The sequence below is a fragment of the Jaculus jaculus genome, chromosome 6, assembly GCF_020740685.1.
Source record: "Jaculus jaculus isolate mJacJac1 chromosome 6, mJacJac1.mat.Y.cur, whole genome shotgun sequence".
NCBI lineage: Eukaryota > Metazoa > Chordata > Mammalia > Rodentia > Dipodidae > Jaculus > Jaculus jaculus.
In genome coordinates, this window is record NC_059107.1 from 5,196,075 (window position 1) to 5,257,022 (window position 60,948).

The 60,948-nt window shown below is 51.7% G+C and overlaps 2 protein-coding genes across 2 annotated transcripts; one reads left to right on the top strand and one right to left on the bottom strand.

The window, feature by feature from the left end:
* The first annotated feature begins 6,322 nt into the window (after positions 1–6,322).
* Tcf7 (transcription factor 7) lies at positions 6,323–35,812 on the top strand. The gene is given in 12 exon segments (XM_045153348.1): positions 6,323–6,562; positions 6,655–6,721; positions 7,196–7,320; positions 26,465–26,576; positions 27,425–27,515; positions 30,154–30,273; positions 30,928–31,090; positions 31,198–31,305; positions 31,689–31,737; positions 32,900–32,972; positions 34,256–34,424; positions 34,426–35,812. Coding segments are annotated over 12 exon segments (1,515 nt in total). The 3' UTR covers positions 34,624–35,812.
* Positions 35,813–40,345: 4,533 nt separating this feature from the next.
* Positions 40,346–60,654, bottom strand: Skp1 (S-phase kinase associated protein 1). The gene is made up of 6 exons (XM_045152461.1): positions 60,533–60,654; positions 57,044–57,140; positions 48,586–48,659; positions 43,120–43,263; positions 41,679–41,819; positions 40,346–40,629 (listed from the first exon to the last, which is right to left on the bottom strand). Exons 2-6 carry the CDS (start codon positions 57,138–57,140, stop codon positions 40,594–40,596), a joined length of 492 nt encoding a protein of 163 aa, XP_045008396.1. The 5' UTR covers positions 60,533–60,654; the 3' UTR covers positions 40,346–40,593.
* Positions 60,655–60,948: the final 294 nt, after the last annotated feature.

Consider the following 60,948-nt stretch of genomic DNA (forward strand, 5'->3'; position numbering starts at 1 on the left):
CCCATGCAGACACTCTTCCACCTAGGAGGACAGCGAGGTTCACAGGCCAGTGATTTGCCTGGGGTCCCCCAGGGCGGAATCGCAGACCTCCCACCACAGCGGCCTTGCTCAGTCAGACCTTCAAGCCTTGAGATGCCCTGTGAGGATGCACTGCTCACCAGGCTCACGTGCATGAAAATGAAGTTTCCAGCTAGGGAAGATGTCTCCGTAGGTGGTGTTGCGTGACAAGCAAAAGGACCTGAGTTTTATCCTGTGCACAAATGGGTCCTGTGTGGTGGCCGAGGCCCAGCACAGGGGAAGGGAAGACAGACATCGCTCATGCTCACTGGCCAGCTGGTCTTGCCTATCTGGTGAGCTCCAAGCCAGAGAGAGAGACTCTGCCTTTAAAAACGTAGATGGTGGGGTGCTGGAGAGATGGCTTAGTGGTTTTCTCTCTCCCTCTCTCTTAAATAAATAAATAAATAAATAAAAATAAAGTTAAAAAAAAAGCAGATGGTGGGGGGGTGCTTAAAAGATGGTTAAGAGGGAGAGAGACCAAGAGAAAGAGAAAGAGAGAAAATGGGAGCACCAGGGCTCCAGCCAATGCAAATGAACTCCAGATGCATGCGCCCTCTTGTGCATCTGGCTTACATGGGTCCTGGGGAATCGAACCTGGGTCCTTTCCAAGGTCCTCTGACTTTGCAGGCAAAACACTTTTAACCACTAAGCCATCTCTCCAGCATGCCACCATCTAACCCTAGGACCACATAGACCACATGTACATTGTGGTGCATGCATCTGGAATGCATTGGCAGTGACTAGAGGTCCTGGCATATCCATTCTCTCTCTCTCTCTGTCTCTCCTTGCAAACAAATAAATAAAATATTTAGAAAAAAAGGAAATGGTATAGCCAGGCATGGTGGTGCACACCTTTTATCCCAGCACTCAGGAGGCAGAGGTAGGAGGATCACTGTGAGTTCGAGGCAACCCTGAGACTACATAGTGAGTTTCAGGTCAGCCTGGGCAAGAGCAAGACCCTACCTCGAAAAACCAAAACATAAAGATAAAAATGTAAAAAGTAGATAGTGTTCCCAAGGAACACTATCTGAGCTTGTCCCCTGGCCTCCACATGTATGCATGCATGTACACCTGCATCTGCACACACATGTGAATCTGCACACGCATATGTCCCCTCCTTACAATGAGCCTCCTATACTCACCAACACACATGCATGCATGAAGAAGGAAAAACGAGCAGTGACCTTGGGATGACTCAGAAGGCATCACGGTGCTGGAAAGAAGTGGCAGAAGTGCTCAGCACTGAAATATCTGTATCACACCTTCCAAGGCTCAGGGTCCGTCGCAGAAGAGGTGACGGAAAAAATGTAAGAGCCAAAGGAAGGGCAGGATTCCTTCCAGTGTGCTCCTCCAGACACAGAATGGCCTGGATATCCATGACCTCACAGTGCCTGACAATGCCTACACAAGACCATCACAATAGCAGGAAAAGATCATGACATCAAAATAAAAGATTGAGAAGGGGAGGGGATATGATGGAGAGTGGAGTTTCAAAGGGGCAAGTGGGAGGAGGGACGGCATGACCATGGAATATTGTTTACAATCATGTAAGTTGTCGATAAAAAATAAATAAATAAAGAGGAAAAATGAAGCCTCCTTAAATTAACCACCTCTGCCTGGCTAGATGAGTCCAGAAAACTTGGGCCTCCCTGCAGCTGGTCCTGATCATTAGACTCCCCAAGAGCTTGGGGGGGTAGCCACAGCAGGTCCTGGGACCTATGAGCCTATGGGTGTGGCCAACACAGGAAGCCTGGGTGAGCACCAGGAGATGACACAGGCTCCGCAGAACACTCATCATCGTGGGAGATTCCCTAGCCCTCTTCATGGGTCCTCCATGCACGAAGAGCCCGTCAAGAAATCAGGATCCTGGGCTGGAGAGATGGCTTAGCGGTTAAGCGCTTGCCTGTGAAGCCTAAGGACCCCAGTTCGAGGCTCAGTTCGTTTGTAGAGGCTGGAAGCCCTGGCGTGCCCATTCTCTCCCTCTCCCTCTATCTGTCTTTCTCTCTGTGTCTGTCGCTCTCAAATAAATAAATAAATAAATAAATTTTTAAAAATTAAAAAAAAAAAAAAAAGAAATCAGGATCCTGGGCTGGAGGTGCAGATCAGTTTATAGAGTACTTGCCTCGCATACATGAAGTTCGGTCTCCAGCACCACAGGAAACAAGCACGGTGGTTCATACCTGTAATCCCAGGCAGGCGGGCTGGGGAAGGGCAAGGACAAGGACCTGCATTCGATTCCTGGTACCCACGTAAAAAGCTGGGTGCAGCCATGCATGCCTATAACCCCAGCATAGAGGCAGCGGAGACAGGATGATCAGTGGGCCTCACTGGCCAGCTAGTGTACAGGGAAGAAGGGTAAGAAAAATAAAAGCTACAATTTCACCGAGAGACTCTGTTTCAAAGAAATAAGGCAGAAGAGTGACAGGACGGGTAATGGTGCCCAAGGGTCTCTGCTGGCCACGGGGCATACACATCTGTATACATATGCACATATAACACACACACACACACACACACACACACACACACACGCCACCCTAGGCTCCATAGGAAGTTTGAGGCCAGCCTGGTATACATGAGAAAGAAGAAAAGAGGGAGGGAGTGAAATAAATCAGGATTCTTTAGTATGACCTTCCTCAGCATGTGTCTGCCAAGGGCCACACAGAAGAGGAGTCCCAGGGAACCTCAGTGGTCATGCTAGGCTAGAGGGGGGCAGCTAGGTGTGTCTCTGGAGCTGGACATCTGACACCCTCCTTTTGAAGCTGAGAGACCTCAGGTGACTCACAACCTCTCTGAGCTTTAGTTCCCTCATCAATAAAATGGGGACAAGAGTCTGTGTGACAGGGCTTGCTGTGATGATGAAATGTGAAGCCGTCAAGGATGCCTGACATACTGTGATGGCTCAGAATGCGAGGGCATCAGCTGGATAATGGGTGATAATGGAATCGGCGCTGTCCAGGCAAGGAGTACCCTTTTTTTCCCTCTTTCCTTGTTTTTTTTTTTTTAATGGAGCCTCATTATGTAACCCAGGTTGGCCTTAAAGTTGAGATGCTCCTACCTGAGCTTCCTGTGTGTTGGGATTACTGACACCACCTGTCGCACTTGCACCTGCTTTTTGGATAACAAGCCCAAGTTCCTCTCCCTCCCTCCCTCCCTCCCTCCCTAAGACAGAATGGGGGAAGTGAATGGGCATACCAGGGCCTTTTGGCACTGCAAACAAACTCCAGACACACATGCCACCTGTGTGCTTATCTTCACTTGAATACTGGGGAATTGAACCCAGGTCGGCAGGCTTTCCAAACAAGCACCTTAACTGCTGAGCCATCTCCATCCCTCCTGTTTTGTTTTGTTTTTTTCCTTAAAATGCTTTATTTATTTGAGAGAGAGAGTGGACACACCAGGACCTCAAGCCACCACAAACAAACTCCAGATGCAGGTGCCACCATCTGCATTTGGCTTACGTGGGTCCTTAGGCTTTGCAGGTAAGTGCCTTGACCACGAAGTCATCTCTCCAGCCCCCTCTATTCTTTTGTAGCTACCCAAGTCCTCCAGGACTCCCCAGGGCAGAGGAAATCCACCTCCAGGAAGCCATCCGGATCACTTCCGGCCATGTGCTCCCATCGTGCCTGAGCTCCTGCCTGGCCTCTGCCTGGGACACAGTCGCTGCCCCTCTGCGCGCTGTCTGACTGCTTTCAGTGTGGCTGTGGAGCCCAGGAGTCAGCCTGCTGCCCCTGTCCTCCCTCCTCCCCTCTCTCCTCTCATCCCCGGGCAGAGCGAGGCAGCAGAGCCATGACCTCATAGGGCAGTCCCCATAGGGGACATCAATCCCTTTATAAAATGTCCAAAGAGACTTGAGGGTCGGGGAGCAAATGGACCAATTTTTAAAAAAAAGCCTGACCAGGTGTGGTGGCACACTCCTTTAATCCCAACACTCAGGCGACAGAGGTAGGAGGATCGCAGAGAGTTCGAGGCCACCCTGAGACTACAGAGTGAATTCCAGGTCAGCCTGAGCTAGAGTGAGACCCTACCTTGAAAAACCAAAATAAATAAATAATTCTGAAAAAAAAATAATTCTGTATTTTCTTTTGCCAAATAAGGGCATTTTATGTTGTTGTTTTGTTGGGTTACAGTTTTTGAGGCAGGGTCTCGCTCTAGCCCAGGTTCGATTCTGGTACCCACATAAACCAGATGAACAAGGTGAAACATGTGTCCGGAGTTCATTTGCAGTAGCTGGAGGTCCTGGCCTGTTCATTCTTTCTCTTATCTGTCACTTTCTCTCCTTTTTCAAATAAATTTTTTTAGGGTTTTTTTTTTTTTTTTTTTCGAGGTAGGGTCTCACTGTAGCTCAGGCTGACCTGGAATTCACTATGGAGTCTCAGGGTGGCCTCAAACTCAAGGCGATCCTCCTACCTCTGCCTCCCGAGTGCTGGGATTACAGGCGTGCGCCACCAAACCTGGCAAATAACTAATTTTTATATAATTTCTTTTTCAAGAAATCACACCTGCCTTGCTCTAGATGGGGAAAACTCCAAACTGCAATGGCTCATGTGTCTCCTTCAGTTATCCACAAACACCAGAGGACCACCAGGACCTTGGCTCAGAAGGATCTGAATTATTTCCCAAAAGTAGCGCGTCACATCCCAGAGCTGTGGTGGGGGAGGCCCGTCCACGTGCCTTTCCTTCCCCGTGGCCTTTAGCCGCAGCTTGTGTCCTCGTCGTCAATCTAGACAAGACAGGAGCAGCAAGCTGGTACCTGAGACCCAGACAGGAGGGTCTGGCCCTCATCCCTACTGCCAAACTGAGCACTAGTTAGTGTCCAGGTCCCATGGCCCTGGGAACCGAGGAAAAAAAGGCATCCTGGCCCGGAGGTGGGGGGGGGGGCAAGGAGCCCCGCTGGGCGGGCACAGATAGGATCTGAACTCGGAGAGGCATGGCCCTGGCGCTTTGATCCTCAGCCAGCCAGGCTGCGCCTGGACCGGGAGGGGCGGCGCGGCTGTCTTCCGGCCGGCTTTGCATCGCTGCCAAGGGTCCTGTGGGGCCCTGCGCTAAAGAGGCGGCCAGCACCCTCCTCCCCCAAGCACCCTGTCCTAATTGCTCTCGGATGAGCTGGAAGGTTCTATACTGAATGCAACACTGCAACGTTTTCGTGTGCGTGTGTGTGATCCTTGCAATTTATTGCATCGCTATCCAAAGAGCCAGTGTCTTGCAGACGCAGAGGCTGGGCCGAGGCCAAACCTATCCTGGAGGTCAGCATGATACGGGCCCCTGGTGCCAAAGAGATGCCACGGAAGACGCGGCCTGAGTCAGAGCCAGGGTTAATGGGCTCCAGAATGCCACCGCTCAGACTGAGCTGCGCGGACCAGGGACCTTGGGTTGGGACACAGACTTCCGTGACCCACGTGGCTGCCCAAAGTCTGGGATTCCAGGCAGTGGGTTCGAGGGCGGGTAACGTCGCTGGCAAAGTCGGGGTGGGGAGGGGCGTAGACGGCCGGGGCCTTTCCTCGTGGCCCCGGGCTTGCGCTCGGAGCTGCCACGCGGCCGGGGGACTCGTCACCGACGGGTGATGCGAGCTGAGCTACCCACGCGTGCCGCGGGCGCTTAATGGATGTCCCACGTGGGGCGTGGCTGGGAGGACCCCGGTTGGCACAGGGATGGAGAGAGAACAGGACCGAGAGAAGGGGCTTTGAGGAACCCTGGCCCTGCCGGTTCCTGGGAGCCCCAGTCCGCTCTCCAGAAGCCCCAAGCCCCAGGAAGCTTCCAGGCGAAGCACAGGGCGCCCCGGTCCTGGCTCGGGTCCAAGTCCCCTGCAGGTCCCTCGGGCCTCGGGGACCCTGTTCTCCGCAGCTGGCGGGGAAACGCGGGTCGGCCGGGAAGCACCCGGTAACCAAGACAGCGGGGTTTCCTTCGCCTCTCGGAGGCTTTCCGAGGCCCGGCGAGGCTGGGGGTTCGCTCGAGGAGAGCGAGCCCTTTAAGACCGTGCCCAGTGGGCGCGTCCGGGTCTCTCCCGGGAGAAGGGGCGTGGCCCGCCGCTCGGCCCCGCCCGCCCCGGGGTGCCCGCCCCGCCCCCCGGCCCGGGGCCGGCGGCGCCTTTGATGTCCCGACCCGCCAGCTCGGGAGAGGCTGTGCCCGGCGCCCGCGCCCTCGCCCGCCCGCCGCCGCCGCCGCCGCCCGCCGCCCGCGCTCCGGGCTCGGAGGTGCCCACCCCGGGGCTCGCCGGCTCCGCGCCCCGCGCTCCCGGCGCCCCCTCCGGCGGGCGGAGCGCACCATGCCGCAGCAGGACTCCGGCGACGGCGGCGGCGGCGACGACCTGGGCGCGCCCGACGAGCTGCTGGCCTTCCAGGACGAGGGCGAGGAGCAGGACGACAAGAGCCGCGACAGCGCCGCGGGCCCCGAGCGGGACCTGGCCGAGCTCAAGTCGTCGCTCGTGAACGAGTCGGAGGGCGCGGCCGGCGGCGCGGGGGGCGCGGGGCCCGGCGCCCGGCTCCACGGCCCCGGCGAGGGCGAGGTGAGCGCGGCCCCGCGGGGCGCGGGGGGCGTCCCCATCCCTGGGAGCCTCGTCCCCGGGGACCCTCACGGCCCCTCTGCCTCTCCCTGCAGGCTATGGGCCGCGAGCACACTTCGCAGAGACTTTTTCCGGACAAACTTCCCGAGTCCCTGGAAGACGGTGAGTGGTGCCCGGTCCCCGGTGGGAAAGAGAGCCCAGCGGCCGCCCCTGGCGACCGCAGCTCGAAGCTCCAGCAGGCGGCAGAACCAGGGGTGGGGGGCGTGGGGGGCGGGCTTCCCGGGCGCCTCCGAGCTCGAGTCACTTCCGGTGCCCTGACCTTTATAGGAGTAAACAGACCCCCGCCATCCCTGCCTCCCCTTCTGCGCAGGTGACCGATTAATCCCCTGCCCGGCGGAGCAAGCTTTGGCTAAGGTTCCCTGGCAGGAGGGGCCACCTAGGAGCCCTGGATGCTGGGTTCTTGAGCCCCCCCCCCAAACTTGGCACTTGCAGACCCAACAACCTGTTCCCTATCAAGTCACAGACGTGAAGGGGACCCCTCAGCAGTTCTTTATTTTTTCCTCCCGAGCAGACCAGCCTCCAGCCCTAGCAGGCAGCTGCATGGGCTGGTGTCTGACCCAGCTGTGGTTTTTCCAGGCCTGAAGGCCCCGGCGTGTACCAGCGGCATGTACAAAGAGACGGTCTACTCTGCCTTCAATCTGCTCATGCAGTACCCGCCTGCTTCGGGAGCGGGGCAGCACCCCCAGCCGCAGCCGCCACTGGTAAGTGACCCCAGCTGCCAGGGGCTGGCCACCGCCTTGACGGTGCACCGAGGCTTGGGTGAGAAATGTCTTCTCAGCCTTTAATCCCAACGCCCGCATGGGGAAGCAAAGGCAGGAGGATCGCCATGAGTTTGAGGCCAGCCTGGGCTAGAGCGAGACCCTACCTGGAAAAAAACAAAGAGAGTCTTCTGCCTGGAAGGATGTAGTACAGCAAAAAGCTACGGTTCTTGTTTTCCTCTGCGCACCAGTGGGGTCTGCTGAAGGAGGGAGGGGCTCCTGGGCTCACCCCCTGCCCTCTGGCTGTTGGCCTCTGGCTCCCCAGCCTGCTTACAAAGCAGGTGCAGGCCCTGTCCTGGTGTTAGGTGATGCTAATGTGGGGTCTTCTGGAAACTTCTGAACTAAGACCATGCTCCTCAGGCGCGTGATGTGATGTGGTTAGTGTTGATGACTCTGCCGTTAGCTTTTTCGCCAGAAGCAAGGGAGTCCAGACTTGGAGAGCTGAGCCGCTTGGATTTCCTAGCTGTCCTGGTCATACGGTTACCACTTGATGGTGTCCTTCCTGACATACGTCCCACCCTTGCTGAACCTGCGTCGCATGAGTTCAGAGCAGGAGAGCTCTCACACACTTCAGGGGGGTTTGAGAGATGTGCAGCGAGCCAGGGATGTTGTAAGGGGCCGACCCAGTGATTAGTAAGACACACTTTGAGACGAGCCGGTGACCACCGTGAGCAAGACCTTTTTGCCTGTTGGTGCAGGTAAAGTGTGAGGAGACCTTTTGGCATGCTTTGTCACAACATAGAGCCGCACTTCAGAAAAATAACTGTGAAGATTCCAGACTGTCCTGAGTGGGGGTGAGGGTGCAGGAAAAGCATGCCGGTTTTGTGGGGTGGTATTGGGTGCAGGGCGCACACCCAGAGGAGGTGAGGTTGGTGGTGAGGCTGTTTCAGGGTAGGAGTGAGGAAGGTAGTTCTGAGAACTGTTTCCTGCAGCCCGTTCCCCAGAAGCGTGCGTGGGGTGCAGGAACTCCGTGGATAGGCCTGGCCTTGTAGCCCTGTGAACCTGCTTTCCCACCTGTGTCTGTCTACCTGGCTTTCTGCTCTGGGGCGGCCTGGTGTGTGAGGCTTGTCCCTTCCTGGGAGTCTGGGAGAGGGCATGGCTTACATTGCCACCTGATCCCACAGACCTGCACGCTCAACAGAAATGTGTTCTTGATCCCCTGTAAGGTGTAAATCCCTGGATTTGGGGCCATTTGACATAAGCAACCACTTTGAAACCACCAGCAGACATGGCATGGACCAGAGATAGGCTCGCTTTGGTACCCTTCCCGGTGGGGGAAGGCTCCCAGGGCTGCTCAGCAGTGCACAGGGAAGACGCGGTTTGAAGGCCTCTTACAGCCTGGCCAGAGGCAGGAGAAGCCCAAAGCTGGGAGGGTCTCATTCAGCCCAAGGATGGAGGGGATGGAAGTCAGGTGAAAAAGGAGGAGGATGGAGCCGGGCGTGGTGGCGCATGCCTTTAATCCCTGCACTCAGGAGAATTGCTGTGAGTTCAAGGCCACCCTGAGACTCCATAGTGAATTCCAGGCCTGGGCTAGAGTGAGACCCTAACTTGGGGGAAGAAAAAGAAAAACAGTAGGGGAGTGGGAGATTCCTCAGTCAGGACCAACACTCCTCACCTGGCCCAGGCCATGTACATGTCAGACGTTCACGCGTGGCAAAGGCATGGCTGTGTGTGCCACCTGGCCTTGCCTCCTTCCTCCTCCAGCCCTTGTTCCCACTCCTGGCTTCTGGGAACGCAGAGGTGGAGGACGGGATCCTGCTCTGACCTCAGCTCTTCGGTGGGGCTGGCGACAAGGACAGAAACAGGGACCTGTGTTGGAGGGGTGCTGGGCAAGTGTGGCTGTGGGGAGCAAACCTGGGAGCGACAACACGCAGCAAGTAACAGCAGCTCACGTCACACGAGGAGTTGAGTTTTGCAAAGCAGGGTCGGCTGGCCTCATGTTTGAGCGCATTTGTCACCGACTCAAGGCTCGTGTGAGTGGCGGGGAAAGCTTCTTGTAGCAGGTCAGGAGTCCTTTGCAAGACCCTCGAGGGAAAACAGCCCAGGGAGGATCCTTAGGGAAGGTGGTGACTGGATGTGCAGGATTGTAAGTCTGGTTCCATGCGAAAAAGCCAAGGGCATTGCGGCTCTGTGGTCCCTTGTGTTGGCTCCAGTCGGAGGAGTCTGTGGCCTGCAAGGAAGCAGCGTCTCTGCCATTCACATGAGGTGCCCGGAACAGACAGATCCTTAGAGACAGAAGCAGCGTGGGGGTTGCCAGGGCCGAGGGAAGAAGCGGATGGAAAGTGACTGCTGGTGGTCATGGGCTTCTCCTGCGGGTGATGACTGTGCTCTGGAATTAGGCGGTGGCGGTGGCGGCACCAAAGCCACTGAACCATGTGCTTGAAAGTGGTGTATTATGGTATGTGAATTACATCTCAACGTTTTTTCTTTTCTTTTTCATTTTATTTATTTATTTATTTATTTATTTATTTATTTATTGAGAGCGACAGACACAGGGAGAAAGACAGATAGAGGGAGAGAGAGAATGGGCGCGCCAGGGCTTCCAGCCTCTGCAAACGAACTCCAGACGCATGCGCCCCCTTGTGCATCTGGCTCACGTGGGACCTGGGGAACCGAGCCTTGAACCGGGGTCCTTAGGCTTCACAGGCAAGCGCTTAACCGCTAAGCCATCTCTCCAGCCCTTTCTTTTCTTTTTAATATTTATTTATTTGAGAGAAAAAGAGAGAAAATAAATGGGCCACACCAGGGCCTCAGCCACTGCAAATGAACTCCGGACGTCTGTGCCATCGTGTGTATCTGGCTACGTGGGTTCCAGGGAGTTGAACATGGGTCCTTAGACTTCTCTGGCAAGCGCCTTAACCACTAAGCCTTCTCCCCAGCTCTCGACTGTTTCTTTCTTAAAAATAAAAGGCTGAGGCTTTTAGTCATGGTAGGGGTCACATGTTCCTGTCCTCGCTCCCCACAGCCATCCTGGCACCTGGGCATGGCCCCGGCCAGGCAGCTGCTCCAGCGTGGGTGGTAAAGGGAGCCGCAGAGCAGACTCGTGCTTGGGCCCCCTCTGTGTCCAGGAGAGGGTCTGTGAACGAGCCCAGGTGCAGGAGTTAGGGACGGGTCTGGGCTTCTAGGAGCAGAGGAAGGAAGTTGCAGCCTCGTGGCCCTGTGTTAGGGAGCTATTCTAGGAGAGGGCACGGGAGTACCCAGTCCTTCACTCCCAGAGAAGGGGCTTGCTGGGAGCATCAGTGGGGACCAGGCACCAGTCTAGGGTGGGGTGAAGCCACTTAGGAGGGCGTGGCATCAGGCTGGGCCCATGTTTTGGGCCCCCACATGACCCGTAGCAGGGACTAGCCCTGGGAGTGTCTGGCTTGAGGGCGTCCTGGGTGGAGCTGGCCTCAGCCTGGGCTGTGTGTGGGGTCCAGTGAGCAGCACCCTGACCTCCACATTGTCATTTGAGAAAGTCATAGGAAGCCTGGCAGGAACCTGACTGTCCCTGAGCACCCCCCCCCAAACCACTGCTATATCTTAACCCAGAAGGCGATAACTGCCTCCCACAGGGTCCCTCTGCTCCCCTTAACCTACACTGCAGGCTCTGGAACAGCCAGCGGGGTCCTTGGGACCCGAGTTAGAGGGTAGACCTTGCAGTGCCTTCTGCGCTCCTGGGGAGTGTCCACCCCCAGCCCAGCACCGGGCTCCTGCCACCCTCCCCGCCCCCAGCAGCCTCCTCGGTGCGGGGTGGGGAGGGGGCGCTTACACCCGGCAAGTCTTCCCACCTCAGGCCTTTGCTGCAGCTCCCTCAGCTTGTTTTCTTCCCCAGCTCTTCAAGAGGATGCTGCCTTTTCTTTCTCATTCAGGGGTTACTACATTTTATTTTTTTAATGATACATTTATTTATTATTTGAGGTAAGGTCTTACTGTAACCCAGGCTGTCTTGGAACTCAATCTGTACTCAGGCTGGCCTCGAACTCACAGTGATCCTCCTACCTCTGCCTCCCAAGTGCTGGGATTAAAGGTGTGCACCACAACACCTGGATGATTTGATTTATTTTAATTTTATCTGAATGTGTGCATGTGTATGGGTGTATAGCTGTACCACAGTCTCTTGCTGTTGCAAACAAGCACTAGACACTTGCGCCACTTTTTGGAGTCAGCTTACATGTGTGGCTTGGTAATTGAACCTGGGCCAGCAGGCTTTGCAAGCAAACGCTTAACCACTGAGCCATCTTCTCAGCCCCAGGACTCACTTTGGATGTCATGTCAGGGAGCCTTTGTTGGGCAGGTGACCATGGTGATGCCAGTGTGGCCTAAGCCAGGGGTACGGGTCGGCGTGGGCCTTGCTATCCTGGGGCCCGGGGGGTGGCTCACCAGTCTCCATGGGGATTCCGATCTACAGGGCTGTGTTCCACTTCGGGCCAGAGAGATGTGGGTGTCCGAGCCCTGGGGTGGAGTTTGCTGCCTGACCTGCCCCAGAGGTTTTCAGGGGGGAGTGCTAGCCCCGTGATCCTCCGGGTTTATTCCGTGGAGTCCCACTTAGAGGACGTGAGGAACGTGGGCCTCTTGGTGAGAAGATGTGGGAGAAACCTCCCCCTGGCCATTGGTACACCTTTTCCCCTCATCACTGCACCCCGGCCCCTGGCTTGCAGAGCCCTGGGGAGGTGTGGCCCCCAGGCTGTGCCTGGGCACCCCATTGTGGGGCCATCTGCAGGGTGCGCCTTCCTTACTGCTGGGATGGATGTTCCCACTCAGAAAATGAGAGAGAGGGAGAGGGCGCGCCAGAGCCTCCAGCCGCTGCAGGTGAACTCTGGACACACGCGCCACCTTGTTTATCTGGCTTACGTGGGTTCTGGTGAGTCGAACCTGGGTCCTTAGGCTTGATGGCTACGCCGTCTCTCCTGCCCGGCTCAGGTTGTTTTTCTGTGGCCCGGCGCGACTGGGCTGGAGTGACAGTTTGTCTTGTTCCCCTGTGCTCGGCGGGGATGGCACTTCAAGGTATCGGGAGCCGTGCTTTTTGTAGTCTTGTGCATCGTGAAGGGTTGGTGCAGCATTTGGCCTCTCCGCCCGCAAGCTGGGACTGCCTTGACTGCGGCTCCTGTCCTGTCGCTGCTAGTTAGGGTCAGGGACGCACCTTAAGGGGGCCTGTCCTGCAGACCCTGGTTAGACCTGGGCTTCTGGTCCCTGTCACAGGGGCAGGAACCCCTCTGCAAGACAGGCTGCCCCCCACCCACGCTCCCAGGTTGACGAAGAGCCCGGATGTGCTGCTAGGACCGCAAGGGCCCATGTCTTCCCCCAGCTCCAGCCGGCCTCCAGCCCGTCACCGCGTTGCTCAGCCCGGCTCTGCCTGTCCCCGCAGTGGCCCTGAGCCTTGGGCGTGGGTGCGGTCGAAGGAAGGAGGGTTGAGGGTGGCCTCTTCTCTGGGTCTCCAGAGACCACAGCCTCCCCCTGCCCCTTCGAGGAGAGAGGCTGAGCTGAAGTGTAAACAGCCCAGGAGTGCCTGTTTCAAATCGCACAACTGCGAAGGCAGCTTGGGTCTGGGCGGCCTTGGAGCTGGCTGGCGGGGGCAGTCCCTCTGAGCCTCCTGGGGCTACTGTGGTCCCAAAGCCGTAGAGGCACACCCCCTTACACTTTGTGACTGGTGCTTCCTGCCACTGTGTACAAACAAGGGGTTGGAGGAAACAGGTGTTTTATTAGGTCACAGGAGCACCCCACCCCCAACAGCGCAGGGATCCTGAACATACACTCCTGCAGAGGGGAATAGCAAGGTCACGTGGCAAGAGACTTGTCGAAGGCCCCCTGCCTACCCTTGGCTCTGCTGCTCCTGGCTGGATGGCCTTGGAAAAGTCACCCGTCCCCTCTAGGCCTTAGTTTCCTCATCAGAAGGGAGGATAAACGTCCTGCCCTCTTTGGGGAAGGAGACATCCTGTGTGAAGTCACTATCTAGGTAGACGCTATATCCTGTGATCAGGACATGACAGCTTGTGGCCTTCTACAGCTCAGTTTGGCCCGGGGTCCCCCAAGCAGCCAGCTCCCCTTGAGTGCTGTCCACTAAACTGGCCCTTGAGCTGAGCTCAGCCACAGCAGCGCCTGATAGACCCTCGAGTCACACTCGGCTCTGTTTTCCAGCTTTTTCCTGCCCCAAGCTCAGCCCTGGCAAAGCACTGAGCCGCGCACCAAGCCCCCACCCCCCAGTTCCAAGGTTGTGCTCAGCTGGATAGAGCCCAGGAGAGGGGCCATGAGGGCCATGAGGGCACTGCTGTGGCTTCCAGAGAGGATCTTGTCCCCGGATGGACACAGCTGAACAGAGAAAGGCCTAGAGGAGCCCATCCCGTCACTGACAAACCCAAGCCAGGGTCTGTGAGGGGCATGAGCTGAGTCGGGGGGTAGACTGTAACTACGGGCCTGGGATGTGACCATGGTGCCCAGGCAGCCCTGGTTCCAGAGCCTGGGAGTGGCGGTGGACACATGAGGGACGTTGGCAGCGTACGAGGGCAGGGCGGCACCCACCACGGATGGTCTGAGTTGTGTGTGGAGGGCTACGGCCCGGCAGAGCTGGCAGCTGGGGCAGGGTGCATACTACTGGGGCGGGGGGGGGGGGTGATTGGAAAAATTTGAACAGACCAAGGGAGGGTTAAACTCTGGGCAGGGAAGACCTGAGGGTGCCGGCCGACCAAAGCCACAGTGCCCCCTCTGCCGCTGTCCAGTGGTTTCAGCCCAGAGACTTGGACGCCGCGTGGCCTAGGGTGAAGTTACTTGCCCTGTCCCTCTGCCCACTGGTGATTCGGCTAGAGCACAGAGAGGACTTCCGATCAGCAGTTCCTCTTAACGGGGTCCGAGGCTTCAGGAGCCCGAGGTGGTCTCTAGAACCCAGAGCATTCTCAGCTGCTGTAGATTAATGTCGCCCTCCCCTCAAGGAAACTGCCTCCCTCCTTGCGGAAGGTGTGGCTGGGAAGGTGGCTCACTTGGTAGAGTTGCTTGCCTAGCAGGCAGGAAGCCCAGGGTTTGATCCCCAACACCTCATAGACCAGGCATGGCGGCATCTGCCTGTAATCGCAGCCCTTTGGAAGTATATGCAGGAGAATCAGAAGTTCAGGTTCATTCTCAGCTGCATAGAGTTCAAGTCCAGCCTGAGTGAGACCCTGGCTCCTCCCCCACTCGTCGTCCCCCCCCCCAACAAAAAGTTCTGCGGTTCGCTTAGACGACCTTAGCACAGAAGCGTCTGCAGTCTGGTAGGGTAAAGTCGCTTGTTTCTGGGTTTTAAGTAGCAGGACTGGATTAAGCTTCTCATGCTAGACAAGCCTCCACCACCTAGCCATGTCCTTGGCTTCCTCCTGTTTTGTTTTGTTTTGTTTTTATTGTTTTTGGTCTTCTAAGATGGGTAAGGTCTCACTCTGCAGCCCTAGCTGGCCTCGGACTAGCTGAGTAGACCAGCCTCTCCCTCCAGGTGCTGGGGTTATAGATATAATTGCCTGTCTAGTAGTTTTTGTTTGTTTGTTTTTATTTATTTGAGAGCAACACAGAGAGAGAAGGAGGCAGAGAGAGAGGGGGCGGGGAGAATGGGCGCACCAGGGCCTCCGGCCACTGCAAACGAACTCCAGACACATGCGCCCCCTTGTGCATCTGGCGTACATGGGTCCTGGGGAATCGAGACTTGAACTGGGGTCCTTAAGCTTCACAGGCCAGCACTTAACCACTAAGCCATATCTCCAGCCCCTGTCTAGTAGTTTTTAAGACAAGGTATCATCACCAAGATGCTCGAGCTGCCTCTGAAGTCCCTCTGTAGCACAGGCACGCCTTGAACTTGAGCTCTACCTGCCTGGCTCTCCCAAGCAGCCGGGTCCGTCCTTGCTAGTTAGTGTGCACACCCATCTGCTGTGACCAGTCCAGCTGGAACTTGAGCCTGTCCTGGCTCAGGCCCCAGGAGGTGGAGGGTGTCCGTCTCTGGCTGGATGGGGGCCCTGTCCCTGCAGAGCTGGGAGGAGGAGTGTCAGCTTGGGCGTCTCCTGCAGGGAGGCAGCTCCTGCCCTGCCGCACCCCCGCAGACGGCCTGCCTGGACTGTGCTCAGACTGCTTTAGAGCCCAGAGCCAGCCTGGTCGGTGACACCGCTTCACTGAGGTCCTGACTCCCCAGCCAGAACTCCCTGGAGATCAGAGGACTGAGACACACTGCCACATAAGCTTCCTCCGCACCCCTCGCGCCCCCATTAAAACCCTCTGTGAGAGCAGGGGAGCCGTCTGGGCCCCACACTGTCTGCTTCCCAATGGCATGTGTCTGGCAGGGGCTCCAAGCCTGGGTGGGCAGCTCTGGGGTCTTGGGAACAGTGGCTATGAGCTTGGGATTAGCATGGTTAAGCTTGCCCCTCCCCAGCGGGTCCTGGAGGCCAGTGGCAGCAGCCCCTTGCCCCACGCATGCGCCCCCAAAGCAGCTTTCCTGTGTGGTCGGGAGGCTCGTGGCGTCACGCTCACTGTCCCGCGCAGTGGTGGGAACTCCTGGCCCAGCAGGGCTTCAGAGAGGCTTCTGGCCAGTGGGGCCTCAGGTGGGATTTGCTGGGCACTGCAGGGCCGGCTCCAGGGCCAGCCTCTGCCAGGCAGCATGGGTCACGAGGAGGGAGAGACAGGTGATGGGAGTCTAGACTGGGGGACGCTGACTAACGCTGACCCGACTCTGGTGGCACAGACCCAGCCTCCCGGGCCACCATCTGAAACGCATTACTGATGCTTTGTAAACTCCACATCATTCAGCCACATGAAAGCTTAAGACCTAAAAATAGCTGCTCCCAGAGGACGCCCCACATCGGTGGGGCTTGGCTGACCTCTGCACGCACACCCACCGCCACGCCGCCACCTCCTTTAGAGGTGCCAGGGAGCCTCGAGTGGCAGGGCCGCACCACCCACCCAGTGCTCAGCTACTGCCTGAGGCCCCTTGATCTGAGCACAGATCTGACCTGCTGAGCCAAGGCTTCAAGGCCTGGAGGCCTTACCTGGGGCAGAATGTCTGGAACAGCCAGGTGAGGGTGTGGCCATGAGCCCGGGACCCTCCCTCGGTTTGTCCTAGCCTGGAATGCCTGTGGGAGGCCCGAGGGAAGCCAGTGGCACTCAGACTCCCTTGGTCAGGGAGCACAGGAGGGGACCTGATCGGCCTAACATTGACTGGGCTGTTGTCCGGTGAGGGACAGGTCACTGACTGAGTCCTGGTGAGAGAGGGCCTGACCTGCCTGGGTCCGTGGAGTAGAGTTGAGAGCCAGGCGGCAGGAGGGCCCTTCGACTGCCAGCGCTGACTCCACGCCCTGCTTCTGTGGGCTCCTCTCCCTATGGTCTCTGTGACCAACTGCAAACCACTCTTTTCCCTAAAAATAAACATGCCTATGGGATTGGGGGAAGCTTTGTAGCTATCAAAGGAAATAATAGGGTGTTTAAGAAAATTACATTGCGTTTTAAATAACCAGCATGAAAGTCATTAAGTTTGAAGTTTCGCTCAGATCAGATGGCTCTGTGGCCGCCTGGTGGCCAGGCGGGCAGAGGGTGGGTGGGCCTCTGATGCTCAGAGGCGGCCTGTGGGGAGCGGCGAGGTCTCTGCCAGGCACAGCCGGGGTCCAGGCAGAGCTTGCCACTCTGGGTGTGCCGGCTGCGGCAGCCTCCCCAGAGTGGGCTGGCAGGCTTTGAAGCAGTGTGCGGCCCTAGGGGCTGCCCAGCTGTGGTGGGCAGTCCTAGCTAAGGGTGCGGCATGGGCACGGATGAGGCAGGGAGAGCCAAGGCACAGAGAGCCGCCAGGCTGAGTGGGCCCGTCAGGGCCGGCCGTGTGGACTGGGGGGGCTGCGGAGGATCTGAGAGGCCCGCTCTACATCAGCCCCTTCTCCCCCTGGGCTCGCAGTTTCCCACTCGGCACACAGTGCGTGTTCTGTGAGTTGTTGAAAGCGCTTCAGCTACAGTAACACGCATCTAGAACTTTCTTGGTGCCAGAAGTCAAGTAGGTGCAGCCTGGGCATGCGGCTGCATTGGTAGACTGCTTGCCTTGCCCACAGGAAGCCCTAGGTTAGAGGCCCTGCACCACACAGCCCAGGAGTGCTGATGTACTTACTCCTGTAATTCCGGAACTCGGGAGGTGAAGGCAGGGGCTCAGGACTTCGGAGTCATCCTTGCTATATGGCTAGTTAGAAGCCGGTCTGAGTTACAAGATCCTGTCTAAAAAATAAAAAGTAAAAAAAAAAAAAAAAAATACTATTGCCACCATTCTGCAGGTAGGAAACAGGTTAAGAACCTGGGAGGGGCAGGTTTGGATTTGGGTCTCGTGCGCCTCTGTCCGTGCTCCTTGCTTCTCTCTCCTGTTCTAGAATATGTGAAGACGAGAGCAGCGCACACTGTGGAACCTACACCCTGCTCGGCTCTCTTCTGGCCCCTTCCAGGTGTGGCATGGCTCCAGGCCTGCCTAGGGCTTCCCTTCTCTCCTTGGACACCTGGCATGGCCAGGGTGCCCCGGTCATGTGAGGAGGGCTGCATTCCTTGGTTGGAAAACAGGAGTACAGGGCCTCCAGCAAAAACAGAAAGTGGAGGCTGAAGAGATGGCTTAGCAGTTAAGGTGCTTATCTATGAAGCCAAAGGACACAGGTTCAATTCCTTGCACATGTGGTACCACATGCTGGTGGCACATGCATCTGGAGTTTGCTTATAGTGGCTGAAGGCCCTGGCACACCCATTGTTTTTGTATCTGCTTCTCTCTCTCTCTCTTTCTCTCTCTCAATTTCAAAAAAGAAAAACATGGAGAAGGATTTGTAAATGTTCTGTAAGACTGAGTCAGGCTTGTGTGTGACAGGATGGGGTGAAGCTGTCCCTTGGGGGATTTCTTCCTTCCCATCTGTGCTCCTCACTCAATCCAGAGCTTGCTGCTGGACTTCTCTGGGCCAGGTGCACCCATTTGAGCTAGTTTTCTAGGCCCTGAGTCTTGGGGATGGCTGGACTGAGAAAGTGGAGACAGCCCAGGCCTGGGAGTGATGCCCATGGGAAAGCTGCTTGGAGCCAGAGCCTCCTACCAGCCTTTTGGGGACATCATGAGGACGGTTTCTTCCTCTGTCTCCTGCCCCCCTGTTCCCATCGTTGCAGGCCAGCAAGGAGCTCGTTTGTCTGGCTTGATGGTGACCAGGCAGTGGACCAGAGGTCGTCGAGGACCAGCAGCCCTGACCTGGCACAAAGCGGGCTTTGTCTAGGGCGATGCTTGCTTTTGTCTTACTTTTTCTTCATTAGCACACCGCATGAGCAGTGGACATTTTACAGTGGAGAAGGACAGCCACAGAGACATCCAAGCGCAGAGGAAGGGTTTGAACTGAGCTCGTACGCGGTGCCCTCTAAGCAGTATGCATTTGTTCCAGGCAGTGGGGTGCTCTTGCGCTAGTCTGCTCCCCAAGATAGTGGTTTGCTGTCGGACATAGGCAGGGCCCTGAGTTAAAGCAACCCTAAGCTGCCTGGCACTCTTGGCTCCCCAGCCCCCCATTTCCTCACCATCAGGAACTCAGCATCCCCTGCCCTGCTTCTGCGCACTGTTCTCCAGGTGTAGGTCAACAAGAGCTGCGTAGCTGGATTTTGTGTGAACCTTTAACGCTGCCTCGTGAGGGCCTCCACCTCCGAGGACCCTGTAGCCTCTGCAGCAGCCCAGCCTTCCCTCTGGGCTTACACTGGCTGTGGGGCTGAGGGGGGAGCGCTTGGGGGCTGGGGACCTCCAGCAGCTTTTGGCCACACCTTGTCTTGTGGCCTTGTGAATAAACGGTTGGACCACATCCATACTGAGCTCCAAGGGCCTTAACTGGCAAAAGCTCTGAGAGTCAGCCCAGGTGAGCTTCGTGATATAACTCTGGATGGAAGTGTCCTCGGGACACACAGGCGGTGTAACAGTCCAGGTAACTTGTGGAGATCCTCGTGATGTCCTTTCCCAGAGACTGGCGGGACTGAGTCAGGCTGTGCAGGCTGAGGCCAGGCAAAGTGGCCTCCAAGCCTTCTTCCTCCAGCCACTGCTGACTAGCCATTTCAGCCCACCTGTCTGGGCCTTGTCTGAGCTCTACTAGACCAGCCTGTGCTGCAGAGCAAAACCCTGTTTCAAAAACAAAACCCCAGATTGTTTGTCAGGGTGTTGCACTGGCCATGAGAGCGGCAGAGTGGTGACGTTTGTGGCCAAGAGCCCAGAAGGGCTAGGCTCAGACCGGACCTGTCCCTGCTGCTGGGAGGCCGCGGGCAGGTCCCTGAGCTCTCGGCTTTGCCTTCCTCCTCTGCAGAATTTGCACCCCGGCAAGTGGAAGAGCCATGGGGTTTCAGGACAGGGTGCAACTCTGCAGACTGCTGGGCACTTAGTGGGTCATTACTGAGCTGGCAGTGCTGTAAGCTGTCAATCTAGATGCACCTCCACCATTCTCTTCCTCCCTACTCTGCACAGCCTTTGGCTTAGGCTGGAGAGATGGCTCAGTGGCTAAAGGCGCTTGTTTGCAAAGCCTGCTGATCTGGGCTCAATTCACCAATACACACATGAAGCCAGATGCACAAAATGGCATTTGTATAGAGTTCATTTGCAGGGCAAGATGCCCTGGTGTGCCCACCCCACCCCCCCCACACCATAAATAAATTAAAATATTGAGAGAAAAAAACCCTCTGGCTCTGCCCCTAGGGACACACAGCTTCTAAACTGCTTCAGGGCCTCCAGTCTTGCCTCCTCCTCCCTACTGCCAAGGTCGGCCAGGGCTGAGACCATTGTCCACGGTGGGCTTGGACGCCGGGCCCCGAGGAGCAGGGTGAGTGTCCCAGGCTGCTGCAGTCCTCAACCAGAATGCTGCTCAGCTGCGGCAGCTCCCGGAAGCTTATGTTTTCCTCTGAAAACATCCTGTCCTGAGGGGCGTTCACCTCAGAGGAGGAAGGAAAACGAATGCATAGAAACCACGAGAGGCTGAGGGCCCGGCTACTCAGCCGGCGGGGCTCAGCTCGCTCTGTGGGTGCCTTGGGCGGGCTGGGTGGAGGCCTGTGGTTTGCCAAGCGGCACACAGGGACTCCGGTCCTCGCCCACCTCCGCCGAGGCAGACCCGCTACCTGCTAGATACCAAGTCCATAACCCTGGCGGGCTGGCCACGTGGGCTTGGCAGGGCTCTGCAGCATGGCGGCAGCTTTGCTGCCCGCAGGTGTCACTGACGCGTCCTGGTTGAGGGTGTGCACAGCCCTGCCAGCTCTGCTGGCCTCGGCAGGGCCCTGTGCTCCGTGGTGGGCGCTTGCCAGGCGCTGAGCAGTGCTGTGAGCGAGACGCTTGCCAGCTGTCTTCCGCAGCTCGGTGTCCTGGGAGAGAAAGGGCAGGAGTGGGGGCTTTGCCAGCCTGTTACCCTCAGCCGGACCAGAGTGTGAGGGTCGGTCTTCCCCATTTGGAAGGTCTAGGGGACCTGCCTCTGGAAAGTTCTTTCTCACTGCCCCAGGCCCTGATGAGCATCCCACTTAGCTGTTAGCCACACTCCTGAGCACAGAGGCGTCACTGTTGCTGGACGCTGCTGCCACAGTTCTAGACATGGGGTGGGGTCCCCTGGGGACTGATGGCCTGTCGGCCGGACAACGTGGGAAAGAGAAGTGAGAGGTGGAATAGGCCTTTTGAGCAGAGCACCTTTGAGGGGCTGTTTGGCAGACCTGGGCTGAGGTTGACGCCATCCTGTGCCGTGCTCCTGGTGACAGGGGCCCTGGCATCCATGGCCTGGTGGCCATCCCCAGAGCAATCCTGGGAACTGGTACCAGGCTTGATTTTTGACTTTCTGGTCATTCTCACTCCCAGAAGACCACAAAAGAAAGCCAAGGGGCTTCAGCCGCTAAGTAGATGTCCCTTGACCTCAGGTGGTCTCAGCTCCCCCAGGGTCCAGACCATGCTGCTGTGACCCTCTGCCCAGTGCTGCCCAGTGCTCCCTTGACATGGACCCTGCAGAGCCTTGTACTCCTGACCTGGATACCCAGTCTAGTTCATTCAATGGAACAATCAAGACACGAGTGACAGAGGTCAGGGGTCGGGCACCTCCTCAGAATGAAGGCACTGAGGGCTCCTGGAGGTGGTCTCACTCCTAGGAGCCCTGGACGATGGGAAGGACTTGGCCAAAACAAGACAGCCTGGAGAGACAGACCCCAGCCAGCAGACTGCTTTCCAGGATGCCCAGGCAGATTGCTTGCCAGGCTGGTAGAACCCCCTACCCGGGGTGGAGAGGTCAGAGGTGACCCGAGTCAGGAGGAGGAGCCAGCCTGGCAAAGAGCAGGAGGAAGCTTGGAGCGTTCCGCGTAGGGAGAGCCACTGAGGCTGCAGGACGACGCCGGTGTGGCCAGATGTGGTGGGGGACAGGACGCTACGGGTAGCTGTGGCCTTGAGGGCCAGTCAATCTGCCTTTCACCGCTAGGCTGGCTCCTGATGTCAGTAGACCCGGCAGGCAGGTGTAGTGGGAACCCCTGCCCCAGGGCTTCCTGGAGCTACTGTGGCATGGAGATGGAGGAGGCCAGACAGTGAACGCTGCGCACAGAAACAGTCTGCACGAGAGCAGTTGGCATCCCAGCTCTGCCAATCACTGGCCGTGTGCCCCTGTGCCTCGGTTTCCTCGTGTGGTTTTAGGAATGGCTCAGAACCGGGCCTGGCTCACACGCAGCCCTCAGCTGTTGTCAGCACATGAGGTTCTTGGGCTCAGAGTCTGCCTGGGCCCGGAGGGGCTCAGGGTCGCGTCCTGCTTCACCTCCCTGGGCTGCTTGGGAAGGGCCCCTGCCCCATCAGAGGAAATGGCAACTTTCTTCGCTGGGAAAGTGTTTTGTGGGGCTCAAACGCTTGGGGGTTTTCGGAGCCAACCGTCAGAGGCGAGGGAGTTTCTCTGCTGGCGGTGCGGGCGCCGCGTTCACAGCCCTGCAAGCCACGCCGACCTCTGCGGTCTGCAGGGAAAATGCCGACGGTGTTTATTTTCACCTGAGTCTGCAGGAAGTGGAGGCAGGGCAATCGGGGGAGGACAGGGGCAACCCAGCCAGGCCCCAGACCCAAGCCTGACTGTGAGCCGACGAGGCCTGCTCAGGACCCGTTTCCATCTCCCACGGCCTAGCCCTGTGCTGGCCTCCCTCCCAGCGGGCTGGAACCTGCTGAAAAGGGGGAGAGCCAGGTCGGGCACTGAGGGAGGGGCTTTAGTACCAGGAGGACGCGGTGGGTGTAAGGCAGCGCCATGGAGCGTCAGAAGCCTAGCAGTGGAGGGACAGGGCACCTCTGCTGGGCGAGGCGTGCTTTAGCAGGGCTGGCAGGGTGTCTCTTGGGCAGCTCTGGGGTCTGAATTCTGGACAGGTCACAGGCTATTAGAGCAGCTGCCAGAGCTCAGGCAAAAAAAAAAAAAAAAAAAAAAACAGGCATCTGGGTTGCCTGATGGTGAAATATGGACCAAGGCGAAGTCACCGACACGTTCACACATCCCGTTGTGCTGTGAACACTTACTGCACACTCAGCTGAGTCTCAGCCATCGGTGAGGAGAGAGGCGATGCTCATGGCCCAGTGTGGACAGTCCGCTCAGGCCTGGGTACAGTCACCACCTGCAGGAGAGGGAAGGAGGTGGCACTCCAGTCACTGGGCTTCCCGTACACATGCCAGGTCCTGGGTGACCCCACCCTGTTGTCTGGGAAGTTGGCCCTGCGGCAGCCTTGTGCTGAAGCCCTGGAGCGGGACGTTCTGCTGGCTGGGGGTGTCAGGGGCCCCTGTGCCAGACGGTTCCCCCTGGCTAGCACCACCAGGCGTGGAGGGGCTGGGAGGTGAGGTGAAGCGGCAGCCTGCACGAACGTGGGAAGGAATGGCCAGGCCCTCGGTGTCTGCCCTGGAGCCCTTGGCCTCCCAGGGCCTCTAGCTGCGGGCTGGGTATGTGCCCCGCCCTGCCCACCCAGCACCTCTGTGGTTTGGCTGCGGACTCCTACTTAATGAAGCGTGCCCCCAGGACCCCTACCTCCGTGCTTCCATACACATGCAGGGCGAGCAAGAGCTGCGGGCCGAGCAGGATCTCTGAGGTTTCCTAGCCCAGCCTGAGCCACGGCACAACCGGGGCTCGGGAAGCAAAGCTGAACGTAGGCGGCCGTGGCAGGAGCGGCGCCTGCCCTCCGCGGCGATGAGGCTCGCCCTCTGGCCAGCTTGGTCACATGCGTCGGGATAGAAAAGGTCTCAGAGGTTTCTGGGGAGCCCCCTACATAATAGATCTCTGCAGTTGCTCCCCACACCCTAGCACAAAGCAGGAGTTTGCCTCTGTGGCCAGTGAGGAGTATAGCACTGAAACTCTTGTTACAAGGGGAGAGACTTCAGGTCCTCAAGGAATGAGGTAGGCCCAGGGTCCTAGAGCGAAGAGGCAGTGAAAGCTTCACAGGCTTAGAGCTAGCCTTCCCAACTAACTTCACATTATGGTACACTTAAAAATGTTGTTACCAGCCTGGTGTGGTTGGCGCACGCCTCTAATCCCAGCACTCGGGAGGCAGAGTAGGAGGATCGCTGTGAGTTTGAGACCAGCCTGGAACTACAGAGTGAATTCCAGGTCAGCCTGGGCTAGAGTGAGACCCTGCCTTGAAAATTTAAAAAAAAAAAGTTGTTACCAAGCCAGGCATCGTGGCTTACGCCATGAATCCAGCACTCAGGAAACTGAGGTCGGAGGGTCACTGTTGATTCTGGCACTACAAAGGGGGTTCCAGGTCACCCCAGACTAGAGTGATACCCTACCTCAAGACAAACAGAAACAAGCTACTAGAGAAGGGTACTGGGGCGATGTGCCAGTGGGGAAGTCCTGGGCATCGTGAGCAGAGGGGACAGTGGGAAGGGAGCTGGGGTTAGGAGGGGGAAGTGAGCCCGTGTGAGGAGATGCATTAGGAAGGCCACGGAAGGGTTTAGGCAGAGGAGTGTGAAAGCTGGTGTGTGTGCCTGCTGGAAGCCTGGTTGAGGGAGGGAGGAGGCAGCCACAGCTGACCAGGTGAGAAGTGAGGATGGCTTGGCCTGGGTAGGAGACGGGGAAGAAGCGATTTGAAGGGAGAGCATTGGAATCTGCCGACAGGTGGACGTGGCTGTGAAAGGAAAGGTGTTTGGTGTGAGCCCCTCTTCAGGTCGAGGAAGGACGGCATTGCCAGTGATGGAGGAAGACGAGAGCAAAGCAGCATGGAGGGTGGAAAGTTCAAGGCTGTGATTTGGGGGTGTCATGTTTGGAGTGTGTTAGTCCCATGGGCGCTGAGTAGACGTTTGGAGAGTGGAATTCTTGGGAGAAGCAGGGCTGGAGTCAGAAGTGTGAAGACACCTAAAGCAAAGGAGACAAGGGGATGGGCAGTGTGACACAGGCCAGGAAAGGGGAGCACATGAGCTGGGGGACAGTGAGGCAAGTGGGGTGTCCCAAAGCCAGGTGACAGACACAACTTCAAGGACGAGGTAGAATTGTGACTGATGAGGCCCAGAGACCGTGTAACATGGGAGAATGTCACAACTTAGGCCATGGAGGTCCTTGGTGACCTTGGCAGGGGTCATCTGGTGGAGCAAGAGAGGAGCTGCGTGGGACTGAGGGGCTGGCGAGGCAGGGAACAGGCTGTACCTGCCGAGGCGTCGGCAGCCGGGACGTGGAGGCGCATCCAGACAGGAGAAGTGGCAGCCGGCTGGTCCGGTACTGTAGTGGGAACGAGATTGCTTTTGCCTGGTAACGTGGCAGGTGATCAACGCCTGAAAGATGCCCCATGTGTTCACCCATCCCCCGCTGCCCCAGCTCGCGCGTCTCCTGCTGGTAGACGACACCTGTCGGCACACCTGTCTCAGGTGCTGAGGACAGAGGGACGCCCGCGTGGCCCACGACTGGAAGCGGGAAGCCGGGGAGGTGGTGGCAGGTCACAGCTGCTGCAGAGGCCCAGGCCCCATGCTCTGGCTGCTGTGGGGCTTGTGCCTGGCTCTCTTCTGCTCTCCCTGGACCTCCAGTAGCTAAGTGCCAAGGGACCAGTGCCATGTCCCATTCTCATGAGAGCAAACAAGACTGTAAAGACTGCAGCCGAATTTGCCAGTGGGAAATTTTGCTCCCTGAGTCAGGATGGAGGCCAGGCCACATCCTCTCATTACTGTTTTGTCTCCAAGATGTCCTATTTCTTTTGTGCCATGGGTCAGAGATCACTCAACTGGGCTTTCAGCCAGCAGCACCCCAACACAGGCTTCTCTGGGCAGGAAGCTGAGCCCCAATTGTAGATAGGTTTCCAGAGTCATGACCTGCACAGCGTACTGTAGACATGCATGCGGGGCCCTGGGCCTGGCTGGGTTGTGTGAGAAGACAGGAGCCCTGTTCTCAGCCTGCTGACTGAGGCGTCTCTGGGCAGAGCACTTGACCATGTGAAGAGTCAGAGTTGGGAACCAGACAAGCCAAGGCGGGGCAGGTTGGCGCTGGAGGGAGCCAGGCCAGGCTCGGCCTAGTGCCCCTGAGTGAGGGGCTGTTAGGGTCCTGTCCTGAGTCAGCACATGCACCCGTCTGTGGTGGGACAGTGGACTCAGGACCGGTCAGGGGTTAGAGGAGGAAAGAGTGCCAGGCCCCGTAGCCTGGGGCTGGTGGCTGTGAACAGTCCTCGGAGAAACAGGGATACCTCTGGGATCAGGAGGTAAGGAAGGCTTTCCGACAGGTGAGGCTCCTGGCATGGAGGGCCCTAGAAGGCTAAGAGCTCACAGCAGCTCAAATTGTTTGTGCCATCCAGGGGCTAGTAGACAGGAGGGCAGTGCCTGGACACGGGGTACTTGGGATGGTGCCCTCCGCCCTGAGGCGTGTGACTCTGGCCGTCATCGTACGTGCTGAGCATGCACACGTAGCGCTGTGGGGAGGCGGTGCTCCCCTTCCTCTCGTCTGAGGGGCCCGGGAGCTTCTGGGGTCGTCCGTACCTCACTGTAGGCATGCTGCGGTTACAGACACAGGGTTTAGGGGTCCAACCTGGGTACTCACACTGGGGCAGCAAGAGCTTCAGCCACTGAGCCATCTTCCTAACACCCTGACCGCCACTTGCGACAGCTGGCCTGCCCCCCAGCTCACTGCGACTGCCTGTATACCCCCAGCACCTTCCTCCCTGTGACCCCCAGGCTCTCTTTCCCTCCTACTTGTTTTTTCAGCACAACAAGGCCAGTCAGGCTCCCCATGGTGCCCCCCAGCTCTCTCCTCTCTACGAACATTTCAGCAGTCCACACCCCACGCCTGCACCTGCGGACATCAGCCAGAAGCAAGGTATGGCTGGGGTGGGGGGGAGCCCAGTGAGACTGGAGTGTGGGCTAAGTTCCTGGCTTCTGGGGACATTTTACAACTGAAGGACCTGGAGCTATGCAAACCCAGGACCCAAAGAAAATGCCAGAGAAAAAAAGGTGTGGCACATACCTATCATTCCAAAACTTGGGAGGTTAGAAGCAGAGGCAGGAGGATTGCGAGTTCAAAGCCATCCCAGACTACATACTAAGTTCTAGACCAGTCTGGGCTACAAAGCAAGACCCTGCCTTTAAGGGGGAGAAAAAAAAAAAAAAGAAAGGTACTAGGAGCCTGAGGGCACCCGAGGGTAGTGAGAGGCGATGCCAGGTCACACTGAGAGGCCCCCAGGGCAGACATGAGAGCAGCACCGCCCGTGACTGGTGAAGTCACAGCTCAGCCTTCCTCACAGGCAGCGAGAAAGTGGAAAGTGCTGGTTGATGTGGCTGATTCACCTCGGCCCAGACAGAGTCATTCTGAAATCCACCATTGCCAGCGGTGGGAAACCTGCTGACTCCACCCCAGGCTCGGTTCCTCCACGACCCAGAGGCCTGACTACCTTCTGCAGGCCAGAGAGGACGGGGCGAGCCGAGCTCTGGCTCCCACTCGAGCGATTCGTGCGGCGGCGCAGGCAGCCCCCGCTACCTCTGCCCTCGGCCGCCTCCCCATCGGGCCCCTGCTGGCGGCCTGCAGCACGTCTGGACCCAGCCGATGCCTGGATCTCTAGCAAGGGGTGGGGTCCTAGAGGCCCGTAGAAGGAAGGCTGTGAGGTGCAGTGACATTGAAGACCCCCCCAGCTCAGGCTGACCCCCTTACTTGACCCCTTTCTGCTGCAGGAGTTCACAGGCCACTGCAGACCCCTGACCTCTCTGGGTTCTACTCTCTGACCTCAGGCAGCATGGGACAGCTCCCCCACACAGTGAGCTGGTAAGTGTGAGCCCGATGGGGAAAGGGCACTGTGCCCTGCTGTTCCTCCTCCTCCCACCTCTGCTGAGCCCCCGGGAGCTCTAGCTCTACCTGGCTCCAGGCCAGGGATCCTGGGGGCCGCCTGGCTTCAGGCATCCCCTTGGTAGCCTGCCATACTTCCTCTGGGGAGGTAGGAGCTGCCTGCTGGTCTCAACCCCATTGCACCTAAGTTCATGAGAAGTGTGAGGAGGAAGAGGTGGGCCTGAGCAAAGAGGTGACAGGTGACTAGCCGAGTTTCCTGGAGGGCAGGGAGGTACTTCCTAGGGGCCTCGGTGTCTGCCCCTGGTTTGTCCCTTCCCTGGCAGCTGCTTGAGGAGCAAGGTCCTTCCTAGGCCTGTGGCGCCTCCTTGTGCCAAGCAAGCTCCTGACTAGGAAAAGGAACCCCATATCAGGCGTGGCTGTGAGTCTGAATTTGTTCTCCACTGGATTGAGCCTCATTGGGTCACTTGGCCTTTTACTCATTAACCAGTGTGGCCTGAGCAGGTCTCTAGCTTCTCCGGAATGGGGCAGTCATCCAGTAGCAGGAAGATTGGCCTCACAGGAAGAGGGAAAGTATGATGCTCAAACGGGCCCACTGCCCCTTCCCACCTGCCCTTCCATTTCCAGGCTGTCTTTGGACAAAGCTCCAGCCTAAATACAAATCAGGCCTACCCTTATGATTATTCCCAGAACCAAGCTGGAGCGAGAGTGCTCACAGCCGAACCTGGTGGAGCCAGGCCAGGGATCCACACAGGCAAATCTCTGGCCAGCATCCTGAAAGAATCCCTAGGCCAGAAGCTCCACAGTTCAGAGACATGAGCCCGGAAGAGGATACTTACCCACAAGGCGCCAGTTAAGGCTGTAGGCACAGGGAGGGGAGCCCTGTTCACAGTGGGCTGCCAGGAGAGAGGTGGGGTATGGTAGTCCTGTGCATTGAGCCTTGTGCGCTGGGCAGCCCTAGTACATTCTGGGCTTGCCCAGTACCTGACCCAAGCAAGAAGCTAACTCCTCTTACAGCACCTTGACTGGGGCTGCAGGCAACTAAGGACACCTCATTCAGCTTGCAGTGTCTGGGCTTTTGGGAAAGGGTTACCTAGGCAAGACTTGAAGAATGATCAGCAGTTGAAGCATGCTAATTGGGGCAGAAGAGCAGTGTAGACAGTGATAATGGAGGGTGAAAAGGCCCTGGACAGCTGTCAGCCCTCAACTGTCAAGGAAATAAGGTGAGGGAGGCTGGCTGTTAGTACCTAAAGCAAAGTTGCTAAGCAGGGTCCAGGGAGGTCGCCTCACTTCCAGCCCTTCGACGCTGGTACAAGCTGTCGGCAGAGGTTGCCCCCTGGTGGCAGTTGTGTGCAACACACAATGGAAAGATCCCAGCAGAGAAACACGCTCACACTACAGTATGGGTCCAGCCACCCAAGGTGTGAAAGTCCTTCCCCATGTCTGGCTAGCAGCCAGACTGCTAACAGCTGTCTCTCCCAACCACAGGCCCAGCCCTCCTCTCTACCCCCTGTCCCCTTCCTGCGGATATAGACAGCACTTCCCCGCCCCCACTGCAGCCCCTGGCGCCCCCTACCCCAGGTGAGTCCCCTGTTCTGGCAGTCAGGCACCTGCTTCCTTCCTGTTGCCCAGGCTTCAGTGCCCATGTAGGGCTGTGCTCAGGCCGGTGTTTACCCTGTGTTAGTCGTTTGTCCATTTGTCCGTCTGTCATCTTGGAGATCCTTGTTCTATGCCTGAGAATGAAGCTAGTGGGATTGAAAAGCCTCAGCCCAGGCCACAGGGCAGCTGTGTTCTGCCCTTCTGCTGGGCCTCATCCTGAGGCAGCACCTTTCCGTTGAAGTGTCCCTGGCCTTTGGTCTGTACGGTCAGCCTGCGCAGGTCGTAGAGTGCACGCAGCAGGAGGCAGTGACCTCCATAATGGCAGGAAAGAGGTCGGAGGTGAGCGCGTCTCTTCACTTAGCTCATTCTCCCAGGGACAGACCTGGTGACAAGCACACAGCGGAACCTAGGGTAACAGTGACACGGCACCCACAGCTAAGTGGGCCGGCAGGATGGGCTGGTCAAGGCTCAGACACACACCAGCCAGGCAGGAAGCATCAGGGCGAGGCTCACGGGAAGAGTTCATTTCCTGCCAGGTAGAAGTGGGCACTGGCTCGAGTCTGAGGCAGGAAGACGGACGGAGTATGTCAGTAGGGTACTTGAGGCAGGGCTGTGCTGGCCCCAGGAAGGACCCTGGCTTTTATGCTGTGACCAGCAGGGCAGGGTAAGCAGAAATAGCCAGGGACATTCTTTTAAAAGGCCAGTTAGGCTGCTGTATGGAGGAGGGTTTGGAGAGGTCAAGTAGGAGTGAGGAGCCCCACAGGCTCCAAGGCTGGGCTGCTTGGGGCAGGTAGTGAGGAGGAGGGAAGATACAAAACTGTTTGGGATTTACTTAGTAACCACCTGAAAGGCACGCTGGACTCCAGCAGTGTCTGTGCAGTGTGCTGGGGGCAAGCATTGGCATATTCTCTGTACTGTGTCCAGGCCAGTGGACGTGTCCTCATACCGTGCAGGCGCCTCCATGCAGGTTAAGTCTGACCCATGCCTGCTGGCTCAGTGTTCCTTCTCCTCCTGCCCTCAGGTTCACCCACCCCTCGTTGATGCTGGGATCTGGTGTGCCTGGTCACCCAGCAGCCATTCCCCACCCGGCCATTGTGCCCTCCTCAGGGAAGCAGGAGTTGCAGCCCTATGACCGCAGCCTGTGAGTGAGAATACGTAAGACGGGAATACGTAAGATGGGCAGAGGGAGACAAACAGGTATGGGCCTGGCAGGTGAGCAGAACTCCACTCAGCGGGCGTGGTGGCGCACGCCTTTCATAAGCCCAGCACTCCGGAGGCAGAGGTAGGAGGATCGTCATGAGTTTGAGGCCAGCCTGGGACTACAGAGTGAGTTCAAAGTCAGCCTGTACTAGCGTGAAACCCTCGTAAGGGAAAAGAAAAGAACTCTTCAGTCAGTCAGAAGACAGGTTTCCCATGGGGCTTCGGGGCTGATCCCAGGTAGCTCGAAGGACTACCAGGAAGGCCCAGCCAAGCTGCTTGGTGCCTCTGGCTCCCGACCATCATCACTGTGCTTGCTTTAGAAGCAGGAGTGGGAGGGAGGAAAGAGGAACAGAGGTTTTGTCCCAACCAAGGTGGGGGATAAGTCCTTATGCATGCTTTTCCCAATTGGCTAGTGCATCCCTGAAAAGGAATACTTGGCTGTCTGCTCCCCTGTGAGGCAGTTAGAAGATGGCACTAGGATTTTGTAAATGCCATGGGTACCCACACTAGTGGAGAGGTGGCCCTGGGGAATGAGGGCAAGGTGAAGGTGGGGCGGGTGCGCCTGAGCCAAGCAGCTTGGGCATGTGGCCCACAGGAAGACACAGGCAGACTCCAAGGCGGAGAAGGAAGCCAAGAAGCCGACCATCAAGAAGCCCCTCAACGCCTTCATGCTCTACATGAAGGAGATGAGAGCCAAGGTCATCGCCGAGTGCACACTCAAGGAGAGCGCTGCCATCAACCAGATCCTGGGCCGCAGGGTGAGGCCGCTGGCAAGTGGGGGTTGGCAGGGATGACCCTGATGCCCTTCATCCTGGCGCACCTTGCTGACCCCAATGTACCCGTCCGTGCCCTTTTCCCGTTGCAGTGGCATGCGTTGTCTCGGGAGGAGCAAGCCAAGTACTACGAGCTGGCCCGCAAGGAAAGGCAGCTGCACATGCAGCTGTACCCGGGCTGGTCTGCGCGCGATAACTACGTGAGTGGCCAGATAACGCTGCAAGGGTGGTGGGGACCTTTAAGATAGCACGTCACAGGCCACCACCACAACAGGGCAAGGGAACTTGTGTCCTGGCCATACAGATGAGATGGGGAGTCCAAGGCCTCCCTTGACAACCACAGAAGAGGAAGCTTTGGGGAACTGTCCCTAGAAAGAGGCAGCTCTCCACTCCAGAAGGCATTCACTTGTGGGCTGTTGCCCAGTATCTGGTTGGGCCACATGGGAACGGGAGGAAGGGACCTCTGTTCAGATTGACGAGGGAGGGAGGAGCCGCTAGTGCGCCACATGCAACAGCCTGGCAGAAAGTCGCCAGGAAAAGCCAGGCTGCAGAGCTCTGAGAGCATCCCTCCTGTTCTCTCCAGGGGAAGAAGAAGAGACGGTCAAGAGAGAAGCATCCGGAGTCCACCGCAGGTGAGCCTTGCTTCAGCAGCAGTGGGTGCCTCTCCAGGTTCCCATCTCAAGAGCAGCCCTGCTCTGGCCAGAGGAGGGGCGGCGCACTGGGCCAGGAGCCTTCGGGGCCGGGGCCTCTGCAGCCCACAAGGCCGTCTCAGCACGCCCCGGGAAGACTAGCACGAGCCGCTTCACGAAGCCACCGGCACACCGCTGGTACTTACAGCTAGCTTCCACAAGAAAACCTGACCGTGTGGTTCTGCACATAACCCAAGCCAGGCATGCTGGCTGAGTCTCTGATGTGAGGAACAGGGTATCTGTGCAGAGGCCAAGCAGGGCCTATGCCTAGGCCCAGTGGTAGTCTCTGTCACCCACCCAGTTCGGGGCAAGCAGGGCTGTGAAGAGGCCCGAGTGAGCCCACCCACTGTGGACCTCCTTCCCATGGCCTGACTCGCCTCAGCTCCCACTCCCATGGCACGCTCAGCTGTGGCACGGGAGCTGGAGCTAGGGCTGGGCAGGCCCAGAGCACCGCGCGGGCTCTTCTCAGAGGACAGGACGGGCCTCCTTTCCATGAGGAAGTGTGGAGTGCAAGCCTGAGCTGTAGCCTTGGCCTTCTCGGGAATGTGGGTCAGAAACTGGACACTGGCAAAAATGAAGACAAAGTCAGGTGTGGTGGTACACGCCTTTAATGCCAGCACTTGGGAGGCAGAGGTAGGATCACTGTGAGTTCAAGGCCAGCCTTGGACTACCGAGTGAGCTCCAGGTTAGCCTGAGCTAGTGAGACTCTACAGCAAAAAGAAAGAGAAAGATCGGGTATAGGGCAGGCATTTGGGGGAGATGGAGTGATAGAAAATTGTACTTCTGGAACCTCCCTGCCAGAAAGGGTCTAATTAGCCACGGGGAGGAGCCAGCCTGAGAGGGCACCCTGCACGCTCTCATCATCCTCCCCACTGACTTCCTAATGCCCGGCTGGATGCCTACCTCTTCTGATGCCTTGCTTTGGTCCCTAAGGTATCCCTTGGGGCCAGCTGTGCCATGGGGAGGTCCATTCTGCCACGGGGGCTATGGGGCATCTGTAACTGGCTAACACTGATGTTACCTCTTCTTTCTGGGCCCTGCTCTGCCCTGCTGCCTGCCTCCTCGCCCTCTGCCTGCTCTGCCCCTCTGGCATGGCTGTGAGCAGATCCTGGCTCGCCTAAGAAATGTCGTGCTCGCTTTGGCCTCAACCAGCAGACGGATTGGTGTGGTCCGTGCAGGTGGGTTTGTCCCCACCATCACTCTCCCTTTGCTTCACGCTGCTCCCAACTGCACTTGCTCTGCTGGGCTGGCATCTCCCTTGTTTGGTCCTGGGAGAGAAGGAACCCAAGTCTCCCCAAATGGAAGCGAACAATGAGCACAGCTTGTGGAGAGCACTGGTGGGACACGACAGGCTTAAGCGAGGGCTCTGGGGTCAGCCAGGCCTAGCAGGTCTTCATCAGACACGTCTACTCCTAACACTTAGGGGGCCTGAGCCCAGCTCCAAGCCTCAACATCAAGGCTGGCCTGCTCCCTCGTCTGCTCTAGTGGGATCCTTGCTTGAATCCCTTAGAGCTCTCAGATCTGAGGAAAGCGAGGTGGAGACATTAGAGGACCCTTTAAATAGTGATTGCCAGGCATTTATACCTGCATTTTGTAGTTACAAGGCCAGAGGCTGGACACGTTGGAGGACAATAGCCAGAGGGCCCTGTGGTGGCACCAAGCAGAGAAATCCTTGAGGGTTCAAAAAGATTTACCCACTAAAGTAGTTAAAGTTGCCTTAGTCAGGTTCAGGCCAGGCAGGACCTAGGCTGAGGGTAATGTGGACAGCCAGGTCCTTGGCTCTAAAGAGGCCAACCATGTGCCTCTTGTGTTCCCTATACAAAGGCAATGAGCAAAGGCACATGTGCACGCACGCACACTTGTACATTGGGAAACAACCCTGTCCCCACGGGAGCACTGACTGTTCCCTCCATTTGGTGCTGCTCAAAAATACAAACTGGCTGGGTGTGGTGGAGCTTATCTGAGAGGCTGAGGCAGAAAGGGTTATCGTGAGTTTAGACCAGCCTGGGCTACACAGGGAGTACCAGGTCACAGCTGCTGTCACACAGCAAGACCCTGTCTTACTATGTAATAATTCTGCGTCCTAGAAGACTCTAAGGTGGTACTGGGCAAAAGCCACTGCCCATTTCTTTTGCCACTAGCCCAGTTCTGAGGACTAGGACTGCTCTGCCAAGGACACACACATCACACACCGGGAGACGGTTCCCTTAGAAAACAGGTGGCAGCCTGGAGACCTAGCCACACAAGGGCAATATGCTGCCATCTTATGGCTACACTGGGAACTACACTTGCCCAGAGGGCTGACTGATGCAGGGCCAAGGAAACAGGTTCCCCAGCCAGGTCATGGGAAGAGGACAAGAAGTGAGCCAGCCAGGTCTGAGCATTGATGCTATTTTTTGGTTGTGGTGTATGACTCTGAATTCACCCTCTGTTTACAGATAACTCTCTTCACTATTCCTAGGAGGAAAAAGAAATGCACTCGGTACTTACCCGGAGAAGGCCGCTGCCCCAGCCCCGTTCCTTCCGATGACAGTGCTCTAGACTGCCCCCGGTCCCCAGCACCCCAGGACTCACCCTCATACCTTCTGCTGCCCCACTTCCCCACAGAACTGCTTGCTAGCCCCGTGGAGCCGGCACCATCATCCACAGGTCTCTCTGAAGCTCCCCGTCTCCCAGCCCCTGGGCCCTCTCAAGTCCCCCACAGCACTCTGCAGAGTGCACAGGTACAGCAACAGGAATCTCAGAGACAGGCGGCCTAGTGTGCACAGGCACCTCCTCCTCCAGGGACCAGGCCCAGCCCAGGAGGAAGCAGTCCAAATCACACAGTAAGCAGTGCTGAAGACCCCCAGGCTGCACTTCTTCCGGAAGACGACCCTCCGTCCAGGGGTGGGGAGGCCGCTGGTGCAGATGTGCACCTGTCTCGTGCAGAGCACCCTGGTCCCCGGATGCCTACAGCAGCCTGCACCTCTCCTCCCGTATCATTTGTCTTGCGAGCCAGCTGCCCCTGCTGCCCTTGGCTTTTCTGCTGTGGGTCATAGACGGGCCGCACCGACCCTTCTCTGTCAGTGCCTCTTCTGCCCCCTGCATGCCAGACACTTCCTGGACCAAGAGTGACCTAGTTTATAAAGCAAACGTGAGCATGCTCACAACCACAAAAGGCAAGAGAACACTGCTTCTCTTAAGGGAATTGAGAGGCTGTGTTCACAAGAAAACCAGCAGCTGCTCATGAGCTGGCCCAGAACCCTCTTACCTTACTCTCAGGAGCTTGCAAGAGGAGGGAATGAGATAGGTTAAATTCAAGCCTCTGAGCCTAGGCAAAGGAGTAACCTGAGACTACCCTCCCTATGCCAGGGGAGCATGGGTGGAGGGGAGTGTCCAGCTCTAACTGAAATTACTTCTTTTGGAAATGGTTCCTGAGAGACACCAGCCTGAGGCCCTGATTCCAAGGCCCAGGCACTAGGAGCCAACGTGCAGCTTCTGCTCAGTGCCATTTCCAGCTCCCCCATCAGTTCAGCCGGCCTCAGGCGGGCAGCTAGACTGAGAAGGCGATTCCCAAACCTCCCCCACACACAGCCTATCATAGCACAGTGGCTTCAGTCTCACTTGGGCTGCAGCAGAGGCCAGGACAACAGAAGGAGCCAGAAAACCTCTACTAGTAGATATGGGTTTTCACTGCAGCCTACTATAAGTTTTTGAGCCAAGCTTCAACCCTGAGCCTTGAAAAACAAGTTTGTTTGTTTTTTTTAATTTAACCTGTTTTTGTGTTCTCACTGTACGTAGCCTGAATCCAAAGAAAAAGGGCTGTCTGTCCTCCACACATCCCTCAAGAAAAAAAACTTTAGTTCCTACTTTAGCCACTGTTTTCTCAGAATCCAAAGCTCACATTTGTAGTGTTACAAGAAGTCTTGAAAAGAGAAAGACCAATGTAGTATTCAAGATATTTTTGTATTAATGCATTATAATAGAAAAACTTTTTTAAGCATGGGAATAAAGATACTTTTTACTGGGTTGTTTTCAAGGCTTGACTCAGGAATAAGTGTTTCAGTAAGCAAGGCCTGATACATCTCTTCTCAGCAGCCACACAACTTGGGAGTTTACGTTTCAAGACTTCCAGCCTACAGAAACCAAGGGCTCCTCTCACCTCCCCTAAGAGTTTGTGGTCCTGCCCCATCTCAGGGGCAGCTCATGCTGGATTATAAGCTGCCCAGTGCAGACACTGAGCCAAGCACAACCTGAAGCAGGTGTGCAGACTGACTTCCTGAGGGGGGCCGCGCTCTACACGTGCTCTGATGCTAGTAGCGCTCCACCAAAGCTGGTAAGGCACTTAAGTGTTGTTCCTGTTTTCATACAAGACCTGTGAAGTCTGAATGGTAGCCTCTACCCTACACCCCACTTTTTTTTTTAATTTTTTTTGTTCATTATTTATTTATTTGAGAGTGACAGACAGAGAGAAAGCCAGATAGAGGGAGAGAGAGAGAATGGGTGCGCCAGGGCCTCCAGCCTCTGCAGACGAATTCCAGATGCGTGCGCCCCCTTGTGCATCTGGCTAACGTGGGTCCTGGGGAACCGAGCCTCGAACCGGGGTCCTTAGGCTTCACAGGCAAGCGCTTAACCGCTACGCCATCTCTCCAGCCCTACACCCCACTTTTTACACGCAGTGTCTATGTTAAAGCACACTAACTTCTGAAGACCGTGAATAGAAAAGGCATAAAGTCACCTCAATAAGGTCAGCCATAAGAGTAGAATGTCAGGAAATACTTTGGGCTATAATGCACTGTAGTTTTTGTTGTTTTTAATTTGCAAGCAGAGAGAAGTGAGACAGAATGGGTACACCAGGGCCTCCCACCACTGCAAACACTCGAGACGCATGTACCCCTTGTGCATCTGGCTAACGTGGGTCCTGGGGAGTTGAACCTGGGTCCTTTGGCTTCTCAGGCAAACATCTTAACCGCTAAGCCACCTCTCCAGCCTGTGTTGTATCTTCTGAATTCATGTGTAAGTATAATCACTCACAGTAGTAGCCAGAAGGCTAGGCATGGTGACACAGCACTATAATCCTGGCACTCGGGAAGCAGGGGCAAAAACACTGCACGTTCAAGGGCACAGACCCTGTCACTCCTAAGTAAACAAATGTAGGCCACTGGAGGTCGAAGTCCTAGACGTGCCTCTTTGGAAGCAGTTAAGATGACCAGCCAGGCTCTGTGCACCTGTCTCATTTCAAAGAGTCCACTCTGGCTACTGGCCTGGTTGTTTCAAAAGCCACATTCTAACCAGGGCTTGTTGCAAAGCTAGTTCTCTGTATCTGATCGAGTGTGTCACAGAGCACAGTGAGTCAGGGACAGTACACTCTTTGTATGGTGCAAGACGAGGAGGGTGCGCTGAGGACACTGAAGTAGCTTTGTTACAATCAGACCAGTTATGTAGGATAAAAGACTTAAAAAGGAAACCCAAATCCTCCCAAATCACACCACCACATTCCTATGAGACCTGAGGATGACCGGAGGGCGGAAACTCAGTTCAACTTTAAATCACACTAGTCCCTTCTCACAGCCAGCCAAGAACTAACCTAGTTTTCTGAGATATCACAGGACAGGAAGCCCATGGCCTCTCGCCATCCCAGACAAGTGGCACACTCTAAGACTTCGTGTAATACGGAGCACTGCTGTCTCCACAGCTATGCTCCGTCCTGCGCTACAGTGAAAGCTCAGCCCAGCCAGCTTGCAGGCAAGGCCCCGGTGTGAAGACAGAAATTCCTGTTCCTAGAAGCTCCATGGATAGACAGACACATCTTTTTCATCCACACCCCCCCCACACACACACACACAACGCAGGGTTTCACTCTAGCCCAGGCTGACCTGGCACACTCTAGCTCCAGGCTAGCCTTGAACTCAGTCATGTTACCTTGGCCTCTTGAGTGCTGGGATTAAGAATGCCATGCCTGGCTGCTATGCCCATCATGAATGGTTCCTATGGCTTCAGCTCTTTTGGGCTGTGGAAGGCCCAAGCAGGCTCTGAAGTACTGCCTAGCTCTGCTCAGACATGTGGAGGGCTCCAAGTAAAAAGATACAGAATGGCACTTTACATTCTCCCCAGACAGGAAGAAAAGAAATCAGTTTCTAGGGAACAAAGAGGCAAGGGCAGCAAGGCCAGGTTAAATGCTCCTTGTGAGGCTGCCGTATCGAAGTAAAACTTAAGATCCTAGCCAGTTACGTAAGAGCTGAGCTGGCTTTGTAGTTGGGAGTGCTGCAGTCTCTTCCTCAGCACGCTTCAGCACGCTCTCGAGGCAACGCGGGGCAGCCAGATGTGATGCACGCGCTTGGAATCCCCACTTGAGAGGTGGATGAGTTAGGGCCACAGTGAGTGTGAGACAGCCTGAGCTGAGAACCCATTTCAAAAAACCAAGTAAAAAGAAGCTTCTGGCTGGGCGTGGTGGCACACACCTTTAATCCCAGCACTATGGGAGGCAGAGGTAGGAGGATCACTTTGAGTTTGAGGCCACCCTGAGACTACAGGGTGAATTCCAGGTCAGCCTGAACTATAGTGAGACCCACCTTGAACAAGGAAGAAAAAAAAAAAAAAAAAACCATTCTCGGGTCTGTAAGCATTTAACAAGCTTGTAAACCCAGAGGATTGGGAGTTTAAGACCAGCCTCAGCTACACAGACTTTCTCAAATAAATTTAACAAGGTCTTCGGAAACAAAGTAGCTCATTCAAGCACACTCCAGTTTCAATTCCTGCAATCACCTTCCTTCAGATCTCCAGTCTGGTTTTTTTTTTTTTGGGGGGGGGGCTACATATGTATATTTAGTGTGCATATGGTGTCTTGCACTGGAGGAGGCTCCTTAACTCATCAGTAACCTCCTTCCAAGCAGGAGGGTCATGAGCTCCTGGCCAGCTTAGGCTGCCCAGCTAGACCTAATGGGAATGCCACAGGATAAAAGTACAGGGCTGCATGACGTCAAGTGGACTTTGGACAAATGAAAGGGGAAGTAAAAGCCAAGTTGCTATTGAATGATAATCTAAACAAGAACACCTCACAGTAACTGATGAGAAAACAAGAAAATGTAACTACAAAGGATGCAATTAACTAGTTAAGAAAAAAGGGAAGCTAAGAAAAAAATTGTTCTGTTGTAGTGCTTGCCTAGCATGTACCAGGCCCTAGGATTCAATCCATAGTGTCACAAAAATGAATAAACAAGCTAATTTATGAGCAATCAAAAACCTATTATGAGAAGCTAGAAATAATGACAATGTAGTTGTGGGTTAAGAACTAAGCACTGGCTCAAGTAACAGTGAATGTTAATTAGGAAACAAACCTGACTATGTCAGCATATTGAACAAAGACAAACTTCCTGTGTTTGCACACAGGTTAGGCTGTGTGGCTGTGCCTGCATGGATGAGCACATCGTGTGCATGTGGAGGCCTAACAGCAACCTTGGGTGGTGGTGGTCTTAAGCACCACCCACCTTTTTTTTTTTTAATGTACTTTTATTTACTTATTTGAGAGAGAGGATGGGCATGCCAGGGCCTCTAGCCACTGCAAAGGGAACTCCAGACACATGTGCCCCCTTGTACATCTGGCTTACATAATCCTGGGGAACTGAACCAGAATTCTTAGGCTTCGCAGGCAAATGCCTTAACCGCTAAGCCATTTCCCCAGCCCACCACCCCCCTTTTTTGAGGCAGGGACCCAGAACTCACCAAGGAGTCTAGCCTGGCTGGCCAGTGAGGCCCAAGGAACCTGCCCGCCTCCACCTCTCCAGCACTGGGATTATACACACAGCTTTATGTTGGTTCCAGGAATCAAACTTGGGCCCTCATGCTTACAACGCAAGTCAGTCATTTATTGTCCCTACGAATCATTTTAGTATTAAGTGAAGAGACACATTTACACCCACAAAAGCAAACTGTTTGACTACCTACTGTAAAATTTACTTTTTATTGAAAAGTCACCTTGCACTCATACTAGCTGTTTTCTGTTCTGCCACACATTAATGTTAAAGATTAAATTACTGTTTACATGCAAGTAGTGTGTTTTCCCCATGTGGGAACACTGATTATAAAAAGGATGACATACCACATGAATTAAGTGGTTTTTTTTAATTGAAACCTAACAAATTGTCTAGTTACATTTCCCCACAAAACCACAGACTGGGTAATAACTAAGTCTCTAGGCAACATATTCAAAGCTGTGATTAAAAATTAAAAAAAATCCACCCCCCAAAAAATAATAAGGAAAGAAAAACCAAACCCCAGTCCTCAGGTTCAACGAAGAGAACCCAGCTACACACGAGCTAATCAAGAACAGTGTTCTGCTTGGCTCAGGAGGCTGGAGACATCCTAACAACTCCAGTCAGAGCATTAACTTCAAGTTGCCTGCTTCCAGTTTCCAACTCTTGAATAAAGATCCTAGTTTTTCTATTACAAAACCCCTCTCATAAGTTGTTTTATTTACAATGGCAACTCTGAAAAGTTCACTGAAGTTAATTGGACAATAAACCAGGCAGAAATCGCTTTACAAAAAACAGAAAAAGCCCAAGATGCCACTCTCTCCAGAGAACCCATAGCTCAGTTTTATTGAGAGTAAAGAAAGACAACTTTCGCTCACACTTGAAGAACTCCGCCTTTAACTTGGAATCTGTACTCAGACTTCACATGCAAGGAGGACACTATTATGCTAATACAATTGATTTGCTGCTGCATTTCCCTACTGTTTGTCTAATATTAACATTATAAACAGAGCAGTGCAACTAGTATTTGGAACAATCCTTATAGTGTTACAGTGTCAGGCACAACCTTTTATTTCTCTTCGCACCACTGGTTCTCTTTGCGCACCTAGAAGAGACAGACATTAGGAAGTAGCACCTGTGTAGTCTTTCCCAGTGCACATCCATCAACAGCCTGTGAGGGAGAAGGGCACTCTAGAGAAATTCCAGGCTAGGTAAGGGTACACTTCTTGATTCTTAATTTTTTAAAAATCTTTTTTGCCGGATGTGGTAGTGCTTGCCTTTAATCCAGCACTCAGGAAGCAGATAGGATCGCCTTGAGTTTGAGGCTACCCTGAGACTACATAGTGAGTTGCAGGTCAGCCTGGGCAAGACAGACCAAGACGAAGCACCCACCCCTCAAAATAATTTTTTTTTAATTTATTAATTTACTATCTGTTTTTCTGAAGTAGGGTCTCAATCTAGCCCAGACTGACCTGAAACTCACTTTTTAGTCCCAGGCTGCCCTGGAAGTCATGGTAATCCTATCTCTGACTCCCCATGCCTACCTTATTTTAAAAATACTTATTTGCAAGTAGAGAAAGTATGAGACAGGAGAGAATGGGTGTACAAGGGTCTCCTGCCTTTGCAAAAGAACTCCTGATGCATGTACCATTTTGTGCATCTGGCTTTACATGGATACTGAGGAATCAACCTGGGCTGTTAGGCTTTTCAAGCAAGTGCCTTTAACCATTGAGCAATCTCTCCAGCCCCTTGATTCCCTTTTTTTTTATGAGAGAGAATGAATTGGCATACCAGAGTCTTAGCCACTACAATCAAACTCCAGACGTGCATGCGAACTTGTACACATGGGTAACCTTACACATGCATCACCTTGTGCGTCTGAACTTCGTTTGCAGTGGATAGAGGGCCTGGCACCCATTCTTTATCTGCCTCTCTCTCTTTTCTCACTCTGAAGCAAATAAATAAAATATTGTTTAAAAAAAAATATTTAGCAAGGCATGGTGGCACACTCCTTTAATCCCAGCACTTGGGAGGCAGATGTAGGAGGATCACTGAGAGTTCCAGGCCAGTTTGAGCTAGAGTGAGACCTTACCTGGAAAAACCAAAAAGAAAAGTAACATAAATGGGACCAACTATCAGCTGTGTGCTACATACCTGGGCCTCTTCCTCTTCAGTAAAGTCATTTTTGATATTGAAGGTCTTGCGGATCTCCTCAGGAGTCTTCCCCTTAATCATATTGGCAACAGTCTTGCATGTAACGTCCAGCAAACCCTTGATGTCTAAGTAGTTTGCAGCCTATAAAGTCATAGCTGATTTTCATTAACATATACTACATGTTTCAGTGTATTAGCAATCTAACAGCTAACTTAAAAATGCTATTATCATTCCAAGAAATTTTATGAAATTCTCTGCTTTTCAATATTATTCTTCTGATTCAGTTGTCCAGTGCCATTAGCTTTCCTCTCACATTATACTTTAGCTGTACCTCACAGTTCAAAATACCAATGTTGAAAATTTCCTCTTTGGCCTATAAATTACTAAAAAATGAGAGCTTAACAGTTAAGGCACATGCCTACAAAGCCAAAGGACTGGTTTCATTCCCCAGGCCCACATAAGCCAGGCACACAAGGCAGTAGATGAGTCAAGGTGGAGAATGCATCTGGAATTTGCTGGAGTGGCTGGATGCTCTGGCACACCTTCTCTCTCTATCTCCCTCTCTGCCCCTTTCACTCACTCTCTCTCTCAAATAAATAAATAACTTAAAAAGAAATGAGAGTCGGGCATGGTGGCACACACCTTTAATCCCAGCACTCAGGAGGCAGAGGTAGGAGGATCACCATGCATTTGCCACCCAGCCTGAGACTACATGAATTCCAAGGCAGCCTGGGCTAGAGACCCGACTTTGAAAAACCAAAAAATAAATAAATAAATAAAATTATATATAGTTGAATATATGTAAATTTTTTTTGAGCAGGGCATGGTGGCACATATCTTTAAACCCAGCACTGAGAAGGTAGAAGTACGAGGACTGCCATGAGTTTGAGGCCAGCCTAAGACCACATAGTGAACAGTGAATTCCAGGTCAGCTTGGGCTAGAGTGAGACCTTGCCTTAAAAACAAACAAAAAAATTCTTTTTGTGTGTACATGTGTATACAGAACACCAGAGTCTCTTACCATTGCAAATGAATGCCAGACACTTGTGCCACCTTTTTTATGTTTCTTTGTTTTGTTTTACAGGCACGGTTTTGCTCTATGACCTAGAATTCACTATGTAGTCTCAGGGTGGCCTCGAACTCATGGCGATCCTCCTACCTCTGCCTCCCGAGTGCTGGGATTAAAGGCCGCACCCGGCTTCTTTTTCTAGCTTTGTATCTAACCGCGCCTCTACACTTAACATGGAGCTCACACACTGTTTGACGTGATCTGACACTTCCACCTCCAACTGGAGCTTGTGCTGCTTACATCTAATGTGACTGTGTCTTAAAGCACTGTATGAGTCCAGAGAATATGATCATCAGTACTGATGCACATAGCAAAATCAACACTAAGAAAGAAAAAGGCTCTGGAATAGTACTTTATACATTCAAAACATACCAGAATAAGTTCAAAAAGTGTTCCTTGGTCGACTTTCAGGAATTCTTGGTCCCACACAGGGATATCATCAGTCCGCTTCTCTTTGTTCTCGTCATCCTCAGGAGGAGGAGGGTCATCCTTATGGTGGGTGCACCACTGAATGACCTGCAACAACATCAAGTCCCTTCAGTGCTCTGTTCTAGCTCATTCCAGCACTGGGAGAAGTAGTTCAAGGTTGACTTAAACAAGTAGTCAAGCTTTCTACTTTTTTAAGCCTTGTTTTGTTTTTGAGATAAGGGTGTTCACACATAGTTCAAACAACTCTCAATCTTGCACAGAACTGGGAATGACCAAGTCCTGAGCCTCCTGCCTCTACCTCCTAAGTGCTGGGATGACGGCTGTATGCTAACAGCCAAACTTGAAAAGCAAAAATGAAACCTGGAAGAATCTTTGTAAACTGAGGGGGGAAGATCTTATTAAATGAAAGCAAACTAACTATGCAGACAGAATGAATACTTGATTCTACTGAAAGGAACTTCTGAGGCAAGGTGGGAAGAGGCAGGCATGTAGGGCAACCTGTAATCCAAGCACCTGGGAGACTAAGGCAGAAGACTGAGTTCCAGGACAGCCTGGGAGACCCTATGTCAAAAAACATGCAGCTCCATGGGAGAAAGAAGTTATCAGTGGAGAACAGTGGACACTGCAAGCCTTAAGTTTGGCCAGCCAGGCCAAATGAGCCAATGAGTACAATAGTAGCATGTCTGTTATGGGGGAAACGAACAGCTCTTTCATATGAGACTAGAGGCCTGCACCACAGGAGGGAATACATGCCTGATACTGAAAACCTACTGGGGGGTTGGAGGGAACGTCATAAGCCCTAGGGGTGTTAATGCCTGCTAGTGTCTAGCTAAATGCATATATTATGATCACCAAACTATCCGGTAAGCAAGTCTCTTAATGTTCATACCCATATATTAATGCTACTTTCACTTTTGGTTAGAGAAGCTTCTCTTCAGATGGCAGTGACCTCTGGGGTGACTCGAAGGCAACATAGTGCTGAGAAGTGACACAGAGGAATACTCTGCACTGAAATATCTCTATCACACCTTCCAAGGCTCAGGGTCCATTGTGGAAAAGTTGGCAGAAAGAATGTTAAGAGCCAGGGGCTAGAGAGATGGCTTAGCAGTTAAGACGCTTGCCTGCAAAGCCTTTTAGTGCCTGGCACTACTTACACAAAGACCCTCATAATAGGAGAAAAATTGATGACATCAAAATAAAAAAGACTAATTGAGAAGGGGAGGGGATATGATAGAGTAGAGTTGTGAAGGGGAAAGTGGGAGGGAAATATTATGGTTTATTGTCTATAATTATGGAAGTTGTCAATAAAAATATTTTTTAAACTTGAACCATGAAGTCAGATAATGACAGAAAGATATACCTACAACATAACATGTACTAGCCCTACAGAACAGAAAACATTAAAAATCACTCACAGAGGGCTGGAGAGATGGCTTAGTGGTTAAGGTGCTTGCCTGCGAAGCCTAAGGACCCAGGTTCGATTCTCCAGGTCCCATGTAAGCCAGATGCACATGGTGGCCCATGCATCTGGCATTGTTTGCAGTGGCTAGAGGCCCTGGCACACCCACTTTTTTTTCTCTCTGTCTGTCCCTAAAAAGTCACTAACAGATCTAGGTATAGCACCACTTAGGAGGCACACCTATAACACCCAGAGAGAGGTAGGAGGGTCGCTGTGAGTTTGAGGCCTGCCTGAGACTATACAGTGAATTCCAGGTCAGCCTGGGCTACAGAAAAAATCTACCTCAAAAAAAAAAAAAAAAAAAAAAAAAACACAACACAACACACACACAAATACCTCACTAACAGAAACTGGGCACAATGGTGCACATCTGTAATTCTAGCACTTACAGAATTATGAATTTGAGGCCAGCCAGGGCTCCCAAAGGACCCTATCTCCTAACAGCTACACCAGTAAGCACCAAGCTCTTAGAATATGAGAGAAACTAGTGCCAACTGTCACCTGGAGTATAGGGAGTGGGGCTGGTCAGATGAGAGACAATGATTAAAGATTTTATAGTCCACTTTTACTTTGGGATGTGATTACTTAAAATGGTACATACTGGGGGCTGGAGGGATGGCTCAGCGGTTCAAGCAGTACCCATGTCAAGCCAGATGCACAAGGAGGCACACGTGTCTGGCGCTCATTCGCAGTGGCAAAAAGCTCCGGTGCGCCCATACACTCAACACTCTCTCTCTGATACATAAAAGTAAGTCAAAGCCGGGCGTGGTGGTGCACGCCTTTAATCCCAGCACTTGGGAAGCAGAGGTAGGAGGATCACCATGAGTTCAAGGCCACCCTGAGAATACAGAGTGAATTCCAGGTCAGCCTGGGCTAGAGTGAGACCCTATCTCGAAAAACCAAAAAAAAAAAAAAAAGTCAGTCAAATGGTACATATTCAGTGCAAGCAGGTGTAAAAGACCCTCATCCTCACAACAGCCTGTACTACCCCTGGCTCCTGTGGACAGCCTCCCTGCTTCGTCACCATGCTCTAGTTCCATGCCAGCCTCCCTGCCTTTTTTCTCACAAAAGCATGCCAGATCTGCTCTTAGGTGCTGCATTTGCTACCCTGCCCAGAATTCTTTCCTTGCACATTTTTGCTTAAGATCATCTTCTCAGCAAAGCATCTCCCAACAGCCCTTGCTTTAATAATAGTTAATCTGCCGGGCATAGTGGCACACGCCTTTGACCCCAGCACTCAGGAGGCAGAGGTAGGAGGATCACCATGAGTTCAAGGCCACCCTGAGAGTAGATAGTGAACTGCAAGTCAGCCTGAGCTAGAGAGTGAGACCCTACCTCAAAAAACCAAAAAGAAGAAAAAAAAAAAAAATTGGGGCCTAGAAAGATGATGACTCAGCAGTTAAGGCACTTGCCTGCAAGGCCTAACGACCCAGGTTCAATTCCCCAGTACCCACTTAAAGCCAGATGCACAAAGTGGTGAATTCATTTGGAGTTCATTTGCAATGGCTATTGGACATGATGTGCCCACAGTCACTTTCTTTCTCTCTCTCAAATTAAAACAAAAATGTTTATTAATACACACATGTGCATAGGCATACCAGAGTCTCTTACTGGTACAAACGAATTTGACCTTTTTTTATTTGCACATGTGTGTGTATGTACGGGTATGCCAAGGTCTCTTGCACTGTAAATGAATACTCGTCTGGCTTTATAGTGAGGAGAGAACTGAACCCAGGCTTTGCAAGTAAGCACCTTTAGCTGCTGAGCCATCTCCCCAGTTCCACTTCAGTGAGACTGTCTCAAAGAAGCTGCTCAATGACTGATGTTCTCCTCTGGCCTCCACACCACACACAGGGCATGCTCATCGGCTCACACACCTGCACACACAACTCCTATACCCATCACACATGGAACACATTAATAAAAAGTTAAAAGTAAATTTTATTTTTTATATATTCAACACTATTTTTTATAAAGTCCACTAGAAAAATGGTCAAATGTAGACAGTACATACAATAAATATATAACATAGAATGTTCAGGCTTTGAGAATGACACCTGAAAGGCAGAGGCTAGACCAGGCTACATGACAAGGCCTAAGCCAACCATAACATAGTGAGGCCTCATCTCAAACTAACAAAAAGTGGGAAGAACCTACTTAATTTTTAACATCTGTATTACAAAATACTTAACTTCAGCAAGGAATGGTGACATATGCCTTTAATCCTAGCACAATTAAGACTGAGATGAGAGGATCACCCATCACGAGTTCAAGGACAGCCTGGGGTCGAGTGAGACCCTGCTTTATTCAACACCCTCTACCACCAAATCCTCTTCCACAAAATGCACACAGCACTAAGTGGAATAAATGACTATCTGAAGTGGGGACAACGTCAGCAAGAGCAGAAATGAGAATGAAATGTTAATATTCCTTTTTTCCTCTACTCATTTCAAAAGTACAAAAATTTAAGTGTGCAAGCCAGGCATGGTGGCACATACTTTTAGTCTCAGAACCCAGGGGCTAACGCAGGACAGCCGTGAGTTTCAAGGCCTAGCCTCTGGATTTTTCTTTTGTTTCAACTGTCAATCTCAGGCTGGCCTTGAACTTGCAGCAGTCCTGATACTGCCAGCCTGCCTTGAAACACTGTATTTACTGGAGCTGGAGAGGAGACTTAGTAGTTAAGGTGCTTGCCTGTGAAGCCTAAAGACCCAAGTTCAATTCTCAAAGTCCCACGTAAGACAGATACACATGGTGACACATGCATCTGGAATTCATTTACAGTGGCTGGAAGGCCTGGTGTGCCCATCCCCCCCCCCAAGCCCCTCTTCTCTCTCTTTCTCTCCCTCTTGAGTAATTAAATTTAAAAAAATTTTTTTAATTGGTTTTTCAAGGTAGGATCTCACTCTAGCCCAGGCTGACCTGGAATTCACTATGTAGTCTCAGGTGGCCTCAAACTCACGGCAATCCTCCTACCTCTGCCTCCCAAGTGCTGGGATTAAAGGCGTGCGCCACCACGCCCAGCTAAAAAAAAAAATATTATTTTAAATTACATTTAAAGTTGAATGTTCTTCAGCACTTAGCAAGAGTTAATGCTTGGATGTTAAGTTCTCTCCACTAGATACCAACATTACTATTATCATTCAATGACTGACAGTTAAAAAGATGTTTCAGGGCTGGAATGTAGGCTTAGTAGTTAAGGTGCTTGCCTGTATAGCCTAAGGACCCATGTTAGACTCTCCAGGTGCACATAAAACAGATGCATTCAACTGCAGTGGCTGGAGGCCCCGGTGCACCAATTCTCACACAAACCCCCAATAACAAAATTTACAAAACAAAAATACTTATTTCAGGGCCGAGGAGATGGCCTAGCAGTTAAGGCGCTTGCCTGCGAAGACTAAGACCCAAGTTTGACTCCTCAGGACCCACATAAGCCAGATGCACAAGGTAGTGTGGGTGTCTGGAGTTTGTCTGTAATGGCTGGAGGCTTTAGCACACCCAGTTTCTCTCTAATAACTACTTACAACAGAGAAAAACGTCAAACTAAGAAAATAAAAAGAGTACAGACATTTTAGGACTAGAGAGACTGCTCAGGCAGTAAGAGCACTTGCAGAGCAAGTACAAGGATCTGATGTGTCCAAATTTGATCACCAGCACCCAGCTATGCACATCTATAACCCTGTCCTGTGGGGATCATATACCAAAAGAACAGCTGGGATTCACTGGCCAGTCTGAGTGAAATAACTACCAGACATTCTTTTCTGAACTCCACACACATGCACATAGGGCACATGTTATCTGCAGACATGTGCATACATATCACACAGACTCTACACACATGCAAAAACAAAAAAATACACACACACACACAGCTTTAAAGACCTTACATGGGGTTGAAAGCAGCATGTTTGAGACCCTATGTTCAATCCCAGAACCAAAAAAAAAGACCTTACCTTTTTTAGTATTGCTGCATTAACATTTGGTAGGGGAACTGGGTCATCATCTCCTTCATCATCCATTCCCAAATCTAAGAAAATCAGAAGATAGTATCCATTATTTCCTAACTCCATTATAATAGACAACTAGACAATGCTTTTAACAGACATATCATCTGAAAGGAAATTAAAAAGCATTTTTACTAAGAATTGTTATTTAAAACAATTCAAAATAAAATGTCAATCTACTCAAATTGGAGGTTCAAAAATTAAAGACACACATGCAACAGGTCACACAGCCACTTACAAAAATAAAGCACACTGCTCCATTAACTACAATAATCTTGAAATAACATGTTTAGGGCTGGATGGATGACTTAGCAGTTAAGGTACTTGCCAGCAAAGCCAAAGGACCCAGGTTTACAAGGTGGCACATACTTCTAGAGTTAGTTTACAGTGGCTAAACGCCCTGGAGCACCCATTCTCTTATCTGCCTCTTTCTCTAGCTCTTTTTTCCCCCAAGTTCTTCAAAGTAGGGTGTCACTCTAGTCCAGGCTGACCTGGAATTCACTCTGTAGTCTCTGGGTAGCCTTGAACTCATGGCATCTTCCTACCTCTGCCTCCCGAGTGTTGGTATTAGAGGTGTGCACCACTGGCTTTCTTGTTGTGTTTGGAGGTAGGGTCTCACTCTAGATAGACCAGGCTGACTTGGAATTCACTATGTAGTCTCAGGATGGCCTTGAACTCACAGTGGTCCTCCTACCTCTCTGCCTCCCCAAATACTGGGATTAAAGGTGTGGGCCACCACACACCCGGCTTTCTCTTACTCTTAAATAATGAAACTATGTACATAAATTAGAGAAATTGTGCTGAGACACTTGCTCCTGCCCACAGGCAGGGTCTGACTCTAGCCTAGGTTGATCAGGAACTCACCCTGTAGCCCCAAACTGGCCATGAAGTCATGGTGAGCCTCCTACCCTAGCCTTCCACACCTAGGCTTTTTTTTTTTTTTTTTTTTTTTTTTTTTGAGACAGGGTCTCTTGTAGCCTAGGCTGGCCTTGAACTTGCTATGTAACTAAGGTTTGAACTCCAGATCCTTCTGCCTCCACATCCAGTTCCCTTTTAGCAAATTGGTTTATTCATGAGGGTGTATGCATGCATGTGGAAGTCAGAGGACAGTTCTCCCTTGTCTGAAGCAAGCTTTCCTGTTTGCTGCTGCTTCAGTTCTCCCAGCTCCCTGGCCTGCAAGCTCCCAGGCCGTCTGCCTTCCGCTGTCTTCTCACTATAGGGTGCTGGGATTAGACTCTCACCACAGCCTTTACAAGGACATCAGAATCTGAACTCAGGCCCTTGTTTGCACATCAAGTGCTTTACCCACTGAACTATCTCCCTAGCCTTGCTTTTGTATTGTTTTGAAATAGTGTTTCTCATTCTAGCCCAGGCTGGCCACAAACTCATAGTAATCATTCTATTTCAACCTCCCAAGTATTGAGATTAAAGATGTGCCTCTTACACCCAGCTCAGCCCTGCTTGTAGAAATTTTTTTTTTAATATTTTAGCCACTGCAAATGGGCTCCAGACACATGCACCCCCTTGTGCATCTGGCTAACATGGGTCCTGAGGAATTGAGCCTCAAACCAGGGTCCTCAGGCTTCACAGGAAAGTGCTAAATGGCTAGGCCATCTCTCCAGCCCATTTTAGAAAATTTTTAAAACAGGGTCTTACTCAGTAGCCAAGGCTGACCTTAAACTCAATCCTCTAGCCTTAGCCTCTAAAGTACTGGGATTACAAGCATGAGCCACCAAACTTGGTTGAGGGACTTATTTCAACACATACCCCTGGCATGTTTGTTGCTTATCAGTAATTTATAACCTATAATTATGAATCTGTAAGTTTCTTTGGTAAGAAGATCTTAAGTTTTGTTTGTTCTTTTTGTTTTTTTCAAGGGTCTTGGGGTGGAGAGATGGCTTAGTGGTTAAAGCACTTGCCTGAGAAGTCTAAGGACCCAGGTTCAACTCCCCAGTACCCACATAAGCCAGATGCACAGGTGGTCCATGCATCTGGCTTTTGTCTGCAGTGGCTGGAGGCCCTGGTGTACTCATTCTCTATCTACCTCTCTCTCTTACAGATAATTGAAGAAAAAAAAAAAGTTCAAGACTAACTGCTGGGATTAAAGGCATACTGCCACCAGGCCTGGTTAAAAGATCATACTTTTGAATGCTCAATGGTGACTCTTAAAAAGAAAAAACCCTAAAAAATACATGTTAAAAATTCCGAATACAATTATTTAAACCAAATGGGACTGTGCTTCAGCTTCTACACAGAAGAGCTATCTGAAGAAGTCGCTTAGTCCTTACAAATAACAGTTAGAAGTCACGCTACTGCAGACATGCAAAAGTTTTCTGAAAGCATCAGTGAGCCAGCCTGAGACTACATAGCGACCTCCACAACACCCTGGGCTAGAGCGAGACCCTACCTGGAGGGGAAGCAGTGACATTAATTAAACATGAACAATGCAAAATCAATTAATTCAAGTCCCTAACATATCCCCTTGCTGAAATGTTGTTTTAATAAAATCATCAAAAACATGAAAGCAAGCCAAGCATGGTGGCACACACCTTTAACCCCAGCACTCAGGAGGCAGAGGTAGGAGGAGCACAGTGACTGTGGGGACAGCCTGGGACTACAGGATGAGTTCCAGGTCAGCCTCGACTAGAGTGAGACCCTACTCTGAAAAGAAAAACCAAAACAAAAAAGCAAGAAAACTTAAACTATAAAGTACTTTTGTTTAAGGAAAAGGGATATTGGGAGACAATATATATCACCTTTTTAAAGAAGATAAAAAAAAGCATTTAGAGGAAGGCTTAAACTACATTAAAATTAATGTTTTTTTTACAATCAAGTATTTCTCTAGCACTTAAATGTGTAGTGTTTTTTTTCTGAGACGAAATGCACAAGTTATGAACAGACATTCCTTTCAGCTATTTAGTTTCAGAGACTTCTGAAAGACACCTGTATTCTGATACCACACCATGGACCTGAAAAAACCAATCCATATATACACATGCCAAGATTTTTACCTCTGATTATGCTGTTCAAAAGGTTTTGTTTACTGTTTTTGATCAAATGAAACTCTAGCCAGAAACACTGCAGATGCAATACAAGGTAAGCAGTAACCTGCCAAATTCAAGACTCTAGGCTACCAGAGACTAGAATCCTACCAAAGCCATTGGTACCTAAGATAAATCCATTCACCTTTGAGCCCTCAAAGGACACCAAGGAAAAGACTCCTTTCACTATTGTTAGCCACCAGTCTACCAGCTTCAGGGATCAAGGTTGACGTGGAAAACTTTCTAGACCCATGCTCTTAGAATTGGCAAATGCTTTCTCTGAAGCAATACAACACGGATTAGTTTGTCAGGCATCCACTAAGATGAAATAAAGAACACATCACAACTATTGCCAAAGCAGCAGTATTGCTATCAGTTTCTCAACCTTTCAAAGCCAGCCTTACTCACCTGCCTTGAGAGACACTTGGATTGCTTTCACTCTTTATTAGTGACCATACCAAACTTCTTCATTCAACAGGTACTGGATGAATTGTGACTGTGGAATGTACCAAGGAGTTTACACACTCAGTAGAAGTGATCTATGTATGAAGTTACAAGGATACACAACTTCAAGTGCCACATGAATGTAATGTGTTGAGCTTTTCTTAGAAAAGAGAAGTCACGGATTGGGGATGTGGCGTGGTTGGCAGTGTGCTTATCACGCATGAAGCACTCCATAAACCTAGAATGGTAGCACATGCCTATAATGCCAACAGTCAGGAGGTGGTGACAGAAGATTATATCAGAAGTTCAAAGTCATCCTCAGCCTATCCTGGCCAGCCGGGGATACATGAAACCCTGGCTTAAAAAGATTAAAATGAAGCTGGAAGTGGTGGCTCACACTTTTAATCCCAGCACTTGGGAGGCAGATAGTGTGAGGATCACCATGAATTCAAGGCCGTCCAGAGACTACAAAGAGAATTCCAGGACAGTCTAGGCTAGAGCAAGACCCTACATCTCCAAAAACCCACAGAAAAAAATTTCCAAGCGTGGTGGCACACGCCTTTAATCCCAGCACTCCGGAGGCAGAGGTAGGAGGATCACCTGAGACTACATAGTGAATTCCAGGTCAGCCTGAGCTAGAATGAAACCCTACCTCTCAAAAGAGAAGGTGGGGGAAAGATGCATATGTCACTCACATAGAATACTGAAGATGCATTTTTCTGTAATCAGCATTAGAAATCTAACCAGCTCAGTGGGGAAAAAAAAAAACTGCCTGGTATGCACAAGACCCTGGGCTTAATCTCCAGTACCACCAAAGGGGCAAGGAATCTGGGACAGTAAATCTGAAAATCACCATCACCTAGAAATCCTCCCTCTTCCTGTGAAGAGCCCCCTACCTCTGCCGCCCAAGTGCTGGGATTAAAGATGAGCACTACCACGCCCGGCTTTCTTTTAATTCCCCAATCTGGACTTCTTTGCTTTTTTTTGGAAACAGGGTCCTGCTATGTAGCCCTGACTAAAATACGCATACCATGATTGATGGCCTCAAAATTGTGGCAATTCTGCCTGTGCTTGCCAATGCTGGGATTAGAGGGCTGAGCCATCACATCCAGTCTCTGACAAATAGATGTGTGTGTGCACGCACGTGCACATGCACATATTCATGAGTGAGGGCATACATGTCCCAGGGTGCAAGTGTGGAGGTCAGAGAACTTTCATCTGGACCATGCCTTTCTCCCTTATTCGAAGAAAGATTTCTCACTCTAAGTTCTCTGCCATTCTTTGCTGGGCTCACTTTAAGATTCCAGTAAATTCTCCCATATCTGCTACTGGAATTACACAAGTACACCTTGGCTTCTGCCATTTTATGTAGGGTGTAGGGATGGAACTACTCAGGTATCTCAGCTTGAGCCACCTCTTCAGCCCTGACTTCTATATTCTTAATATCCTAGCCAACTCTAACCTCATCATATTCTCAAAATGTACTGTACAAAGCAAGTTTACCTCCAAAAATCTAAAAGACAGGGGCTAAGTTCTACATACTCCATTTCCTAGTACATTAATACAGAAATCTTTTTTTTTGGTTTTCCAAGGTAGGGTCTCACTGTCTCCCAGGCTGACCTGGAATTCACTCTGTAGTGTCAGGGTGGCCTTGAACTCACGGCAATCCTCCTACCTCTGCCTCCCGAGTGCTGGGATTAAAGGCGTGCGCCACCACGCCCGGCTTAATGCAGAGATCTTTTAAAAAAAATTTAACACAGTTCAAACCCAGCCATTTCTTTTAAATTCCTTTCAAATTCATTTAGTCTACCAACCACAGTATTACAATTCTATCCCAGCATAACAGATCTCAACTAAAATCCTCAATTTTCCACATGTAAGTGTGTGTGTGTGTGTGTGTGTGTGTGTATGCATATGTATACATATGCATCTATATATTTTTTAAACGCTTGATCATCACCTGCCTCCCGTCTTCACACATCAAGGACAGACAGGAGCAACAAGAGCCAGGTAGCTCTGAACGCCTGGCAGGCCAGACCTCAAGGCTGTCCCATGATGCACTGCCTCCAGAGCAAGGCTGCAACTTCCAAAGGCTCTAACAGCAGGGGGGCTAAATAGAAAACTACATCACAAACACTTGAGGCTATCAAGGATATTTTAACATTCAAACCACCCCATGGGGTCTCTATACCAGGCTGCCCTTAAATCCCTCCCCCCATTCTCCTTCCACTGCCCAAGCGCTGGATTACAGGTGCACCATATCAGTATTCCTCATTACTTCTACTTTACTTTTGAGCATTATGTTCAACAATCCTTATTTTACTAGCTTTAAAATGTGTTATCTCATGAGTACTACACACTGGTCTTTGCAAAAGCAAAAATAAAACCAGCTAACATGCTTCCACTGCACCAGTTGGCACACAACTTTACTAATGCATTAACTATACCAAGTAACAGTTAATTTGCTTTGTTTAGGGTTGGGCTCACTTCTAGTTTATAAATTCTTGTTCAGTTAAAAGACCCTTCCCTCTTTCTGATACAGAGTCGTGCCTCGGCCTCCCAAGTGCTAAGATTACAGGCATAGGCCACCATGTCCAGCTATCCTTTTAAGTTTTTTACACTCGGCAGCTCTATCTTGTATAAAAACTCTTAATCTTAAATCTTAATCTTAAAACACCAATGCAAAGGTCTCCCACATACTACTATATCTTCCCCCAAGAGCCTCATGCTAACTAGTAAGATTTCAAAGTTTCAGGACGTTTTCTTATCTCACTTTGTTATGCTGCAGCAGTTACAGAGGGATAGCAAATTAGACAATAGGAAATTCATTAAAAACAAAAGTAGGGCTTCTAGGCATGGTGGCACATGCCTTTAATCCCAGCACTTGGGAGGAAGAGATAGGAGGATCATGTGAATTCAAGGCTAGCCTGAGACTACATAATGAATTCCAGGTCAGCCTGGACTACAGTGAAAACCTACCTTGGAAAAAAAAACAAAAAGGTAGGGCTGGAGAGATGGCTCAGTAGTGAAGACACTTGCCTGCAAAGCCTAAGGACCCAAGTTCAATTTCCCAGTATCACATAAAGCCACATGCACAAAGCAGCAAAGTGGTACATGCATCTGGAATTCTTTTATAGCAGCTAGAGGTCCTGGCGTGCCCATTATCATTCTTTCCTTCTCCTTCTCTATTCTTGCAAATAAATAAAAACTTTTTTTAATATCCTCCTTAATGTTTGAAGAAAAAAAAAAGATGGACTGAGGGAGATAGATCAGTGGTTAAAGGCTCTTGCTTGCAAAGTCCACAGGCCTAGGTTGGATTTCACAGTATCCACATAAAAGCCAGATGCACAAAGTGGTGCATGGAAACCATGTGCAGCATCAAAAGGCCCTGCCTGGGTTGAAGGGATGACTTAGCAGTTAAAGTGTTTGCCTCCAAAACCAAAGGCCCCAGGTTCGATTCCCTAGGACCCACATTAGCCAGATGTGCAAGGGGGCACATGCATCTGGAGTTCGTCTGCAGTAGCTGGAGGCCCTGGTGTGGCCATTCTCTCTTCTCTCTCCTTCCCTCCCTCTTTCTCTGTTAAATAAGTAAACAAAGTATTTTTTAAGCAGGGCATGGTGGCGAACATCTTTAATCCCAGCACTCGGGAGGCAGAGGTAGGATGACTGCCATGAGTTCGAGGCCACCCTGAGACACCATAGTGAATTCCAGGTCAGCCTGGGCTAGAGTGAGACCCTACCTCAAAAAACAAAAGGCCCTGTCTGGTACATCCATATATTCATATTCTCATTCTTATATCCGTATTCTCTCTCTCAAATTAAAAAAAAATTTTTTTAAATAGAAGCCAGATGTGTGGCATACACTTTTAATCTCAGCACTTGGAATGCAGAGACACTAAATATTAATAATAAAGGAGAAGGTGCTGATGAAATAGCTCAGCAGGTAAGAGCACTTGCTGAGCAAACATGAGGACCTGAAATCCATTCCCAGCATTCATGTAAAACACACGTATCTCCATGGCTGAAAAAGATGAAGGGAAGAGACAGGAGAATCACTAGGGGCCGTGCTGGGCAGCCAACCTAACCAAGAAGCATCAGCTCCAGATTCACTGAGAGACTCCATCTAAAGAAAAAAGCCTAAGCAACAGAGGAAAACACAGTATTCTCCTCTGGCAATCTGGGCACATGCTGCATCTGGAGCATGCTTATGTGAAAATATTACACAAATAAATTTTAAAACAAAACTTTTAAAAGCTTTAAAGGGCTACTGCCAGGCGTGGTGGCACATGCCTTTAATCCCAGCACTTGGGAGATAGAGGTAGGAGGATTGCCATGAGTTCAAGGCCACCCTGAGACTACACAGTGAATTCCAGGTCGGCCTGAGACCCTACATCAAAAAACCACAAAAAAAAAAAAAAAAAAGCTACAGACATGGCACAGTAGTTAAAGGCATTTGCTTGCTTGCAAAGCCAGAGGACCCGAGTTTGGGCCCCAGTTACCTTTGTAAGGCCAGATGCACAAAGTGGCACATTCATTTGCAGTGACTGGAGGCCCTGGCATGCCCATATTCACTCACTCACTCACTCAGTCTAACTTTTTTTCCTCTTCCTCTTTCTCAAATAAATATTAAAAAAAAAAAAAAACCTGCAGCTTTCACCAGGCATGGTGGTGTACACTTTTAATCCCAGTACTTGCAAGACAGAGGTAGGAAGATTGCTTGAGTTTGAGGCCAACCTGAGACTACATAGTGAATTCCAAGTCAGCCTAGGCTAGAGTAAGACCCTACCTCAGAAACAAAAAAGCCCTGCAACTTTATCTTTTCATATTCTTGAACCTGTGACAAACTGTATTCAATATAATTCAATATTCACAAATTGTACCCCCCCCCACTTTCTCTCACACAGGTTTTCTTATAAGCTTACCTTCCAACATGGTTTTGATGGTCACAGACTGCTTGGCAATTTCTACATCAACTTCAAATATCTCTCCATCAGAACTTTGCAACTTAATTGAAGGCATCTATAAATGGCAGATGGGATGTGAAATTTAAGAAATATTAATTCCTCAGAACATTTTATCAACTCATCTATATGAAACCTGTAACTTACTAACTACAGTCCTAAGAACATAACTAGCTTACAAGTATTAAGTTCCAGGAACAGAAGTTTTAAGAACCACCATGCTGAATCCACTATTAGTGAATGTAGTTGTTATCTATACTTTTGATGCAAAATATATGCTTTCTGCTTGTCTTTTTATTCCCATTGAATAATGACTACTCCACTTGGAAAAAGTAACTGCCACTATGAACCACCTGCAAACTTGAAGTTCAGTCCAAAATAAACAAAGCTATCAAATAAGAGTAATTTTCCTAGAGTGAAAACTGCCTACAGTGAAAAATTAGTTCAGACCCAAAGAGCAGATCGGAACAAGCTCACTTATGCTTGAACCAATACAAGCACATAAATGGGAGATTTAAGGAGCTATCAATGCATTTCCCTAAACCTCATAAGGAATTCAAAAATCTCCGTTCCTAGTTATTCACTGCCCAGGTGTCTAAGTTTGAGATTTGATAAAATCTCCAAAATAACCCATTATTTGCTTCAAAACTGCATTTATAGCTGGGCACAATGGCACTTTAGTCCCAGCACTTGGGAGGCAGAAGTAGGAGGACTGCTGTGAGTTCAAAGACTGCCTGAAACTACAAAGCAAGTTCCAGGTTAGCCTGAGCTCAAGTGAGATGGTACCTCGAAGAAAAAAGAAAACAAAATGCATTTATAAACAGGCTTAGTACCCTGGCTCTTGCAAAGTAGAAACAGAAGGATCATGGATTTATAGCAAGTTCAAGGCCAGCATTCGGTTGTATGAGAACTCACCTCAAAAAAAAAATAATAATAATAAAAAAAAAATTATTGGGCCAGAGATGTAGCCCAGTAGGTAGTGTGCATACCCAGCACCACAAACTGCACATGCATATATTATCAGCACTTGAGAGGCTAGAGTTAAAGCACATCCCATGTAAAACCAGATGCAAAGTGGCACATGCATCTGAGTTTGTCTGCAGTGACTAGATGCCCTGATATGCCCATTCTCTGTCTTGTCTCTCTGCTTGAATCTAAAAAAAAATTTTTTTTAAAGAAAGATTCAAGAGCTGGAAAAATGGCTTAGCAGTTAAGGCACCTGGCTGCAAAACCAAAGGTCCCAAATACAATGCCCCAGGACTCATGTAAGACAGATGCACAAGGTGGCACAGGCGTCTGGAATTCATTTGCAAGGAGCTGAAGGCCCTGGCGCACCCATTCTCTTTCTTTACCTCTTTCTCGCTCAATAAAATAAAATAAAATATTTTAAAAAAGAAAGGTAGATAGACTCAAGACCTCTTTAAGGCCTGGGTTTCTGAGCAAGTATGTGCAGTCTTGTAATATCAGTATTTACCAACTGAGGGTGCTTCTGAAGCTTTCTAGGTGGATTTTTTTTTTTTTTTTTTTTTACAAAAGTAAATTTTCAGTGTAAAGTTTGGTACTTATTTCACCCATTTGAGGTTCAAAGATATAAGGCCCACATCTCTTAAAATAGTCAATCAGAATGAAATAATCTGTGACTGAAACAATTTTCCCATCATCCTTTGTACCATTTAAAACACCTTTTTTGGGGAGGGACTCTAGCCTTCCACTTGAAAGATTTTTATTGTATAAAAACTTCCAGGTCAATAAACTTAAGAGGAAAAACAGTATTTAGTCCAAAAAAAATAAAAGGAAAAAATAGCAAGGTTTTAGGGATTTTATTTTTTCTTTTGTTAATTGTGTAAAAAAAAGGGAAAAAAAACATAAGAAGCAAAATTTTAATGTGAAGACTTTTTTGGCTATAATTCATTAGTTTTAGAAGCATTTAGTTTAATGTGTGTGCAGCATCCACTCCCCACATCTTTCCTCAACTATCTTCTATTTTTTATCATGAACTCCCTTTTAATCAAGTGTAAGTTATTTATTAAATAAATTCCTACAACTTAATGTGGGAAAAAATTCCATCAGCTTCCCTGAGACAACTGTCCCTATCTCACAGCAAACAACTGTCGAGGACAGCACGACGGTGAAGCAAGTTTTCAGTCATCTACTGAACTACCCAGCTTTCACTCATCCATGACTGGAAGACTTCTTTTTCAGCTGACAAACATGTCTGCTTGTCCATGTTACTTCAGTTGTGGCCAATAATGCAGTTCTCCTTACTCAATGGAGAAACCCAAAGCAATGGAACCCTCCCTATAATACGCCAATAATAAAAGTTAGCCCCCAAACAACCCCTTTAAAGTGAGGCCACATCAGTCATAAAACATCTTTTTATATGCCATATTACTAGAACAAGCATTTCAGAACAAGTCTAATCGTGCAGTTGATAAAATTACTTTAAAAGCAAGGCAACCATTTAACATTTTCTTGAAATAATTCACAATAAAGATGTGCTTAGTCACAGTCTAGTTCGAGGATCAGGTTACTTTTAAGGGAGCCAGGATCTTATCAAATAACAAGAAAGTAATCGGTTGATCTATAATTCAATGCACTTCGTAACCCTACACTTAACACTCAAAGAGAACTTTAGTGTTGGGTACAAAAACTAATTAACAATATATGAAATTTTGATTTGATATGCCTTCAAAGATGTTTAATTCTTTTGGTTCCTGTACTTGAAGATTAAGTAACTCTCCAAGACTAGCACAAAGCGAGTTCTAGATCATACTTTAAAAAATAAAGGCACAAAAACACCGGTTTCCGTGACCCGAAATTCTGACACCTGTTTTTAGACTGCAGGATGAAGGGACTGCATTGTTCTATTGTGACATTCTGATGATGAAACCTGCAGGCCCCCAAACCCAGAAGTCTCCAATGAAAAGTTAACCAAAAGAGATTGGTTTCTTTCTTAAAAAACATTTTTTTCCAATAAAAAAACCAGACACCTCAAGTTTCGGAGAAAGGGCTTAGAGTCGACTACACCGTTCATCCAGTTGTTATTTGAGCGGCTCCAGGATGTGGAGGGAAAACAACGAAGGGAAAAGACTGTTATCCCCCGACTCGGTGGCAGCCAGCGTCCCGCCGGGCAGGAGCCGGGCTGGTGACGCCAGGTACCGGCGAGAGGAGCGGAGGGGCCGCGCCCCCGCCGCCCTCTCGTCCCCGGCGAGCTCCGGCAGCTCGGCGCTCCTCCGCCCCCGCCCCGCCTCGGCGCAGCCTGGGCCCGCCCGCCCGCCCGCCGCGGTCCTCGCCGCCCGGGCCGAGCGCCGCGAGTACGGGGCCGGGTCCCCAGCGCCTGGGCCGAGGCTCCAGGCCCAGTCGCCGCCCGCCTCGCGTTAAGCCGCGGCCGCCGCCCGGCCTGCCCTGGGGGCGCCACGACCCCTCCCCAGGGACGCGGGGGCTACTCACGGTGTCGGGGGTCAGCACCGCGGGCCGGAGGCCGACGGGAACGGCGAGGCGTCCGCGCACGGGAGGAAAAGACGGACGACAAGGCCACTACGGCGCCGCGCGGCGTCGGCTTTTATAGCAGCGGGCGCAGGCGCCGAGGACCCCGGGCTCGTGACGTCACAAGCCCGCCGGGGCGGCCGCGGAGAACGCCTGACCGCGCGCGGGCGCACGACGACGGGCCCGGGCGCCAGCGGCGTCGGCCGCTGAGACGTCGAGCGGCGGCGGGCCCCGGCACGCACTTGCGCCTTCCTTCCTTCCCCGTCCCCGAGCGCGCCGTCCTCTCCCTCGAAGCCGGCGCCGGCAGCAGCCGGGATACGAACGCGGCTCCGCGGGGTCCTTCAGGCGGAGGCTGTCCTAAGCGCCGTGAAGACCGCGGC

What these genes read in the sequence shown, in the direction of transcription:
- Skp1 (XM_045152461.1), bottom strand. Translation starts at nt 57,140, where the DNA reads ATGCCTTCAATTAAGTTGCAAAGTTCTGATGGAGAGATATTTGAAGTT. An exon ending in CATCAAAACCATGTTGGAAG is followed by an intron (nt 48,660 to 57,043) that starts GTAAGCTTATAA and finishes TGATTTTCTTAG; the next exon opens with ATTTGGGAATGGATGATGAA. An exon ending in ATGCAGCAATACTAAAAAAG is followed by an intron (nt 43,264 to 48,585) that starts GTAAGGTCTTTT and finishes ATGTTGTTGCAG; the next exon opens with GTCATTCAGTGGTGCACCCA.